Here is a 72,089-nt window from a genome sequence, read left to right on the forward strand (position 1 = left end):
CTTAAGACAAAAATAATTCAAATTCCACTAATTCAAATCATATAAAATAAAGACAAGTAAACTTGTAAGAAGATAGCTCATGAAAGCAGGGAACATAGAATTAAGTACTGAACCCTCACTGGTAGTGTATATCACTCTAACTCTCAAGTGTCTAGGGTCAATCTCTCTATTCTTCTCTAGTCATGCTTTCTAAACTTTGTTCTTCATCTAACCAATCAACAAATATTTAATGTACCAATGCAAACATTATGAGGTCTTTTCAAGGTTGTAATGGGGCCAAGGTAAGGGTGAGGGTATATATATAAGGCTAAGTGAGCTAGTGAAGTGAATCCTTGAGTAGTCTAAGATCTCACCTAACATATACATACTATATAAAAAATTTAAAATTATACTTAGCTTCCCATAATTTTTCCTACTTTTGTATTACATGCTCATGTATCAAATTTAATTTTGAATTTCGTCCCATGTGCATTGATCCTTTTTATTTTGCATTGGGGGTAATATTACTTTTTTTTTTTGTATCCCCTTATTTAATATATTTTTTTTCAATGCACATGGTAATTTAATTATTTTGACTTCACATGAGCTTGCTTCCCAAAAATTTTATTTTGAATTATTTCATTCTTTTCAACTTCCTACCCTTTGTTTTTATCATCCATGTTCCCAATAGGTTTCCCACACTTAAACAATTACACAACTTCTATCTTAAGCTAACCAAGGATTCAACTTGGGATTTTAAATTTGTTTTTCTGCTTAAGGCTAGTGTTGTGATTTATAGAATAAGAGGGAATTAAAGGCTCAAGGGGGCTAACAAGAGTGATGTAAAAGGTAGGCTAATTTTGGGATAAGTAAGTTAGAATCAAACAGTGGCCTCAATCATATGCAAGCATGTAGATATATTAAATATGGACATACAGAATGGAACAAAGCAAAGATTACAATTCTAGAGAAGGAAACACACAAAAATAATTATGGTTAAATAATGTAACCATGTAAATAAGCTCAAAGTTTCACAGGTTGTGTGTTCTTTAGCTATAATTCATGTTCCAATTACAACTTCAAACAAATTTTTAACATAAAAATTTTCAATTTAAATTAGTGAAATTTTTCAAAAATAGGATCTTAAAAGAAATTTATTATTTTAACCAAGTAGTAACTAAATGCACAAAATCATCAAATAAATATGCAATCAAATATGCAGATGCAACAATGAACAAATAAAGAAAATAAGATTATTGGTGTTGAAAAAAAAGTACTAACCCAACAAATAAAGAAAATAAGATTATTAGTGTTGAAAAGAAAATACTAACCCACGGAGATCGGTATCGACCTCCCCACACTTAAAGATTGCACCGTCCTCGGTGCATGCTGAGATGTGCAGGTGGACGGGTTGTTCCAACTGAAGCTTTTCTTTAAGATTTTGCAGATGGACTTGTCTGTCTCCCCATGTAAACGTCTTCCGCTTCCCTTCCGGGTGGCCATCCTGAAAGAAAAAGGAAAGAAAAGTAACCCAAAAATAAAGATAGAAAGTAAATGAAATATGGGTTGAGTAATGCCAAATGATAATGGTCTCATTTATATGGAAGCTTCAACATGTACGTGAGAAAATGATAGAAGCCATGGCATACCAGTGGTATAAAATTTGTAACATAGGGGAGGAGAGTGTAAGACAATATAAATTCATGTCAATGCAAAATTAATACAAATAACATAAAAGATTAACATTGACTTAAATAGTATTGCCCGACAGTGTAAAACAAGTTACCAAAATAAATTCAAGAAAAGATGTAACAGTTGAATAAGAAGGGATATTTAACACCAATGGAAAAAAAATTCAGAAAAGAAAATAAAAATATGCACAAATTTAAAATGCATTGAATGAGATATGCAAATAAATTAAAATAAAATAAAAAGAAAAATAAGAAGAATGAGAAGGGAAAGAAGGGAAGAGGAAGTAAATAAGAAAGGAGAAGAAAAATTAGGATTTGGAGGAGAGAAAGATAAGATATGTGGCAATTTTAAGGTGAGCTGTGCGGTGCATGCGACGCGGCCGCGGAAGGCACGCGTTCACGTGGATGCGCGTCAGGTAAGACGACGTGATCGCGTCAGTCACGCGGTCGCGTGACCCGTGTTGCGCTTCTGGCGCGAGTGCAGCCTCGCACCTGCACAACTCTCTGTTCAAATTAATTTATTTGCCAAAATTGGGGTGACGCGATCGCGTGGGTGACGCGATCGCGTGGATGGCCATTTTTGGAAAACGACGCGGCCGCGTGGGGCACGCGGTCGCGTGGGAGGGCTTGGGCTTCTAGCACGAGTCTAGCCTAATTCCAGCACAACTTTCGGCCATGCACCTTTTTGACGTCGAAAATCAGGACACGCGGCCGCGTGGGGCACGCGGTCGCGTGGGAGGCTATTTCTCCAAATGACGCGGACGTGTCAGCGACGCGGTCGCGTGGGTCGATATGTACCATTAGCACGCCTCCAGCCACGCTCCAGCGTGACTCTCTGTTCACTTTTATTTTTCCTTTCTCTCCAAGCGATGCGGATGCGTCGCTGATGCGATCGCGTCGCGTAGCGAAATTTTTTTTTTTTAATAACTGAAAAATGCAGAATGCAATGCTTAATGTGAATGAGATGCAAAATTCCAGGTTCAATATAATAAATAAACTAAAACTCGAAAACAAACAAAACTAAATAAAGAGAAACGATCATACCATGGTGGGTTGTCTCCCACCTAGTACTTTTAGTTAAAGTCCTTAAGTTGGACATTTGATGAGCTTCCTGCTATGGTGGCTTGTGCTTGAACTCATCCAGGAATCCCCACCAATGTTTGTATCTCCAGTAACCTCCAGGGTCCCAGACTAAGCACGTAAAGCCCTTACAAAGCTTCAAACAGATTTTTAGGCTCCTGAGGTGACAAATGTCAGAACAGATTCCAAGATCCCAAACTTTACCTTTACACCCGTTTTTGTCTTGATCTGCATTTTTCCAGCCGGGTGAAAGGTGATCTGAATTCTCACTGCAGCGACCAAACAGCTTCCTAGACCCATTCAGTTGAGCTTTGTACCAACCTTTGCGTTTAAACTTAAAGCTTCCAACCATGATGAACCTTGCTTGACAATTCTTATCACTAGCCATCTTCCTCTTACTCTTAATGCCACAAAGAGCTCTAAGTTGACCATCCGTCTCCAGTAGCCCATATTCAAGTGGGATTAGAAAGCTATGAGATATGAATTTTACCCACTTGAATGTTGTGAAGGATGATGGCAACTTAGGGGGAGGTATTTTTAATGAAATTGCAAGCTTTACTCCCTTGTGCTCTTCTCTGATAATTACCACCTCTTTGCAAACTTCTTCAATTTCAACCTCTTCCTCTTGGTAACTCTCTTTCAATTCAATCTCCTTTTCATTGCTTTCCAAGGGCATGGGTGGTTGTGCTTCTTCTTCTTGAATCTCCATCTCTTGATCAACCTCTTCCAAGTCTTCTACTGTGATATGCATTGGAAGTTGTACACCCTCCTCAGCATCAATTTCAACTGTCTTGGAAGGAGGCTCGATGTCTTGACTTTCCCATGGAGGTTCTGCATCTCCTAAGTCTTCAACCACTTCTTCTTCTTCTTGAACAATGACAGCTTCTTCTACTTGTTCTAGTACGAATTCATTCTCTGTCTTGTTCACTGGGGTTTCTGGTATCTCCTTTATGCTATGCTCTTCACTAGACTGTCCACATGGAGCTGTGGCTGATCCTTGTGTATTTAAGCATCTAGAAGCCCATTGAATTAATACTTGCCTGATGAGCGGATAATTTGTATGCTTTTTGGCATTGTTTTTAGTATGTTTTTAGTATCTTTTAGTTAGTTTTTAGTATATTTTTATTAGTTTTTAATTAAAATTCACTTTTCTGGACTTTACTATGAGTTTGTGTGTTTTTCTGTGATTTCAGGTATTTTCTGACTGAAATTGAGGGTCCTGAGCAAAAATCTGATCCAGAGACTGAAAAGGACTGCAGATGCTGTTGGATTCTGACCTCCCTGCACTCGAAGTGGATTTTCTGGAGCTACAGAAGCCCAATTGGCGCGCTCTCAACGGCGTTGGAAATTAGACATCCTGGGCTTTCCAGCAATATATAATAGTCCATATTTTGTCCAAGATTTGATGGCCCAAACCCGCATAGCAATCCGGCCTCAGAAATTCCAGCGTTAAACGCCGGAACTGGATTAAAAGTTGGAGTTAAACGCCCAAACTGGCATGAGAACTGGCGTTTAACTCCAGAAAACGTCTCTACACATAAAAGCTTCAATGCTCAGCCCAAGCACACACCAAGTGGGCCCGGAAGTGGATTTTTCTGTCATTTACTCATTTCTGTAAACCTTAGGATACTAGTTTACTACTTATAGGACCTTTTGACATTGTAATCAAAACCTTATGACCTCATAACATTTCATACACGTTCTTTCCACAGTATGAGCCTCTAAACCCCATGGTTGGGGGTGAGGAGCTCTGCTGTGTCTTGATGGATTAATGCAATTACTACTGTTTCTTATTCAATCATGCTTGCTTCCGTTCTAAGATAACACTTGTTCTTAATCCGGATGAATGTGATGATCCGTGACAATCATCATCATTCTCAACCATGAACACGTGCCTGACAAGCACCTCTGTTCTATCTTAGATTGAGTAGTTATCTCTTGGGTTCTTTAATCGGAATCTTCGTGGTATAGGCAGGACCTGATGGCAGCATTCAAGAGAATCCGGAAGGTCTAAACCTTGTCTGTGGTATTCTGAGTAGGATTCAATGATTGAATGACTGTGATGTGCTTCAAACCTGTAACCTACTGGGCGTTAGTGACAGACGCAAAAGAGTGATTCTATTCCGGTAGGGGAGGGAACCAAACCGGTGATTGGCGGCACTGTGACAGAGTGCTTTGCATTAGCTTTCACTGCGCGGATGGGAGGTAGCTGCTGACAACAGTGAGACCCTACACGAGCTTGCCATGGAAGGAGACATGCGTGTTTGATGAAGAAGACAGTGGGAAAGCAGAGATTCAGAAGATGGAGCATCTCCAAACCTCAACCCATTCTCCATCACTGCAATACAAGTAACCATTACATGTTCTTTTGCTTTTTACAATCAATCCTGATAATTTCTGATATCCTGACTAAGATTTACAAAATAACCATAGCTTGCTTCAAGCCGACAATCTCCGTGGGATCGACCCTTGCTCACGCAAGGTATTACTTGGACGACCCAGTGCACTTGCTGGTTAGTTGTGCGGGATTGCAAAAGTGTTATTGCAATTTCGTGCACCAAGTTTTTGGCGCCGTTGCCGGGGATTGTTCGAGTTTGGACAACTGACGGTTTATTTTGTTGCTTAGATTAGGACTTTTTGTTTTTGTTGGTTTAGAGTCTTTTTAGTTGAGTCCAGTTTCATATTCTAAGTTTGGTGTCATTTGCATGATTTTGTTTTTCTTGTGATTTTCGAATTTTGCATGTTCTTAGCCCTTTTTGATTCATAAAAGTTCTAAGTTTGGTGTCCTCTTTGTGTTTTTCCTTTAAAATTTTCGAAAAATTAGTGTTTGATTTTCTAAAATTTTAAGTTTGGTGTCTTTGTGTGTTTTTCTCTTTCCTCTTTTTAAAAAAATCAAATCTTTTTCATAAAAGTTTTTCAATCATATCTTCTTAATTGCTGTTCTCAAAATCTTTTTCTTCATTAATTGATTCAGTTCTCAATTTGCTTTGATCTTATTTTATTTTTAATTTTCGAATTTTCTTTTATTTTCCTTTTATTTTATTTTATTGAATTTTATTTTTCGGTTATTTCAAAAAATAATAATAATAAAAAAATAAACAAAATTCATCTCTTTGCAATTATTCTCATTTCCCTTTTGCCTATTATGGACTTAAGTGGAATTAATCAGTCCAGAAGGACTCTGGGGTCCTATGCCAACCCCAGTACAGCTGCATATGGGAGTAGCATCAGTGTACCTCCCATCAAAGCAAGCAGCTTTGAGCTAAACCCTCAACTCATTATCATAGTGCAGCAAAATTGCCAGTATTCCGGTCTTCCAGAGGAAGAACCTACTGAGTTTCTGGCACAGTTCTTACAAATTGCTGACACAATACATGATAAAGAGGTAGATCAGGATGTCTACAGACTGTTACTGTTTCCGTTTGCTGTAAAAGATCAAGCAAAAAGGTGGTTAAATAACCAACCTACAGCAAGCATAAAGACATGGAAACAGTTATCAGAAAAATTCCTGAATCATTTTTACCCTCCAAAAAGGATGACACAGCTAAGGCTGGACATCCAAGGCTTTAAACAAGAGGATAATGAATCCCTTTATAATGCCTGGGAGAGGTATAGAGGTATGCTAAGAAAATGTCCCTCTGAAATGTTTTCAGAGTGGGTACAGTTAGACATTTTCTACTATGGGCTCACAGAAAAAGCTCAGATGTCTTTAGATCACTCAGCTGGTGGATCTATACACATGAGGAAGACAATTGAAGAAGCTCAAGAGCTTATAGACATTGTTGCTAGAAACCAATACTTATATTCTAGCAAGGAATTCGTTCCACAAGAAGAGGTCATGGCAGTAGTCACTGATCCTGATCCTCAAGAACAGATGAATGAGCTTAATCAACAACTACTCCTGATGACTGAACAGTTAGCAGAATTTAAAGAAATGCTCCATGATACTAAGGTTGCTAACAAGAGCATAGAACTGCAGTTGAATCAAGCAAAACAGCAAATATCTAAACAAATAACAGAAGAATGTCAAGCAGTTCAACTGAGGAGTGGGAAAACACTGAATGCCACTGCTCAAAAGAGCAAGAAGTCAATTAAGGAACAGTTGACAGAGGATGACCAAGCCACTGTTCAAAATCCCTCTGAGGACAGTAAGAGCCCAGAGAGGAATATTATTGGCGTTCAAACGCCAGAAAGGGGAGGAAAATTGGCGTTAAACGCCCATTCCTTGCCCAATATTGGCGTTCAAACGCCAGAACAGGGAGGAAAGCTGGCGTTAAACGCCCATTCCCTGCCCAGTTCTGGCGTTCAAACGCCAGAAAAGGGGGAGAAGTTGGCGTTTAACGCCCAAACTTCATCCACTCCTGGCGTTCAAACGCCCCAGGAGAATCAGACACCTGAGAGTGCTGACAGTAATCCCTCTAACAAGGCTTCTTCAACCACTTCTGTAAGGAATAAACCTGCAGCATCTAAGGTTGAAGAATATCAAGCCAAGATGCCTTATCCTCAGAAACTCCGCAAAGCGGAACAGGATAAGCAATTTGCCCGCTTTGCAGACTATTTAAGGACTCTTGAAATAAAGATTCCTTTTGCAGAGGCACTTGAGCAAATACCCTCTTATGCTAAGTTCATGAAAGAGATCTTAAGTCATAAGAAGGATTGGAGAGAAACTGAAAAAGTATTTCTCACTGAAGAATGCAGTGCAGTCATTCTAAAAAGCTTACCAGAAAAGCTTCAAGATCCTGGAAGCTTTCTGATACCATGCACATTGGAAGGCACTTACACCAAGGTAGCCTTATGTGATCTTGGAGCAAGTATTAACTTAATACCTGCATCCACTATCAGAAAGCTTGGGTTGATTGGAGAAGTCAAACCAACCAGGATATGCCTCCAACTTGCTGATGGCTCCATTAAACACCCATCAGGCATAATAGAGGACATGATTGTCAAGGTTGGGCCGTTTGCCTTTCCAACTGACTTTGTGGTGCTGGAAATGGAGGAGCATAAAAATGCAACTCTCATTCTAGGAAGACCTTTCCTAGCAACTGGACGAACTCTCATTGATGTACAAAAGGGGGAAGTAACCTTGAGAGTCAATGAGGATGAGTTCAAGTTGAATGCTGTAAAAGCTATGCAGCATCCAGACACACCAGAGGACTGCATGGGCGCTGACATTATTGACTCTCTGGTAGAAGAGATCAATATGGCTGAAAGCCTAGAATCAGAACTTGAGAACATCCTCAAGGATGCTCAAACTGATCAGGAAGCGCCAGAGGAGGCAATGGAATTTTCGAAAATTCCTCAGGAGGAAGATAAGCCTCCTAAGCCTGAACTCAAGCCATTACCACCATCCCTGAAATATGCATTTCTGGGAGAGGGTGATACTTTTCCAGTGATTATAAGCTCTGCTTTAAATTCACAGGAAGAGGAAGCACTGATTAAAGTGCTAAGGACACACAAGACAGCTCTTGGGTGGTCCATAAGTGATCTCAAGGGCATTAGCCCAGCCAGATGCATGCACAAGATCCTGTTGGAGGATAATGCCAAACCAGTGGTTCAACCACAGAGGAGGCTAAATCCTGCCATGAAGGAGGTGGTGCAGAAAGAGGTCACTAAATTACTGGAGGCTGGGATTATTTATCCTATTTCTGACAGCCCATGGGTGAGCCCTGTCCAAGTTGTTCCCAAAAAGGGAGGCATGACAGTGGTTCATAATGAAAAAATGAACTGGTTCCTACAAGGACAGTCACAGGGTGGCGCATGTGTATTGACTACAGAAGGCTCAATACAGCCACCAGAAAGGATCATTTTCCTTTACCATTCATAGACCAAATGCTAGAAAGACTAGCTGGCCATGATTATTACTGCTTTTTGGATGGCTATTCAGGCTACAACCAAATTGCAGTAGACCCTCAGGACCAAGAGAAGACAGCATTCACCTGCCCTTCAGGCGTGTTTGCCTATAGGAGAATGCCTTTTGGTCTGTGCAATGCACCTGCAACCTTTCAGAGGTGCATGCTCTCTATCTTCTCAGATATGGTAGAGAAATTTCTGGAAGTCTTCATGGATGACTTTTCAGTATATGGAGACTCATTTAGCTCCTGTCTTAACCACCTATCACTTGTCCTGAAAAGATGCCAAGAGACTAACCTGGTTTTAAACTGGGAGAAATGTCACTTTATGGTGACTGAAGGAATTGTCCTTGGGCACAAAATTTCAAGCAGGGGAATAGAGGTGGATAAGGCAAAGGTGGAAGTAATTGAAAAATTACCACCACCTGCCAATGTTAAGGCAATCAGAAGCTTTCTGGGGCATGCAGGATTCTACAGAAGGTTTATCAAGGATTTTTCGAAAATTGCTAAACCTCTGAGTAACCTGCTAGCTGCTGACACACCATTTGTGTTTGACACACAGTGTTTGCAGGCATTTGAGACCCTGAAAGCTAAGCTGGTCACAGCACCAGTCATCTCTGCACCAGATTGGGCATTACCATTTGAATTAATGTGTGATGCCAGTGATCATGCCATTGGTGCAGTGTTGGGACAGAGGCATAACAAACTTCTGCATGTCATTTATTATGCCAGCCGTGTTCTAAATGATGCACAGAAGAATTACACAACCACAGAAAAAGAATTACTTGCAGTGGTCTATGCCATTGACAAGTTTAGATCCTACTTAGTGGGATCAAAGGTGATTGTGTACACTGACCATGCTGCTCTTAAATACTTACTCACAAAGCAGGATTCAAAACCCAGGCTTATCAGATGGGTGTTGCTTCTGCAAGAGTTTGATATAGAATAAGAGACAGAAAAGGGACAGAGAACCAAGTGGCAGATCATCTGTCCAGAATAGAGCCAGTAGCTGGGGCGTCCCTCCCTTCTACTGAGATCTCTGAGACTTTCCCAGATGAGCAACTCTTTGCCATCCAGGAAGCTCCATGGTTTGCAGACATTGCAAATTATAAAGCTGTGAGGTTCATACCCAAGGAGTACAGTCATGTGCAAAAAAAGAAACTAATTTCAGATGCCAAGTACTACCTTTGGGATGAACCATATCTCTTTAAGAGATGTGCTGACGGAGTGATCCGCAGGTGTATACCCAGAGAGGAAGCACGAAGGATCCTATGGCACTGCCATGGATCACAGTATGGAGGACACTTTGGAAGTGAGCGAACAGCCACTAAAGTTCTCCAGTGCGGCTTCTACTGGCCTACTCTCTATAAAGACTCCCGAGAGTTTGTGCGTAACTGTGACAGTTGCCAAAGAGCTGGTAACCTGCCTCACGGATATGCCATGCCTCAACAAGGGATATTAGAGATAGAGCTGTTTGATGTATGGGGAATTGACTTCATGGGGCCATTCCCACCATCATACTCAAACACTTACATTCTGGTGGCAGTGGACTATGTATCTAAGTGGGTAGAAGCAATTGCTACACCCACTAATGATACCAAAACCGTGCTGAAATTCCTCCAGAAAAACATTTTCAGCAGGTTTGGCGTCCCTGGAGTACTAATCAGTGATGGGGGTACTCATTTCTGCAATAAACAGCTATACTCTGCTATGGTTAGATATGGAATCAGCCATAAAGTGGCAACTCCGTATCATCCACAGACAAATGGGCAAGCTGAAGTCTCTAACAGAGAGCTAAAAAGAATCCTGGAACGGACTGTGATGTCCCGAAGAAAGGATTGGGCAAAGAGCTTGGATGATGCTCTGTGGGCATACAGAACAGCATTCAAGACTCCTATAGGCACCTCTCCATACCAATTGGTGTATGGAAAGGCCTGCCATTTGCCTGTGGAACTGGAACATAAAGCCTACTGGGCAACCAGATTCCTAAACATGGATGCACAGTTAGCTGGAGAGAAAAGACTGCTCCAGCTAAATGAGCTAGAGGAGTTCAGACTCAATGCCTTTGAAAATGCTAAGATCTATAAGGAAAAGGCAAAGAAGTGGCATGACAAGAGATTGTCAACCAGAGTCTTTGAACCAGGACAAAAAGTTCTGCTCTTCAACTCTAGGCTCAGACTGTTTCCAGGAAAACTCAAATCCCGGTGGAGGGGTCCATATGTGATTACAAAAGTGTCACCATATGGGTATGTTGAGCTTCAGGATATTGATTCTAACAGTAAGTTCATTGTTAATGGACAGAGGATCAAACACTATCTTGAAGGAAATTTTGAGCAGGAATGCTCAAAACTGAGACTTGAGTGATTCTCAGTGAAAGTCCAGCTAAAGACAGTAAAGAAGCGCTTGCTGGGAGGCAACCCAGTCATTAGGAAGTTGTACGATTAGTTCTTACAGAGGCAAGTATCAAAAATGAAGGAATTCACAGAGTTACAGAAGGATTCAGCTCAAAAAGCAGAGAAAATGAGCTTACTGGCGAAAAAACGCCAGTAAGGGGCATTTTGGGCGTTAAACGCCAGAATGGGCACCATTCTGGGCGTTTAACGCCAGTAATGGTACCATTCTGGGCGTTAAACGCCAGAATGGGCACCATTCTGGGCGTTTAACGCCAGGTGTGCAGCATCACTGGGCGTTCAGAAAAACGCCCAGTGAGGAAGGTTTTCTGGCGTTTAACGCCAGCCAGGGTACCTGGCTGGGCGTTAAACGCCCAAAAGGGGCAACAAATGGGCGTTAAACGCCAGAATGGGTGCCATTCTGGGCGTTTAACGCCAGCTTGGTGGGGGGACCACATTTTGTTTTCAACTCAGATTTTTTCAAACTTTCCTTTTCTCACCCATACTTTTCTACAAAATCACACTTCAATCATTCATTATACACTTTCAAATCTTCAAAAATCAAAACAATCTTTTCAAATCTATTTCAAAATAATCCCAAATCTTCTTCAAAAACTCACCCTTTCTCAAAAATCTTTCATATCTTTTCAAATTTCCTTTCAAATCTCTCTTTTGTTTTCGAAATTCTCCTCCCCCCACTCTACAAATGAACGTTCCTCACCCCTCCTTCCTCACACCATTCGAATTTTCTCTCCCTCTCTCTCTCTTCTCTTATTTCTTTTCTTTTTGCTTGAGGACAAGCAAAACCTCTAAGTTTGGTGTGCTTTTCCGTGATCACTAAGCCAAGATTCATCAATATCATGGCTCCCAAGGGAAAACAAACCAACTCAAGAGGAAGGAAAGAGACCAATCCAAAGAATCTTTGGAATGAAGAGAAGTTTTTAACCAAAGAACATGAGGACCATTATCACAAAATAATGGGACTGAGGTCAGTGATCCCGGAAGTTAAATTTGATCTGAAAGAAGATGAATATCCGGAGATCCAAGAGCAAATTCGAAACAGAGGTTGGGAAGTTCTGACCAATCCTGAGACAAAGGTTGGAAGGAACATGGTTCAGGAATTCTACTCAAATCTGTGGCTCACAGATAAGCAAAGAATGACTGGAACCGCTTTTCCTACCCACAGAACCATGGTCAGAGGGAAAGTTATGTACTTCCATCTGGACAAAATAAGAGAAATCTTCAAGTTACCTCAACTACAAGATGATCCTGATTCCTTCAATAGGAGGATGGTGAGAGTAGATAAGGGGTTGGATCAAGTTCTAGAGGACATATGCCTCCCTGGAACTAAGTGGATAACCAATTCTAAGGGTGTCCCAAACCAACTCAAGAGGGGAGACCTCAAGCCAATTGCAAGAGGTTGGCTAGACTTTATTGGGCGTTCCATATTGCCCACTAGCAACCGTTCTGAGGTCACCATCAAGAGAGCAGTGATGATTCATTGTATTATGCTTGGAAAAGCAGTGGAGGTGCATCATGTGATTGCTTGTGAGATCTACACAATTGCAAACAAGAATTCCACTGAAGCCAAGCTGGCTTACCCAAGCTTGATCTCCTTGCTCTGTAAAGAGGCTGGGGTAAAGATGGGAGTAGATGAGTTCATACCCATTGAACACCCAATCACCAAGAAGTCAATGGAAGGACAAGTGCAAGACAACTCCATCAAAAGGAGGGCGCGTGAGTTCCTCCCTGAATTCCCTGAAATTGGCTACTGGGCCAGCCTAGAAGCATCCATCAACAAGCTGCAAGAGACTATGGAGCAACTGAAGGAAGAACAGCAGAATCAGAACTGCATGATCTGCAAATTGCTGAAGGAACAAGAGAAGCAGGGGCGTGATATCAAGGAACTGAAACGCCAAAAGCTCTCCTCTCAAGCTGGGGGAGCATCCACTTCTCAAAATCAAGGTTGTTGAGTCCTAACTCTGTGAAACCTCTATCATTAGAGGCCTCTGTTTTTCGTTTTTTTTTATCTCTTTCCTTTATTTTTAGTCTCATCTTATATCTATAATTGAGTCTTGTTCTTAATTAATAAAATTAATAAAGTTTATGCCTTAAAGCTATGAATGTCCTATGAATCCATCACCTCTCTTAAAAGAAAAATGCTTTAATCACAAAAGAACAAGAAGTACAGGATTCCGAAATTTATCTCTGAAACTAGTTGAATTAGTTTGATGTGGTGGCAATACTTTTTGTTTTCTGAATGAATGCTTGAACAGTGCATATGTCTTTTGAATTTGTTGTTTTAAGAATGTTAAAATTGTTGGCTCTTGAAAGAATGAGGAGAAAGAGAACTGTTATTGAGGATCTGAAAAATCATCAAATTGATTCTTGAAGCAAGAAAAGCAGTGAAAAAAAAAAAAAATATATATATATATTTTTCGAAAAAAAAAGGGAAAGAAAAAGAAAAAGAAAAGAAAAGAAAAAAAAAAAAGAGAAGGAAATAGAGTTGTGATCCAAAGCAACAAGAGTGTGCTTAAGAACCCTGGACACCTCTAATTGGGGACTTTAGCAAAGCTGAGTCACAATCTAAAAAGGTTCACCCAATTATGTGTCTGTGGCATGTATGTATCCGGTGGTAATACTGGAAGACAGAGTGCTTTGGGCCACAGCCAAGACTCATACACTGGCTATGTTCAAGAATCAATGTACTTCACTAAGAGAATCAATAACACTATCTGAGTTCTGAGTTCTTATAGATGCCAATCATTCTGAACTTCAAAGGATAGAGTGAGATGCCAAAACTGTTCGGAGGCAAAAAGCTACTAGTCCCGCTCATCTAATTGGAGCTGTGTTTCTTTGATATTTTGGAATCTATAGTATATTCTCTTCTTTTTATCCTATTTTGATTTTCAGTGCTTGGGGACAAGCAACAATTTAAGTTTGGTGTTGTGATGAGCGGATAATTTGTATGCTTTTTGGCATTGTTTTTAGTATGTTTTTAGTATCTTTTAGTTAGTTTTTAGTATATTTTTATTAGTTTTTAATTAAAATTCACTTTTCTGGACTTTACTATGAGTTTGTGTGTTTTTCTGTGATTTCAGGTATTTTCTGACTGAAATTGAGGGTCCTGAGCAAAAATCTGATCCAGAGACTGAAAAGGACTGCAGATGCTGTTGGATTCTGACCTCCCTGCACTCGAAGTGGATTTTCTGGAGCTACAGAAGCCCAATTGGCGCGCTCTCAACGGCGTTGGAAAGTAGACATCCTGGGCTTTCCAGCAATATATAATAGTCCATACTTTGTCCAAGATTTGATGGCCCAAACCCGCGTAGCAATCCGGCCTCAGAAATTCCAGCGTTAAACGCCGGAACTGGATTAAAAGTTGGAGTTAAACGCCCAAACTGGCATGAGAACTGGCGTTTAACTCCAGAAAACGTCTCTACACATAAAAGCTTCAATGCTCAGCCCAAGCACACACCAAGTGGGCCCGGAAGTGGATTTTTCTGTCATTTACTCATTTCTGTAAACCTTAGGATACTAGTTTACTACTTATAGGACCTTTTGACATTGTAATCAAAACCTTATGACCTCATAACATTTCATACACGTTCTTTCCACAGTATGAGCCTCTAAACCCCATGGTTGGGGGTGAGGAGCTCTGCTGTGTCTTGATGGATTAATGCAATTACTACTGTTTCTTATTCAATCATGCTTGCTTCCGTTCTAAGATAACACTTGTTCTTAATCCGGATGAATGTGATGATCCGTGACAATCATCATCATTCTCAACCATGAACACGTGCCTGACAAGCACCTCTGTTCTATCTTAGATTGAGTAGTTATCTCTTGGGTTCTTTAATCGGAATCTTCGTGGTATAGGCAGGACCTGATGGCAGCATTCAAGAGAATCCGGAAGGTCTAAACCTTGTCTGTGGTATTCTGAGTAGGATTCAATGATTGAATGACTGTGATGTGCTTCAAACCTGTAACCTACTGGGCGTTAGTGACAGACGCAAAAGAGTGATTCTATTCCGGTAGGGGAGGGAACCAAACCGGTGATTGGCGGCACTGTGACAGAGTGCTTTGCATTAGCTTTCACTGCGCGGATGGGAGGTAGCTGCTGACAACAGTGAGACCCTACACGAGCTTGCCATGGAAGGAGACATGCGTGTTTGATGAAGAAGACAGTGGGAAAGCAGAGATTCAGAAGATGGAGCATCTCCAAACCTCAACCCATTCTCCATCACTGCAATACAAGTAACCATTACATGTTCTTTTGCTTTTTACAATCAATCCTGATAATTTCTGATATCCTGACTAAGATTTACAAAATAACCATAGCTTGCTTCAAGCCGACAATCTCCGTGGGATCGACCCTTGCTCACGCAAGGTATTACTTGGACGACCCAGTGCACTTGCTGGTTAGTTGTGCGGGATTGCAAAAGTGTTATTGCAATTTCGTGCACCATTGCCCCAGTTGTTGAGTGGTTGCCTGAAATCGATCCATTGTTTCCTTGAGACGATCCTTTGCCTCTTGATGCACTCGGTTTTCATAAGTAGGATCATAATGCTCTTGGATTGATGGATATGGAGATGGTGAATATTGAAGTGGTGGTTCTTATGAGTAATTGGGTTGGAATTGGGGTGGTTCTATATATGGTTCATATGGCTCATAAGGTGGTTGGTATGGTGGTTGAGGGTTAGGGTCATATGGAGGTGAATGGTGGAAAGGGGCTTGTGAGTATGGTGGTCTAAAGTCATGTTGAGGAGGAGGTTCATAGGCATATGGTGGTGGTTGTTGATAATCAAAAGAGTGCTCACCATAGCCATTGCCTTGATATGCATCACATAATGGTTGTTGATAGTCCATTGGAGGTGGTTGTTGCCATGAGGGTTGATCAAATCCTTGTGGCTCCTCCCATCTTTGATTGTTCCAACCTTGATGCATGTTCTCATTATAGTTTCCTCTTCCTGCAACATAATTGTAACCAGACTCATAGCCAAAGGGGTGAGAGTTCATAGTAGTGAGACAAAATAAAAATAAAAATCAACAAAAAGAAAATATTTTGAAAAAGATAAATATTTTTTTTAAATTATTTACAATAACCAATAATAAGGCACACGTTTGCAATTCCCCGGCAATGGCGCCATTTTGATGAGAGGACTTTTGCGTGGTCTAGAAATTTGCGGATAAATCCTCGTTGCAAGTATAGTTTCTAAACCTTCAAAAGTCCTTTCATACAAACGTTTGGTTGTCACAAGTAACAAACCTCTTAAAATTGATAACCGAGTATTTAAACCTCGGGTCGTCTTCTCAAGGAATTGCAGGGAGGTATGTTCTTATTATTGGTTATGAGTTTGTAAATTTGGGGGTTTGAGAAAGTAGTGGTAGGGTTTTCAGAAATTAAGGGAGCAGTATGTTGAATGGCAAGTAACATAAAATAATAATAATAAAATCTCTTGGCAAGGTATAAGAACTGGAGGTCCTATCCTTGTCAACAGTGATGAAATTTGGATTTTAATCTCACTTTGTTAACCTCTAACTATGAAGGTAGATCAAGTGGATTAATTAGCTTAATCCTCAAGTCCTAGTCAATTCCGATGGAAAGACTAGAGTTATTGGAGCAACTCTCAATTTCAATCACTGCTTTATTGACAGCTCAAGTGTTACCAATTACTTAACCAAAGCCAAAAGGAAGAAAATAGTAAATTTACTGAATAAAAAATGTCTCCAGATGGGGAGCAGTAATCATGTAAATAAAAGAAAGCAATCATGAATTGAAATACCTCAAATAACATTAATTAAGAAAATTATATGTAACATGGAAGAGTTCATAAATTAAATTGAAAAAATAAATACTATAAAAATAAAGAACTTGGGATTGAGAGTCACTCCTGAAACTAAGAGAAGTCCTAATCCTAAGAGAGAGAGAGAGGAGAGAACCTCTCTCTCCAAAACTACATCTAAAACATGAAAAGTAAATTATGAGAGGCATTCTAATGAATGGATGCATTCCCCCACTTTATAGCCTCTAATCTATGTTTTCTGGGCCGAGAACTGGGTCAGAAACAGCCCAGAATTTGCTGGTTGCGAATTTAACTTCGCTGATTTTCGTCACTTGCGACGCGGCCGCATGGAGCACGCGGTCGCGTCGTCTAGCGTCAGGGCCACTATGGTATATTATATATCAAATCGAAGCCCCGGACGTTAGCTTTCTAACGCAACTGGAACCGCGTCGTTTGGATCTTTGTAGCTAAAGTTATCGCTGTTTGAGTGTGAAGAGGTCAGGCTGGACAGCTTAGCAGTTTCTCCAACTTCTTGTATTTCTTCCACTTTTGCATGCTTCCTTTCCATCCTCTGTGCCATTCCTGCCTTGTAATCTCTGAAAACATTTAGCACACATATCAAGGCATCTAATGGTATAAAAGGAGAATTAATATTAATAAAATTAAGGTCAAAGAAGCATGTTTTCAATCAAAGCACATAATTAGGAAGGCAAATACAAAACCATGCAAATAGTATGAATAAGTGGGTGAAGAGTTGATAAAATCCACTCAATTAAGCACAAGATAAACCGTAAAATATGGGTTTATCAATCATCAACCTACAGAAAACATGAAATAACAATGGAAAATAAATAGATAAAATTGGGTTGCCTCCCAACAAGCGCTTCTTTAATGTCAGTAGCTTGACAGTGGGCTCTCATGGAGCCTCACAGATACTCAGAGCATGATTGGGTCCTTTCAACACCAAACTTAGAGTTTGGTTGTGGCCTCTCAACACCAAACTTGGAGTTTGGTTGTGGCCTCCCAACACCAAACTTAGAGTTTGAATGTGGGCGTTTTGTTTGACTCTGTATTGAGAGAAGCTTTTCATGCTTCCTCTCCATGGTGGTAGAAGGAGAACCTTGAGTCTTATAGTTTACAATGTCTGCAAGCCACGGAGATTCCTGAATAACAAACAATTGCTCATCCGGAAAGGTTTCAGAGATCTCAGTAGGAAGGAGGGATGCTCCTGCTACTGGTTCTATCCGGGACAGGTGATCAGCTACTTGATTCTCTATCCCCTTTCTGTCTCTTATTTCTATATCAAACTCTTGCAGAAGCAACACCCATCTTATGAGCCTGGGTTTTGAATCCTGCTTTGTGAGTAAATATTTAAGAGAAGCATGGTCAGTGTACATAATCACTTTTGATCCTACTAAATAAGATCTGAACTTGTCAATGGCATAAACCACTGCAAGTAACTCCTTTTCTGTGGTTGTATAGTTCTTTTGTGCATCATTTAGAATACGGCTGCCATAATAAATGACATGTAGTTGCTTGTTGTGCCTCTGTCCTAATACTGCACCAATGGCATGGTCACTGGCATCACACATTAGTTCGAATGGCAGTGTCCAGTCTGGTGCCGAGATAACTGGTGCTGTGACCAGCTTAGCTTTCAGAAGGTCAAACGCCTGCAGACACTCCTTATCAAAGATAAATGGCGTGTCTGCAGCTAGCAGATTACTCAGAGGTTTTGCAATTTTTGAAAAATCCTTTATAAACCTTCTGTAGAATCCTGCATGCCCCAGAAAGCTTCTGATTGCCTTAACATTGGTAGGTGGTGGTAATTTTTCAATTACTTCAACTTTAGCTTGATCCACCTCTATTCCCTTGTTTGAAATTTTATGCCCAAGGACAATCCCTTCAGTCACCATAAAGTGACATTTTTCCCAGTTTAAAACTAGGTTAGTCTCTTGGCATCTTTTCAGAACAAGTGCTAGATGGTTAAGGCAGGAGCTGAATGAGTCTCCAAATACTGAAAAGTCATCCATGAAGACTTCCAAAAATTTCTCTACCATATCTGAGAAGATAGAGAGCATGCACCTCTGAAAGGTTGCAGGTGCATTACACAGACCAAAAGGCATCCTTCTGTAGGCAAACACTCCAGAAGGACATGTGAATGTTGTTTTCTCTTGGTCCTGAGGATCTACTGTAATTTGGTTGTAACCTGAATAGCCATCCAAAAAGCAATAATATTCATGACCTGCTAGTCTCTCTAGCATCTGGTCTATGAATGGTAAAGGAAAATGATCCTTCCTGGTGGCTGTATTGAGCCTTCTGTAGTCAATACACATACGCCACCCTGTAACTGTTCTTGTAAGAACCAGTTCATTCTTTTCATTATGAACCACTGTCATGCCTCCCTTCTTGGGGACAACATGGACAGGGCTCACCCAGGGGCTATCAGAAATAGGATAAATAATCCCAGCCTCTAGTAACTTAGTGACCTCTTTCTGCACCACCTCCTTCATGGCTGGATTTAGCCGCCTCTGTGGTTGAACCACTGGCTTAGCATCTTCCTCCAATAGGATCTTGTGCATGCATCTTGCTGGGCTAATGCCCTTAAGATCACCTATGGACCACCCAAGAGCTGTCATGTGTGTCCTTAGCACTTCAATTAGTGCTTTCTCTTCCTGTGCATTTAAAGCAGAGCTTATGATCACTGGAAAAGTGTCACCCTCTCCCAGAAATGCATATTTCAAGGATGGTGGTAGTAGTTTGAGCTCGGGTTTAGGAGGCTTATTCTCTTCCTGAGGGATTTTTAGAGGTTCTTTTATTTCCTCTGATTCCTCAGGCTGAACATCTTTAAAGATGTCCTCTAGTTCTGATTCGAGACTTTCAGTCATATTGACCTCCTCCACCAAGGAGTCAATGATATCAGCGCTCATGCAGTCATTTGGGGTGTCTGGATGCTGCATAGCTTTGACAACATTCAACTTAAACTTATTCTCATTGACTCTCAGGGTCAATTCCCCTTTTCGGACGTCAATGAGGGTTCGTCCAGTTGCTAGGAAAGGTCTTCCTAGAATGAGAGTTGCACTCTTGTGCTCCTCCATTTCCAGCACTACAAAGTCAGTGGAAAAGACAAATGGCCTAACCTTGACAATCATGTCCTCAATTACGCCTGATGGATATTTAATAGAGCCATCAGCAAGTTGGAGGCATGTTCGGGTTGGTTTGACTTCTTCAGCCAAGCCAAGCTTTCTGATAGTGGATGCAGGTATTAGGTTGATACTTGCCCCAAGATCACATAGAGCTTTCTTGGTACAAGTACCCTCTAATGTGCATGGTATCATAAAGCTTCCAGGATCTTTAAGCTTCTCTGGTAAGCTCTTTTAAATGACTGCACTGCATTCTTTAGTGAGAAAAACTTTTTCAGTTTCTCTCCAATCCTTCTTATGACTTAAGATCTCTTTCATGAACTTAGCATAAGAGGGTATTTGCTCAAGTGCCTCTGCAAACGGAATCTTTATTTCAAGAGTCCTGAGATAGTCTGCAAAGCTGGCAAATTGTTTGTCTTATTCCGCTTGGCGGAGTTTCTGAGGATAAGGCATCTTGGCTTTATACTCTTCAACCTTAGTTGCTGCAGGTTTATTTCCTACAGAAGTGGTTGGAGAAGCCTGCTTAAGGGGGTTGTTATCAGCACTTGCAAATGTCTGACCCCTTTGTGGCGTTTGAACGCCAGGATTGGGTGCTTTTTGGGCGTTTAACGCCAGATTGCAACCCTTTTCTGGCGTTTGAACGCCAGAATCATTCCTCTCTAGGCTCTTACTGTCCTCAGAGGGATTTTGGATAGTTGGTTGGTCATCCTCTGTCAGTTGTTCCTTTCTTAGCTTTCTGCTGCTTTGAGTTGATACATTCAATGTCTTTCCACTCCTTAATTTAACAGCTTGGCATTCTTCTGTTATATGTTTAGATAGTTGCTGTCTTGTCTGATTCAATTGTGCTTCCATATTCTTGTTAGCATTTTAGTGTCTTGGAGCATCTGTTTAAATTCTGCTAATTGTTTTGTCATAAGGAGTAATTGTTGATTAAGCTCAATAATCTGTTCTTGAGGATTAGGATCAGTAATTACTGCCCTGGCCTCTTCCTTTATGTAGGACTCACTGCTAGAGTACAAATGTTGATTTCTAGCAACAGTATCTATGAGTTCTTAAGCCTCTTCAATCATCTTTCTCATATGTATAGATCCACCAGCTGAGTGGTCTAAAGACATCTGAGCTTTTTCTGTAAGCCCATAGTAGAAGATGTCTAACTGTACCCACTTTGAAAACATTTCAGAGGGGCATTTCCTTAGCATACCTCTGTACCTCTCCCAGGCATTATAAAGGGATTCATTATCCTCTTGTTTAAAACCTTGGATGTCCAGCCTCAACTGTGTCATCCTTTTTGGAGGGTAAAATTGATTCAGGAATTTGTCCGATAACTGTCTCCATGTTTTTATGCTTGCTGTGGGTTGGTTATTTAACCACCTCTTAGCTTGATCTTTTACAGCAAATGAAAATAGTAATAATCTGTAGACATCCTGATCCACTTTTTTTATCACGTACTGTGTCAGCAATTTGTAAGAACTGTGCCAGAAACTCAGTAGGTTCTTCCTATGGAAGACCGGAATACTGGCAATTTTGTTGCACCATGATAATAAGTTGAGGATTTAGCTCAAAACTACTTGCTTTGATGGGAGGTATACAGATGCTACTCCCATATGCAGTTGTAATGGGGTTAGCATATGACCCCAGAGTCCTTCTGGACTGCTCAATTCCACTTAGGTCCATGATGGAGAAAGGAAGATGATGTGGATTGCAAGTAAATTTTGCTGTGGAAGACCGGAATACTGGCAATTTTGCTGCACCATGATAATGAGTTGAGGATTTAGCTCAAAACTACTTGCTTTGATGGGAGGTATACAGATGCTACTCCCATATGCAGCTGTAATGGGGTTAGCATATGACCCCAGAGTCCTTCTGGACTGCTCAATTCCACTTAGGTCCATGATGGAGAAAGAAAGATGATGTGGATTGCAAGTAAATTATATTTTTATTTTTTTTATTTTTTATTTTATTTAATTAAAAGTGACTGAAAATAATAAAATAAAATAAATGAAAAATGAAATAAAATTTCGAAAACTAAAAGAAAATAAAATCAAAGCAAATTGAAAACTAAATTAATTAATTAATTAAAAAGATTTTGGAATTAGCAATTAAAAAGATATGATTGAAAATTATTTTGAAAAAGATATGATTGAGAAGATATGATTGCAATTAAAAAAAAATGATTGAAAAGATATGATTGAAGAAATTAAAAAGATTTGATTTTTGAAAAAGATTTGAAAAGATCAATTTTTTGAAATTAGAATTTTGACTTGACTAAAAAAAAGATATGATTTTGAACATCTTTGACTAATTTAATGCAAATTTTCGAAAATTATGAGTAAAATAAGGAAAGGATATTTTTTGATTTTTAAATTTTAATGAGGAAAGAGAAAAACAACAAAACGACACTAAACTTAGAAATTTTAGATCAAAACAAAGAGAACAAACAAGAAAACTTTGAATGTCAAAATGAACACCAAGAAAAAAAATTTTAAGTGAATAAAAGCACAAAAGACACCAAACTTAAAATTTTTATAAAATCAAACACAAATTTTCGAAAATTTAAAGGAAAACACAAAGAAGACACCAAACTTAGAATTTTTAAAGATCAATAAACAACTAAGACTATGCAAATTCGAAAAATTAAAAGAAAGTAAAAGCATGCAATTGACACCAAACTTAAAATATGAAACTAAACTCAAATAAAAGACTCTAAACCAACAAAAATAAAATATTCCTAATCTAAGCATAAAGTAAACGTTGTCCAAATCGAACAATCCCTGGCAACGGCGCCAAAAACTTGGTGCACGAAATCACAATCACACTTTTGTAATTCCGCACAACTAACCAGCAAGTGCATTGGGTCGTCCAAGTAATACCTTACGTGAGTAAGGGTCGATCCCACAGAGATTATCGGCTTGAAGCAAGCTATCGTTATCTTGTAACTCTTAGTCAGGATATCAATAATTCTCAGATTTAATTGTAAAAAGTAAAAGAACATGAAATAAATACTTGTTTTGCAGTAATGGAGAACAGGTTGAGGTTTTGGAGATGCTCTATCTTCTGAATCTCTGCTTTCCTATTGTCTTCTTCTTCATGCACGCAAGGCTCCTTCCATGGCAAGCTGTATGTTGGGCATCACCGTTGTCAATGGCTACAGTCCCGTCCTCTCAGTGAAAATGTTCAACACGCTCTGTCACAGCACGGCTATTCATCTGTCGGTTCTCGATCATGTCGGAATAGAATCTAGTGATTCTTTTGCGTCTGTCACTAACGCCCTACAATCGCGAGTTTGAAGCTCGTCACAGTCATTCAATCCCTGAATCCTACTCAGAATACCACAGACAAGGTTTAGACCTTCCGGATTCTCAAGAATGGCCGTCAATGGATTCTAGCTTATACCACGAAGATTCTGATTAAGGAATCCAAGAGATACACACTCAATCGAAGGTAGAACGGAGGTGGTTGTCATGCACACGTTCATAGGTGAGAATGGTGATGAGTGTCACGGATCATCACATTCATCAAGTTGAAGAACAAGTGGTATCTTAGAATAGAAGCAAGCGTGATTGAATGAAAAACATTAGTAATTGCATTAATCCATCAAGACACAGTAGAGCTCCTCACCCCCAACCATGGGGTTTAGAGACTCATGCCGTAGAAGGTATAATATGAAACGTGTAAAGTGTCATGAGGTCCAGATACAATAGCAAAAAGTCCTATTTATAGTGAACTAGTGACCTAGGGTTATAAGAATGAGTAAATGACGTAAAAATCCACTTCCGGGGTCCACTTGGTGTGTGCTTGGGCTGAGCATTGAAGCTTTCATGTGTAGAGACTTTTTCTGGAGTTAAACGCCAGCTTTTGTGCCAGTTTGGGCGTTTAACTCCAACTTTTGTGCCAGTTCCGGCGTTAAACGCCGGGAATTCTGAAGCTGATTTGGAACGCCAGTTTGGGCCATCAATTCTTGAGCAAAGTATGGACTATTATATATTGCTGGAAAGCCCAGGATGTCTACTTTCCAACGCAATTGAGAGCGCGCCAATTGGGCTTCTGTAACTCCAGAAAATCCAATTCGAGTGCAGGGAGGTCAGAATCCAACAGCATCTGCAGTCCTTTTTCAGCCTCTGAATCAGATTTTTGCTCAGGTCCCTCAATTTCAGCCAGAAAATACCTGAAATCACAGAAAAACACACAAACTCATAGTAAAGTCTAGAAATGTGATTTTTAATTAAAAACTAATAAAAACATAATAAAAACTAACTAAAACATACTAAAAATATACTAAAAACAATGCCAAAAAGCGTATAAATTATCCGCTCAACAAGGGGCCCTCCTTGCAGCCATTTATCTTCCCAAAATAGGGTGCTCCTCCCATTCCCTACCTCCATCGCCAGACCAGTAAGCATTTTGTCTTTTATCCTCTGCTCTTTTATATTTAAATGACATATGTCTTTCCAGGGCTCTCCTTTAACCGGTAACTACTAAGTTACTAGCATTACATCAGGATTTAAGTTATTGCACGAGCATACAATCTTCTTTCACAAGGGACAATCCTCTTTTGAAAATCGCCCCCACCACTTAAATAAGAGCGCTGTGTTCCGAAGCACTACACCCCCAACCCCCAATCCCCCAGCCTTTTTCGGTGCCTGAACCAACTCCCACTTAACTAACGGAATACCATTATTACCATCCCTCTTACACCACATAAATCGCCTTTGCAATGCAATAAGCTTATCCGCGACCGCCTTTGGCATCTTATACAGACTTAGGTAGTAGATAGGTAGGCTATTCAGCACTGATTTGATGAGAACAAGCTTGCCCGCTTTGGTTAGAACCTTTACTTTCCATAGGCTGAGTTTCTCTTCCACCTTATCTATTATTAATTTCTAAGTCTTCACCATACGAGGATTCGCACCCAAGGAAATCCCGAGATACCTAACGGGTAAAACCACTTGCTTGCACCCCAGCAAACCACACGCATGATCTATCCATTCCTGCTCACAATTCACTGATATCAGACTTGACTTATCAAAATTAATGCTCAGCCCCGACATCAACTCAAAACATCGCAACAGTCTCTTATAATTCACTATTGTCTCTGTTACCGGGGGGCAAAATAATATCGTATCATCTGCAAATTGTAGGTGCGACAATTCGATATGCTCTCCTCCGATCAGGAGCGGTTCAATGCGCCCGTTCCTGACAGCTTCTCCCACCATCCTATTCAACACGTCGACCACTAACACAAACAGAAATGGAGAAACGGGATCCCCTTGTCTGAGGCCTCTTTCCATGTTGAACAGCTTGGATGGTGACCCATTTACCAGAACAAACATAGTGGCCGTACTGACACACTCCTTCACCCAATTCCTCCAACCCTGTCTAAATCCCATTTTCTATAACACTATATCCACAAAACTCCATTTGACTCTATCATAAGCTTTATGAAAATCCAGCTTAATGATTGCCGCTTTCTTTCTCCGTGCCTTGAACCAATGAACCGTCTCACAGGCTATGAGAGCACCATAATGAATTTTTCTACCTTTCACAAATGCAGTCTGAGTCTCTCCCACCAAGCCCGGCATAACCAATTTCATTCTTCTCACCAGCACCTTCGAAATCACCTTATACACATATCCCACCAAACTAATCGGCCGAAAATCCTTGATCTCCTTAGCACCCAGGAATTTTGGGGCCAGTGTCACCCATGTTATATTCACATCTAATGGTAGCTTTGCCCTTTGGAAGAATTCCATTACCGCCACCATGAACTACTGACCAATCTCTTCCCAATATTTCTTGATGAAATTCATATTGTATCCATCACTACCTGGGGCCTTAGAAGATTCACAATCCCATACTGCCTCCCTGATTTCCTCTGCAGACGGTAAAACCTCCAAGGCTTCTGCCTCAGCTCTATCAATTTGCTTCAACAACCCATCCTGAATACCGATCCTTGGTGCATACTACTGACGATACAACTCCTTGTAGAATCCCCTAATTGCATGCTTTATTCTTGCCTGATTCCTCACAAGCCGTCCATGAATCATCAGAGCATCAATCCTGTTATTCCGCGTTCTAGCTGATGCAGTGGTATGAAAGTACCGGGTATTTCTGTCCATGTTTTTCGCATGTTTAGACCGAGACATCTGCTTCCAATGGATTTCCTTCCTAATGTACCACTTTTCACAAAATCTCACCAACGCCTTCCTTCTAGCCTCCGTTGTACCATCATAGATCCCATCACTAACCTGCTCGTTCAGCTTCCTGATCTCATCCTCAAACTTTTTCAGTCTATTTTCCATATCACTAAAGTTATCCTTGTGCCATTGCCTTAAAGATATCGTCAAGGCCTTCAGTTTACCAAGGAATGAAACTCCTCCCAAGGTTCGTCATTCATTTTTTACCGTCTTTAGAAAACTCCTCATGGGTAAACCAGGAATCTAGACTCCTGAACGGTCTAGGCCCCCCTCTTATTCTTGTATCCTCCACAATCAACGGGCAGTGATCTAACAATTCCTTTAGACTACCTTTCAGCCTAATGTCAGAAAACTCCTTCACCCATTTAATATTAATCAGTACCCTATCAATTCTGCTACAAGATTGACTCCTGAATCATGTGAACTCCTCCACCCTATCAATATTAACCCTTGTTGCTATCATCATTTCAATGAAGAAAATTTACTAAATTTTGATATTAACTTTTGTATTTGAGATTGTGTTACAACTTGCAATTTTAATTTTTGTACATTTCTGAATTTACAGGAGTATGTGATTTTTCGTCCTTACTTAGGATTTTATTATAATTTGATTTTAATTAAACTTTATCTATCTTATTCGAGTTAAATAAGTGGTTAATACTATGCTTGAGATCAATGTAACACAAGTAATAAAATTACATTTGAGTGCGGATAAATTTAACCAACATATTACTGATCATTTAACATTTTTCTTTTCTTCGTTAATATCTCCTTTACACTAATTTTTCCAAACATTTTTTGTTGCACAATATTTATTTCATACAGCATGCCATCGGCTCCTCTAGTTATTTGTTATCCCACCCCTTCTTTTTCCTTTTTTGTTGTTCATATATTATACCATAACCATCAAGTCATCACTCATCAGTTCAATTTTAAATTCACGTTACTTTTCAAATCACTTTACTTTTGCTCTAAATACTAAGCACCAGTGCACCACCAAGAGTGTTTCTTGCTTCCCTTCTTCATTCGCCGAGCAGTGTGCTTCCTGGTAACTCAGAATCGAACCGGCTCGGCGTCCTTCGTCCTCAGCCTCGTCCCTTGCGGCGTTGCCGCCTCCGCAAGAAGTGACTAACGCTGAAAAGGTTAGTGAGAGCGCTCAATTGACAGTGCCCAATGGGTGTGGATGCGAGATTTGCATCTTTGTTGCAGAATTTGAGGGTGCAAGATCCATGGGTTCCACCAAGCACATGGGAATCCATACCCTCTGAAAGTGGACTCCGCCCCTCGTTTCCTTCTTCCTCCGTCTCAGATCAAACCCTCTCCGCTCTCTCTGTAAGTATTCTTGCATTCACAATCCCAACAAAACAACCACGTTTTCCTTCTATGCATTTCGAATGGGTTAGTACATACACTTGGAGGAAGTATAGGGAATCATCTTTTAGTTAGCAAACATTAGCTAACTTTAGTGTATAGATTTATAATTTAGGATATAAGGTTAAATGTTTATGATTTAGGTCTAGAATTTAAGATAAACAAAAGTAATTTTTAAAAAGTTGGCTGATGTTGGCCGAAAAAAGTTGGTTACCTAGCACTACTCAGTACATGGAGTGATTTGCCTCTACTATTTTGGTCTCAGGAATCAAGTCTTGTGAGGCTGGCGACAAATGCTTTGCAAGGTGTAAAATCATCTGTTCTCAGCATCCAACAACTCTCTGCCTTATTTTGTTCTGATCCAGCTGACAGGACCTTCCACCACATTTCCAGTCTTTGGAATCGGGCTTCCAGCACTCGATCTTTGGGAAACTTGCTTACATCTATAGGGTCCACCAGCTCTCTAGTTATTCTTATCCGTGAATTTGTAGGTTATTTTACAATTATGAATCTACAGGACAGTTTTCAAAGTCAAAATGATCAAGAGTCCCCTCCTTATAGTCTTGTTAATCAAGCCTTTGCAGTTGCTGTGGGAAAGGTCTTGGAAGGGTACCTTTGTGGATTGGACACGGTTCATGCGTCTATAGCTTTAAGACATTCATCAAAGGATGTTGATGTTGATGTTGATTTCCCTGCATCCGGATGTTTGAAGAGTGTAGTGCATTCTGAAATTACGCTGCTTGAGTTTTACTTGCATACTAAAGAATTAAGAACTTGGGTTGAAGCCCTTGCAAGCATATGCAACCTACAAAAGTGGGTCCTTCGCTTTTCAGAAATTTCTCTGGAGGAGGTGATTACTGAAGCTATGGCTGAGTTTCGTCACTACTACAGAGGAGGAGATCTATTGACATTTTTGTATGCACAGTTACAGGTCAGTGTACGTGAATATCAACGTATGATCCATCTCGTTTTATTCTACTATTATTCTAGGGTGTAAAATTCTTACAGATCATGATTGGAGAGAGTTATTAGCATAGTTGTAAAATTGTTCACAAAATAGACCCAACTTTAAAGATAAATCAAGATATAGGGATCATTTGTTCTCTAAGCTTCTGCCATTGTATTATCATATTTTTATGCATCATTTTATATCTGGATTATGGCTTTTGCTCTATTTTGGTTCCGGGGATTAAAAAATGTGGATTTAACAAACATGAGAATGTCTTTGACACATGGGCATGGCCCGGAAATGGTGTTACTGTGCTTAATAGATTGCTACTCACTTTCATATGTCACCTTCTAGCGAATGCAAAAAGTAAGGGGGAAGGGGGTTTGGGGATTATTCCTTTGTGGCCTTATGGATAACTACCTACTTTCCAGAAATTGCATTGCACATGCTGTATTGTGAATTAAAACATATTGCCTATATACATTCTTTTCTACATTTCTGAATTTTCTTTATATTGATATACACCTCTATGAAATTTAGGTTGCTGATACTGCTCATTGTACACTTCTCAAGTTTCTCTTTCTTCAATCATGTGAACCATATTGTGGGTTCATAAGATCGTGGATTTTCAAAGCAGAAATACATGACCCATATAAGGAGTTTATTGTAGAAAACATGGAGTGTTCACCTCCTAAGTCTCATCTTAAATCTAGCAATTCTATGGACGTTCCATCAACACATATCAGAGTAATTCCTGCCTTTGCTGAGCTATCGACAGTTTTTTTTTTTTTTGCATCATAACTTTGTTTATCCTTGTTATTTTGATTCTTATGGTGGGACTCCCTAACATCAGGTGAGAGATGATGTTTCCATTCCTGAATTTCTTAAAGACTTCCTGGTTCCACTTGTTAGAGCTGGTCAGCAGCTGCAAGTATTGTTAAAATTGGTTGAACTTTGTGTACATGTTACTTCTGGAGAACATAGTTCTGAAGACTTTCTTCCTTGCTGGAGTGGCTTTGCTAGTAGTATTACATCTTATTCTTCTCCGTTGACTTTCAGCAGAGATGTTATAGATGTTATGGTGATTGCAAGGGAAAACTATTTTGAAAGGATGAATGAAAAAATTGATAGCCTACTCAGCAGCTTAGAAATCAGATACCAACGGGTAATCGTACTGAAAATTTTGATCCTTGTGTATGTGCACTTGTCACTTTTATTTACGTTCAGTTATTTTTGTATTCGGAGAAAAGAAAGGGATTACTAGGCTAGCGTATTTAAACATGTGGAACTGCAGAAAATATCTGAGCCAACTTTATTGACTTTTTGTACCAGATGTGGACATTTTATTTTTTTTTTAGTACAATTATTTAGGTAACAATATGGTTAGTTTTGAATGTCAAACAATATTTTGACATAGTAGATATAGTTGAAATATATTTATTTCTCAAATTTGTGTTGTCATAATGTCATTTTCTCTGTATTTCTTTAATATTCATGCAACCATGATTCTTGCCATCTTGATGGTGTTAAGCCTAGAACTGAAATAGAAGTGATATTGTGCTATAATTGTTATATTAACTGTTACTTGTTAATACAATGTTTGAAATTTGAAGTGCCAACAAATGCAAATTTCCCCTATTCTTTGAAGGGATGTTTCTTTTGCGATAGTTTATGATGTAGCAATGAACAATCTTATATGGAGTAAACTTGTGTCATCATAATCAGCTGCTGCCAATGATATTTCTCATCTTTTTACTTTCGTCAAAATTAAGATTTTGGGATGGGCCACTTAAGGGGCAGTGAAAGAATAAGATATGGCCCACTAGGGACTAAAATTGATACGGAGACCCAAAAAAGGACTGTTTTCCCATTTACGAGCTGGTTCTTATTTCTTTCCATGTTTTCTCCTTGATTTCTTTTTGAAGGTAGCTACACATGCTTCAGTATCTTTTGATAATGTTGGAGGAGATCTTGACAAACTAGAACAGGTCATGGAAGAAGATGAATCTATTGTCCGTTCAACAGCAGATAAAAGAAGTTCAAACATGTAATCTCCCAGTCTCCTCTCTCCCAAATTTTTGTGAGCATGTAGATACATTCACTAAGTGCCATGTTTTGTCTCATCTGCTATTTGGCATTTTGTTTTTTGTCCTAAATCTGCACTTCCCTCTGTAATTACTTAATTGATTTTGTATAAAATTCTCAGGGATGCTGATAGTATGGACTCTGATTCCTCAAGAAGACTTCACGAATTATCTTTGTTGGATGATATGTACAGTTCATCTGAGACTTTGTCCTTAAATGGCTCTGAAGAGCAATTGGATTCTGATCAGCATCATGACTGGCCTTGTCTCATAGTTGGGGGACAAAATCAGTTATCTGCTTTAAGTTTCTTGAGGGGTACTACCTTGAATAGTTCAATACAGGATTGTTGTCATCATGAGAAGCCAGGGAGTGATTCACATGGAATTTGTGATAATACAGATGCCAGTGATCATTTGCTAAAGTCTTCCCATGAGGGAGTGATATCAAATAACATGTCTAATCCTCTAAATTCAGGGAATTCACAGTTCCCTTGTGTATTCAGTATTCAGTATAGATACAGTATGACTGACAGTTATTCAGAAATGGGGAACTTATTGAATAACTCAGTTGATGATGATGAATCAATTGTGCGAAAGATAACTGAAAAGCAACCAAGGTCCCTGGGATACTCCATATCATGCCATGATGTTTTATCCATTAAGGATAATTTTATTTGGACAGCCACAAGTGAGGCTCAACCTGATAATAATTCATTTACTTCAAATTTGTATACTTTACAACTGCAAAAAGTTGGTCATAAGTATAATATTCCTAATCTCCTTAGTATGAATCCAATGTTAACAAGAAATGAGTTGCTTCACTGGATGGATGGGAGTGGAGAAAGATTCAAAGCCAACCATGAACGTCCTTTCCCGTACGTAAACTTTTTGACAGTGGAGGACCCATGTAAGGTTTATATGGACAAGTTATTCATCGGTTCTAGAGCTACAAGTGCATCTTCAATTCCATTGAATGGTAGTGCAGCCAATTATGGTAACAAGAATACTAAATATGGTGAAATGGGAATTGGTACAGAAGATGGGCTGGCTGATATCCCCAAACAAAATTTTGATACTTCATTGGACTTGATGGACCATAAGCAAGATGCAGTTGTATGTGGAGGGAGCACTTGGGAAAGATTGCTACATAGTTTTAGTGATACTAAGAATTGTGGTGCTACTCACAGTCACAGTTTTTCATCAGCCTTTGAGATACCACTTGATATTATACTTGACAAATGCTTACTGCAGGAAATCATGCTTCAGTATCCTTATCTTTGTGTTCATTAATTATGGTTAACTTATTGATTGATTTATCTAAAGTTTCTTATATTTCTTCTTTTAGTAGTCTTTTCCTCTGCATATGTTTCATGAAGGTCTGATTCAGCAATAATTCTGAATTGGCTTGTTTTTCTGATGAAATCGGTATGTGCCTAACAACTGGAATGCAAGGATGTTTAAGGGGCTTTTTATAGAGCTGCAGCTGGGCCTTTCATTAGTTAGGAGTTGCGATAAACACAAGTGAAATGGTGGAGTGAAAATCAGTCTAAGGATTGCTGATGAAAAGAATACGGTAGCTAGAGTCTCTGGAATATCGCTCTGTATTCTATGTTTGCTGGTCACATTGGAAAAGAAAAAAAAAAAAAAGAAGAAAACACTCTTGAATGAACATTCTATGATGATCTGAACCAGTTCTATCAGGGACTATTTTGGTGATAGGAACTGCGGAACTACATTGCACGCTTACATGATCCAGAAGCTAAAAGTCCATAAGGAAAAGCTGTAAATAGTATTAATTGATTTAGACATTTTTGAATTTGATGGTGCTTAAAAATGATAGTATTCTGCAGTAATAACAGCCAGGCCTACTAGAATTCAGAGAATATAGAGTGAGTGATTCTGAAATAGTCATTGTTATTCTGAGAACGATAGAGAGTACGTGAGATTTATATAGGGGGACATAGTTAGGGTCTTTACATTACTCAATCAGTTATGGATATGTCAGTGACAGTTGTTACTAACTGTGTATTCTGTATGAGCAGTAATCTACTACTGCACTCTAGACCTTCACTAAATTAAGAGCTTATCCTTTTAGGTAAGGCAGGTGGCATTGATCAATCAATGCCATATAGATTTCTGCTCCATCTAAGAAATGTGTTTTACTCCAATGTTGCTTTTCTTTAAAGATATCAGATACAAGTATGTTAGCAGACTAACCATCAACGTGCTTGAGGAAGTATTTGAGTTGCAAGAGCATCTTTTGGCACTGCGCCGATATCATTTTATGGAGTTAGCAGACTGGGCAGATTTGTTCATCTTGTCTCTTTGGCATCATGTAATTCCCAGATCCTGATTTACACGATGACTTGCAAAATCTTTGGCTATGACCTGCTTATAGTTTATAATGATGCAAATTTACTCATTCATTTGCTTTTTATATTCTTTGTTTTACTTGAAATCACAGAAGTGGTCTGTTACAGAAGCAAATGAGAGACTCTCAGAAATTCAAGGTCTACTTGAGTTGGCCATTCAGAAGTCTTCTTGTGAACAAGACCCTAATAAAGATAGGTTGTTTGTGTACATGAAAGGACATGGAAAATTACCTCTTTCCAATTCTGCTATAGGTACATCCATACTACTATACTATAGAAAGGTGATTTTACCAGTTGGTAATTGGTATCCAATTGTTGCATTTCCTAAAGAAAAAGGACAGCTTAGTGCACAAACATCTCGTGTTAACGCAAGGTCCGGGAATGGCTATATATATATATATAATTTTTTCCCCACAGAGAATCATTATTACAATGACCAGCTATGCGGGCCATAATAATGTTAAATTGCTAGCAGAAGTCCTTTTACTCTATCAATTTATTTATTGTGTTAGAACACTATAGTGTTATTTGATTCTTTTCTTTAAACCTCTTCTTTGTGGATGTTGGTATCTGAAAGTATAATATCTGATAATGAATTTTCAAATAATGTCAGGGGTACGCTCTTTCGATTTCTTAGGACTAGGTTACCGCGTGGATTGGCCGCTCAGTATTGTTTTGACACCTGCTGCATCTAAATTATATGCTGATATATTCAACTTTTTGATACAAGTGAAGCTTGCCATTTTCTCATTGACTGATGTATGGCGCTCATTAAAGGTGTGGTTTGATGAAATTTTATGTTTTTTTTTTGTCTCCCCTTTAGCTTATTCCGTTTTTGGATAATTATTATCCATGTTATTAGGGTCTTGTTACGGCACTTCTTAAGGTTATTTAGAGTAGAAATTAAAGTTTGTTCTTCTATAAAGCACTTGTTAAGGTCACATCTACCCTCATGAGCATAGATGAGCCAACTGCAAACATGATTCATGATTGGATACAATAGTGTCGTTTGTTCCATGTATCCAATTCCACCTAACGGAATAAACCTTTGTTGTTGTATTTTGATGTATTGTAGCTCATTATTATGCACCACCATTTTTTGTATTGTCTTCTACAAATATCATTGTGAATTTAATGTCTATAAGATTTTAATGGAAATCTCACATGTAGAAGCTTCCATGTATTAATTACAAACAATTGGTACCAATATTATACCTTCAATGAATCAATTGATAATACATGTATGGTTGGTTGATAGTAACGGCAATGCAACAAATTCTATGCATGAGCTATCAGTAATGTTGACTACTAAGGGTTTGATGAACAGGATTTGGTGCATACGACTGAGAAGGATCTAAATTCTGAACTACACCATGATGAGACACAACATCTTAATATATTGACAATGATGAGGTATTCCTCAAGCGTCTTGCTATCTTTTCAAGGATATGCTGAATGTTTGGGCCATGTGGTCTGGATGGCGACACTAACCTGTTTTTTGACATGGAAAATATTTGAAATTCAGCAGTTTGCAAATGTTTTTCCATTGTCTATTAAGGGGAAGTTAATGAGCATTACTTTAAATAGTTTCTTGAATAAATTCTATATTTCGAGGACTAACTTTTAAAAGCATATTTGTTATTCTAAGCATCCTTTGCTCTACTCTAACTGACAGGCATCAGATCAACCATTTTGTATCTACTTTGCAGCAGTATGTAGAATCACAATTATCTCATGTGTCATGGTGCAAGTTGCTTCATTCCCTTCAGCATAAGGTTTGAATTGCTGCGTTTGATTATATATTTATCTAGTTGTTATTAATTGTGCGTTGATATAGAAATAAGGGTGAAAGAGTGACCAACTCAGTTAGGTTAGTTATCTTGGGTCTTTATTTGTTTCATTGCTAGAGCATTTTGAGTTCAGTGCCTACTTTAATTGCAATAATTGCTTCAATGGAATTGCATTTTTAAGAACACACGAGAGTGGGCTGTGCTACATTTTTTTTCTTCTGTATTATCTGTTTAGGGTTATAATTATATCTTATCCTCCTTTCATTCTGATAAAAATTTTCTTTTCTATATAATGACCATGGAAACAGAAGTAAGTAGTATTAACAGACACCAAAGAAAATACTGAAACTGCAACTTCAACTTCATAAGTACGATCTGTGAAGAACCAAACAACCCAACTTCTTGGGAATTTGTTTTATCTCTACTTGCAAGACGAACTCATGATACTAGGACAGTTATATATTTTCTTCTATTTCACTGAAATGTCAATTTCATGTCTTTTTGGGTTAAACAAAATATGATCTGTATAGCATTATAATTCAGTTATTATATAAAATGCTTTGGATATTCCTATTGATGTAGGTGAAAGATATGATGGATCTTGAGTCAGTGCATATGGAATATCTTGCTGATTCATTATGCATGTGAGTTTACATCTATTTGTTGCTTCCCAGTTACTGGGGATTATTATTGATAAGAGTAAATCGCCATTTTTGACTATCAAAGATGTGAGCATCGACAAAACTAACCATAACAGACTAAAATTAACTTAGTATCCATGAAAGATTAGATGTGGTTGACAAAACTAACAAAAACCTTAATCATAGGTTAATTTTGTTTAAAATGCCTTTATTACCCCATACTCTTTTTCCTTTCCCCTTTCTTTTTCTTCTATCTCTTCCTCTTCTAAAATTCTCTAAGAATCGCTGCCATTATCATCACTAACAGCACCAACGCAATATCCATCATCACCCAACATACACAAACCCTAAAATTTTCAAATCTGAAATTACACTTAATCAAAATAATTTCGCAGTGAAGCTTAGAATCTACAACTATGAGAAAGCTAAAAACGAAGAGTTAGAACAAGAACAAGAAAACGAAGAACAAGAGGAAGAGGAATTGGAGTAGGAGGAAGAGGAATAGTTCAGCTTCAGTTTTCCTATCCCATGATTTCGCCAGTTTCCGCCGATGATGTATTCGATAATGGCTAGATCTAGCCAATGTATCCCGTTTTTTTTTATCATAAATCTTCTTTTTTTTTTTTTAGACGAGTACGAAGCGAAACATAACTACGGCCCCGTTGATGGAACAACAACATGGCGAGGCTCCATTTTCCTCATCGTCGGCTTTGATGGCTGCAGTACCAAAGAGACCTTACTATGAGTTGTTGCTGAAGATAGCGGTGAAGATACAACGTTATTAACTTTCGGTGGTTAATCTCAATGGGTTTGCTTCAATTCCATCTTCTGACATCTCCAGAGGTGAGGAAGCTAACTCATTAATAGTTGCATTTGGATGATAGGTGGCAATCATCAAAACTATGTTTCCACAAACCTGAACCTGGCCATGGAAGTTTTTAGCACAAAGATGTTAATTGAAGTCCAAAGATTTGAACTTTGAGAAGCATTTGATGATGGGTGTTCACTGTTCAACGAAGTTTCAGTTTCGGTTCATAGCTTCCAGTTAAGTCTTGGTACTTTTTTGCATTTTTGCAATTTAAAAGATGAATTTGGGATTCAAATTCCCATGTCTCTGGAACCACAAGGTTAATTTCATTGTTAGGAGTGATAGTTGTTATAAATTTAGTGGTTCAATATTCTAAATTTCCATATAGTGAATTTGTAATTTCCCCTGCTGGCAAGATGACTAATTTCTCAATGGATGCATCTATGGTTAAGTCTAAATTGGAAGGTAATATTGTTAATACACATCCAAATGGTTCAACTCTTGCATCCAATTAGATCAAGATTGGTGGGTGTATGATGTTCAGGGAGAGAATTTTGATTTCAGAAGAGGAAGAGGTAGAAAGGAAATGGGAAAGGAAAAAGAGTGAAGGGTAATAATGGTATTTTCAACAAAATTAACCTGTGATGAACGTTTTTGTTAGTTTTGTCAAGCAGATCTAATCTTTTGTGGATACTAAGTTTTAATCTGTTATGGTTAGTTTTGTCAGCGCTCACATCTTTGATGGTCAGAAATGGTGATTTACTCTTATTGACAATTTAGAGCTAGTGTTTTTAGTAATTGTGATTACTTAAGGTTGTATATTGAAGTATGAATTCTGTCTCTAAATCCTTTTCTTCTTTATAAATTCTCCCCTTTAATACCATCTCTGGAAGACAGCGATGCTTATATTGGTGCAACATGCAATCTCTACTGGTTGGTGGATCTGGATGTGTGGTTGCATAGCCATACCCATCTTGTAAACTAGATTGATAACTGCGTTTATGTACTTCAGTCTGATGGGAGAGCAACTTCTGCATATAGTTCTTTTTTTAATAAAAACTATCTTTGTCAATAAAACTTATTTTTCTATAGGAAAAAGTCTTAAAGCTTCATGTATGTCTCCATAATTACTTACACTTGGAAACTCGCAGGATAACTATATTTTTTGCTGGTGCTTTCCCTAAATAAATTAAAATGTTATACAATCCTCACATTTGCACCTTTTATATTTTCAGATGGGTTGATGTATTTATTTCTTGAAATATCTCAACCATGATGAATTGTATATGTTCCAATAAATTATTTTAGCTTACATTATTGTTGGTCCTTATAATTTTATTGAATATGTTTGAATCGTTGCCTGTAGTTTTAAATTGTTTCTAGAGTAAATACTCAACTCAACCTTGTCCATTTTCCTAAAAGACATAGAGCCCCTAACAAAATAAAAATGACAGAGCAGTCTCTTACCCGTAACCATTCACTTTGTGAGACACAACACGTAGGTTCTTTTTCACCCAAAACAACATCATTTTGGGTGAAAAGCAAGGACTATCTAGTCCCTCAAAACGATGTCATTTTGGGTAAGGACCAATATGTCTCAAAAAGTAAATGATTAAGGGTCTTTTGTTGTTTTAGGGGCTGCCTGTCCTGGAAAATGGATAGGGGTCACAAGGGTGAGAATCTATGTTATGGAGTTAAAAGGGTCACACCCGAAGGATTGTGGGACAGGAATGGGCAAACGGGAGATGAGATAGGCACGAGTTCCATCCATATGTAAATGGGGAAACTAATGTTTTCTCATGGATCCAAACTAGTAGATTTAGAGTAAGGTATCGAAGTTAGTATGTCATGCTTATGTATTTAGTTTAGGCATGATCCATGACAGAGCATATTGATGTCATTTGATTTGTGTGGTCATCCTTGCTTAGTAGGATGAGGCTCTGTTTTTGTTTTTGTATTACTCTATTTAGTAATGTATGTGACATCTGATTGATGGATTCTAATAATCGGCAATTTGTGTATTAATGGGTATATTCATTTCAGATGTTTCCTCTCTGATGATACAAGGGCAGTAGGCGGCATTATTGAAAGCATTTTGCAATGTGCACTTGATTTCCGATCTTGTCTTACAGTTGGTGTTTGGAGGACTGGAAGCAGTTGGGAAAATTTATCGGGCAAACTTTCCAAAATCAATATACCTCAGGTAATCTGCGCATGAATATACATCTTCAACCTCACAACACATTGCAGGTCTGATAATTTGAGTGATAGTTTTCTCCTACAAATTACACCCACTAATCTTCCTTTTCGTCCTCTCAGCTTAATAGGCAACCAAGTAGATCACTTCAACTCAATATTGTTAATGGATTTAGCGTGGCTTGGGGAAGTTAGTTTGACCAATTGGTATAAATATTTTTGTTCATATTTTCTGGGAGCCATCAATTTTTATTATTTTTTACATGCAGAAAATGGTAAGCATGGATGATTAAATAGTTTTGGAGTGTCTTCCTGGATTTAAAGTACCCAGGTTGCTCTCAGCATAGCTGATCCAGCTTAACTTTCTATAAACATAAGGGTTTTAGCAGCACATGCAGTCAGCAAGTGTACATGTCTCTTTAGTCCAAAGGGGCCTTGATGATGTTCTCAGTATTGGTGAGATCCAATGCCATCAGAATACTCAATGGCCCTGTTCCATGCTGTAGATAGCATATGAGGAAATGGAACATCCAATGTGGAAAATCTTAGCCGCCTTCTGAAATGGTTGGTCCTAGTAAACAACATGTTGACTTGTCTGGCTGAATTTATTTTGCAGGTGCTTTCCATAAAGCAGAAGTTCGATAGAAGCCTAAAAGAATTGCACAATTGGTATATTAAGGAACCTAAACATGGGAAATTTGGGCGTCATTTCTGGGAATCTCTCGATTATAATAAATATTATTCACATGTCATCAATGAAATGGGGCAGTATGGAATCTGAAGTTCGTCAGCAGTTTCGATGAATTGATGGCTATGTACTATCAACCGAGGAGTAGAAGCTAGCCCAAAGAGTTTTTGCCCTCTGTGTGGCTGGGTGTTTTCAAAATCCTCTCAGCATTTCCAAGATACAATTGATATGGATATCTGGAATGGATATATGGTAATTGGTAAGTGCCTAGACTGATAATGAAGGCAACGAAGACGCATGTGTCCAGATGAATTTGCAGACAGCACGGCAGCACAACTGAACTGTGAGGATTTCGTTGGATTTGATGATACTATGCATTGGATGACAAGCAAAGGAGGCACTGAAGGACTGCAAAGGCACTGAGGAACCAAGAATGAAAGCGACCAAGACAAGGCACAAGACATCTTTGGCCATCTTAGTTATTGCTACAATTTCAAGTACTTTGATTTTGCTGCAACGATTTCCATAGCTGATAACCCCAAAACCGACCATCATGTTTCAGCAGATGATGACTCGACCGTTCTTATATTTTGCTTGTTTGAATGCTTGACAAACAATGACTAGAGAGAGAGAGAGAGAGAGAAAGAAAGAGAGAGAGAGAGAGATCCAACTAAAAATATATTAGAATATTAGGCGATGATGGTAGAGTGTGTGCTTATGAATTTATTTATTTTTAAAATTCCTTTTTCATTATCGACGGTAAGGAAGCCCGAATCTTACTCAGAGGATCTCTTTTCCGCATGAAGAGTACAATTTATTCTGCATTTGACATATGTAAAATACTAAAATTTTAATTTTAATTTTAAAATGATTCCTGAGTAAGGGTAGAAATAGACGAGGTTTTACCCTTAGCAGCTACATCACCATGTAGCCACTGCTCCAAATTTCCATTGTCAACGTATTCATAAACAAGCATCCTGAGTGGTCAGCAAAAGTGACATACCATTTACATTTGAATAAAAAAAGACATTATTACAACAAAAGAAAATAATACAAGTCATGTGGATACAACATTTTACCTCTTAGCACCTTGTGCACAGTATCCAACTAAACGTACCAAATTCTTATGCCTCACTTTTCCAATGGCCTCAACCTCCACCTTAAACTCTTTCTCTGCTTGGCCCCTACAAAAATAATAGAATAGCCACAATAAATTTCAGTTGGCCTTTAATTTGCTAGGTGATGAGGAAGAAAAAGCACATTATAGATGTTGCATTATAGGTTATTTATTAAGAGAAATTAAGGCTGCATATGCATTGGATAATATCTACATATCCGCAGTAATTATCCGTATCCGATTCGAATTTTACGGATAATATCCGATTACAGAGCTATCGGATCCGATCCGATCCGCACTATGGTAGAATCGGATTGCGGATTTGGCAGTGATATCTGCGGATCCAATCTGCAGATCCGCATATCCGTACTTCTCATATAAATAGCATAGTTTAAGAAAATAAACCCTAATGTGATATGAATTTTAGTGTGTTGTTTTATGAATTTTATGATATTTTATTTTAAATTTTTTATGTTGTACTTTAACTTAGAATAATTAAACTTAGATCTTGTGTTATTATTTCTTTTGTTATTCAAGAGAACTTTTATTGATAATATTTTAAGAGTAAATAGGCTTAAACAGGAGAAAAAATAGATTTTCTAAAGCAAAAAAGGACTTTAAAATAATTTTTTTGAATTATGTGGATATACTCAATATTCGATCTGTGTGCAGCCCTAAGAGAAATACTAGGTGTTCAAGTATTTTTTAACAAAATTTTTAACCAAGTCTGCACTTTTTCTTTTTTTTTCTCATGCTTCATTTTTTTCTTTGTCTTCCTCATTTGTTATCATCGTTGTCATCTTTCTCTTTTTTTTCCGCAACTTTTTTTTTCAATGTCATTACTATCGCTATCGTCATCGTCATCGCTAGAGCTGGAAGTGAGCTGAGTTGAGTCGAGCTGGATCAAGCTCAAGCTCGGTTTACAAAAATTGAGTTTGGCTCACGACTCGACTCATTAACAATCGAACCTATTTCTTAAGTTCAAACTCGACTTATCGAAAGCTCACGAGCTGGCTCGAGCTCACGAGCTAGTTCAAATAATAGGAACATAATCTATAATTCTATATCAATAAATTATAACTTATATATTTTAAAAAATATTTAAACAAATCAATTTTATATATTGTTTATCCATCAATAAATGTTAAATTTTTTATTTATGTCCTTTATTAAAATTATATATAAAAAATAAATATAAAATTTTAAATAATTAAGATCATTAATATATATATATAATCGAGTTAGCTCAGCTAATGTGCTGAGCTTATCCAAACTCAAGTTCGGCTCATTTAATTTATGAGCTCAATTCGAAACTCAAGCTTGGCTCACTAGTTCACGAGTTTAGCTTATCGAGCTATTAAAGAGTCAAGCTTGAGTTGACACATGAGCTGACTTGACTCACTTCTAGCCATAGTCATCGCCATCGCTGTCTTCTTCTTCTTCTTGATGTTGTTATTGATGTTATTTAATTCTTTTCTCTTTTTTTTTTCTTTCTCATTCTCTTTTATTATCATTATCATCGTCTTCGTCGTCTTTATCTTCTTATTCTTCTATAAATGTTAAGAAAAGTAGAGCACATAAATTTTCATGTATATTACATAACACATAAATTTTAGTATACATCACAAAATTTTTGAAGGATCACATGTCTAAAATATTGACATCCAACCAATGAAATATGCACAATATATAAATTTTGGTGTACAACACAAAAATCTAGGTACATAACACAAAAATTTTGATGCACAACACGCATATTTTTGAAAGACTATATATTCGGAATATTGACTCACTCAATAAACAAAATACATTTGTAGCAAAATTTATGTGTTATGTGTAAAAATTTATGTACTATATAAAAATTTTATGTGCTATATGCAAAAATTTGTATATTATACCAATGAAATACGCATAACGCATAAATTTTGGTATACATCACAAAGATCTTGGTGCATAACACAAATTTTAATGTGCAACACATAAATTTTTGAAGGATTACATACTCATAATATTGATTCACTCAACTAACAAAATATATTTACAGTAAAATTTTGTATGCTATGTGCAAAAATTTGTAAACTATATCGATAAATTTGTGTTATGTGCAAAATATTATGTACTATATCAATAAATTTTTGTGCTTTTCAACAAAAATTTGTATATTACAGAAAACCTAGAAGAGGAGAAATGGTACATTTGTCCGACATATGCTCGCATTTTTTTTACACTGATAAAAAATAGCAAAATAAATAATTAAATAAATAAAATCATAGATATTAAATATATTTAAAAATAAAAATGTATAAATGTCATTAGAAAAAAAAACTTAATGGATAAAAGTTTTTAAATAACATACAAATATAAATTTAAACTCTCACCATTATATTTTATAGTATAAACAAATTATATATTTATATATTTTTACTTCATAGACTTAGGTTGGCCTAATAGATTAAACAAGCTATTTTATATGTCTGAGTTTAGCTTACTTAAAAATTTAAACTTTTAAAATAGTTTAAACTTGAGTTTATTTTCTGTCAGGTCAGCCAGACTAAACTAAACTAAATACAAGTTAGACGGTAGGCTCTTTAGCATGTTGTCTAACCTTTTTCACCTCTACTTCTAAGTAGGGGTGGTCCGCTCCACCCTATAATAACCCGCATCGAACTCGCCCCTCTTCTATCCGCAGGTAGTAAGAAGTTAAATCTTAACTCGCTCCGCCTCTATAATTATTAAAATCTAACAAATAAAATTGAATTTTAAAATTTATATAACTATCATTACATACATAACATAAATTAAAGTAAAAATTTAAATATGATAAAATATTATTAATTATTTTACTAATTATTTTATATATATTACATATATTATATATTAAAAGTATATATATTTATATATATTATATATATTGGGACGGATAGGAGCAGGTTTAACCTAAACCTAAACCCACCCCTACTCGCTCTGGATACCCATAGTTTCGGGTAGTGTTGCCACCCCAACCCTTAAGGAGAATAGTAATATATAACAAAGCAAAACTTTAACGTAGTCCAAGCAAATCGGCTACGTTTTAAAGAGAGATTAAAACTAAGAGATAGAGACTAGAAGATAGAGATTAAGAAATCTCTGTATTGTATTTGGTGTAAAATGTACTTGATTGAGTTATGTCTCAGTATCATGTTTGATTTAAGATAAATAATTAAATGTGGAGACTAAGAAAGTAGATTTGAAATTTGAAAAGTTAAATAAGAGTATTTTTTGAAAGAAATATTATTAAAGTTTCAGTCTCGGGTCTCGAAAAAATTTTAATCTCCTGTATTCTCATTTTCTAGAGGTAATGAAAGAACTGAAATTTTGTGTCATGGAATTGAAATTTTAGTTCCAATTTCTGGTCACCAAACATAATACTCAGTCCTAGTCGGTTGTGCCTGAGCGTGACAGACGACGACAGAAGAGCGGTTGAGCAGTCGAAGACCAGTGACTGACGACGAGCTCGAGCAAAACACACCGATTGTTGAACGAAGAAGAAGAGTGGATAACCGGACAAAGACATGATGGTGCCTAAGTGTAATGACCGACGGCACTAATTCTCACTCCTTGCGGCGGTGCGGGAGATTCTGTGACCTAGGACTGTGATTTGAGGTGTGCGGGGGGGGGGGGGGGGGGGGGGGGAGGGACTGCAGTGTAGAGTTATGGGAGGCGTCTAGGGCTTCACTGAGATGAGAAGAACCTAGCGCTTTCTGTAAATAACACGCAAAACGACTTCGTTTCATGAGAACCGGTCGGATCTTGGTTTGGTCTGACTAACCAATTTTCAGCCAATTCAGTAATTTTCAATCGGTTTTGAGAATAGTGATTTTTTATGTTGATCCGAACTGCAATAATATCAAGTCATAGTTGGATCATTCGGACCACTAATCCAATCCGATTTTTAGAATTATGCTTATAACACTGCCATTATATTAGTACTAATTAAATCAACTTGCTTCTAAGTAACTGTTACAAAAGAGAAAAACAATTAACTAACTGCTATAAGAGGAAACTAGTAAACTAATTGCTGTAAAGGAAAATTAACAAACTATCTGAAAACTATGAGTCTATGACATAGTTTGAGAGGACTTGATAAGAAAGGGTATAACTTTATAAAATATGTACGAAATGAATGCAAATTAAATTTTAATAGTAGTTTCTTAAAATTTTAACAAAGATTGAAGATAAAAATAATGTTTTATCCAATAAATTAAGGCAATAAATATTATTTTAATTATAAATAAATTACTATTTTAATTTAAAAAATTTAATTTTTGACAAAATATTGTTTGAGAAAAAAAAGATATTTTAATTGTTTAAAAATAATACTAATTTGGCAAAATGTAATATTTTTTTATGGGTAGAAAATAACTTAAGCATTTAGACCAAACTTTTTCTTGGAATATTTGAAAATACATAAAAAAAAAGAGAAAATAATTTGATTTTTAGGTATTTTTTCAATTTTTTTAATTATTTTGCCCAAAAGGGTTACCAAAAATAAAATTACTTAATGTAAAATTATCAAATTTAACGAATGAAGACTTGTAAAAATTGTTTGAAATTTTTTACATATAAAAACCTTTTTAGTGTAATGTTCCAAAATGAGATTTCTCGCTAAAATCCAGAAATATGAAAATAAATTTCTGGCATCTTGCGAGATTTTTCTTAAAAAAAGCTTGAAATTTTTTTAGTTCTGTTGTGATAAACATGATGATGTGGATGACCATTCAATACATGAGCGGTTAATTTTTTCTATGAAAGAGTGAAGCTCCCAAGTTAAATTGAGAATTAATGAAGTTTGAAAATTTAAAACTTCACTCATGTATAAATAGAGGCTTAAGCCTCAGACATTATCATCAATAACAATGTTCTCTCTATTATATTCTCTTTCTTTATTTTACAAGTATTTTGAATACTTCATTCTCTTACTCTTTATATATAATATTAGTAAATATATTAATTATCTCTATTATATTGAGATAGTAATTGTGGTGAATATTGTTATCTAATTATTCTTCCTTATTTTATATTACCTCTTCCTTATTTATTTATTTAGTTATTTTACAATACGTTATCAGCACGAAACTCTAACGAAATTTTAGGAAGACTCCAAGTAACAAATTTTCATTATGTTGAAGCTCTCTCATCTTAAATTTAATACTCTAGATATATTTCGAAATAATTATTTATCATGGATATAGATGTTGAAATCCAAATTGATTCAATGGATCTTGGAGATACCATTGAGGCTGAAAATAATACATCCCAGAAGGATAAAGCCAAAGCCATAATTTTCTTTCGTCGTCATCTTGACATATGATTGAAAAATGAATATCCCATATTAAAAGATCCTGCAGATATGTGGAAAGACCTTGAAAAAAGGTACAATCATCAAAAGACGGTGATACTTCTTCAAGCCCGATATGTTAGAGAAAACTTTCTCGACCTTCCATACCTCGAATGTGCTCCTGCAGCAGTAGTATCGAGAAAAAGAATTTAAAATTTTTTGAGCTAATCTCTTGCTTTCTTATTGATGAACGTAACAATGAGTTACTTCTAAGAAATCATGAAGCGCGCCCAGCTGGCGCCACCCCATTTTCTAAAGCAAATGTGGCAAATTATAACCCCAGAAGAGGTAAATGGCAAGATTTTGATAATAAGAAAAATTATGGAAGGAAAAGAAATTATGTTCACAAGAAAAGATCTCACCAGAAGTGGGATAAAGAAAGAAACAATGGACAAAGTATAACAATTGAGGATAAATATTTCTGTTGTGGTGGAAAGGGCCATTGGTCACGTACATGTCGTACCCCAAGGCATTTAGTTGATCTTTATCAAGTATCCTTGAAAAAAATGACAAAGGAAAGGAATCAAATTTTATTTCAAATGATGAAAATTCCACCACTCATTAATATGTATCTAATTTCTTTAAGGATTCTGAAGGAAATGTTGGCTATTTGATCAATGATGGAATAGTTTGATATATGTATGTGTTTGTTAAGTATTCATGTGAATAATTTTACTGTGCTTGTAATTCTACTCATTTTATTATTATTATCATTTGTTTTTGAAGAAAAATGGTAAGGACATATTCTGAAGATATTTGCCTTGCGGATAGTGCAAGTTCACACACTATTCTTAAAAGTACTATATATTTTACCCATCTTGTGCCAAAAGAAGAATATGTTAATACTACTATTGGCTCAGGCAATGTGATAGAAGGCTCCAGCCTCCAGAAGAGCTATAATTTTGTTTCCTGGAGAAATAAAATTTATAATAAATAACGCACTATTGTCTACCAAGTCTCTAAGAAACTTGTTGAGTTTCAAAGATATTCGCTGAAATGGATATCATATTGAGACTATGAATGAGGGAGGTCATGAGTATTTATGTATCACAACTCATGATTCAAATAAAAATGTTATATTAGAAAAGTTGCCCTCACTTTCATCTGGGTTATATTATACCAAGATTATTACAATTGAATCACGTGTCAAACCAGAAGTTTACCAACCCAAATAAATTCATAACTTGGAATGATAGATTGGGTCATCCGGGAACAACCATGATGAGGAGAATTATTAAAAGCTCTCATGGACATTCACTAAAGAACCAGAAGATTCTTAAATCTAGTGAATTTTGTTGTGCTGCATGTTCTTAAAGGAAGTTAATTTTAAAGCCATCACCAGTAAATATTGGATTTGAGTCCCCTGAATTCCTAGAAAGGATTCAAGGTGATATATGTGGACATATTCATCCACCATGTGGATCTTTTAGATATTTTATGGTCCTGATAGACGCATCTTCGAGATGGTCACATGTGTGCTTATTGTCTTCTCGCAACTTGGCGTTTGCGAGATTACTGGCTCAAATTATTCGATTAAAAGCACAATTTCCAGAAAATCCAATCAAAGCAATTCGCCTTGATAATGCTAGTGAATTTACTTTCCAGGTTTTTTATGCTTATTGTATGGCTAATGGAATAAATGTTGAACATCCAGTAGCTTATGTTCACACACAAAATGGGTTAGCAGAATCACTGATTAAGCGCCTCCAATTAATTGCTAGACCCTTGCTTATGAGAACAAATCTCCCAATTTCGGTTTGGGGGCATGCTATTTTACATGCCGCAGCACTTATTCGTTTGAAGCCAACGAGTTACCATCAGTTCTCTCCTATGCAATTAGCTTTTGGCCAGCAGCCAAATGTTTCCCATTTAAGAATATTTGGGTGTGCGATATATGTTCCCATTGCACCACCTAATCGCACCAAAATGGGACCCCAAAGAAAATTGGGGATATATGTTGGATATGATTCTCCCTCTATAGTGAGGTATCTTGAAATACAAATTGGAGATGTATTTAAAGCCCGGTTTGCAGATTGTCATTTTGATGAATCAAAATTTTCAACATTAGGGGGAGAGAATAAGCTTCCTGAAAAGGAACTTAATTGGAATGCATCATCGTTGATGCATTTAGATCCTCGATCAGGGCATTGTGAACTAGAAGTTCAAAAGATTATACATTTGCAAAGAATAGCGAATGAATTACCTGATGCATTTTCTGATACAAAGAGGATAACTAAATCTTATATACCAGCAGAAAATGCCCCAATTCGAATTGATGTCCCAGTAGGACAAGTAGCCACTGAAGCAAATTCACGCTAGAAGCGTGGCAGGCCTGTCGGTTCCAAAGACAAAAATCCTCGAAAAAGAAAAGAAGTAAATACGATTCCTGTTGAAAAAAATATAGCAAAGACACCTGCAGTTGTCCAAAATTCTGATATAGTTTTAACGCCAGAAGACGTTCAGGTACCTGAAAATTGTGAAAATGACGAGATCTCGATAAATTATGTCTTTACAGGAGAGAAATGAGATCGAAATAAGACAATTGTCAATGAAATATTTGCATATAATGTGGCATTAAATATCACGCATGAAAGTAAGGATCTTGAGCCAAGATCAGTCGAAGAATGTCGACAAAGGAATGATTGGCCAAAATGAAAAGAAGCCATGAAGGCTGAATTAGACTCACTTGCAAAACGTGAAGTCTTTGGACCTGTAGTCCGTATACCAGAAGATGTAAAACATGTTGGATACCGATGGGTATTTGTGAGAAAACGAAATGAGAAAAATGAAGTTGTGCGCTACAAAACCCGACTTGTGGCACAAGGTTTTTCACAAAGGCCCGGTATAGATTATGAAGAAACGTATTCCCCTGTAGTGGATGCGATAACATTGCGTTATTTGGTCAGTTTATCTGCATATCATAAACTGCATATGCATTTAATGGATGTGGTAACAGCCTACTTATACGGCTCATTAGGTCGAGATATCTATATGAAAGTCCCTGAAGGACTAAAAATATCTAAACCAACCAATGAATATTCGCAAGGGTTATACTTAGTCAAATTGCAAAGATCTTTGTATGGTCTAAAGCAATCTGGACAAATGTGGTAAAATCGTCTTACTGAGTATCTGGCCAAAAACGAATTCAAAAATGATGATATTTGCCCCTGTGTTTTCATAAAGAAAACTGCATCTGGATTCATTATAATTGCTGTGTACGTTGATGATTTAAATATCATTAGAACTCCTGTAGAGATTCCAATAATTATAAAAACTCTAAAAGAAGAGTTTGAGATGAAAGATCTTGGAAAGACTAAATTTTGCCTTGGCCTGCAGATCGAGCATACAAAAGGTGGGATCTTTATTCATCAAACAACATACACAAAAAAGATCTTGAAGAAATTTTATATGGATAAGTCACATCCATTAAGTACCGCAATGACCATAAGATCTTTAGATGTGGAAAAGGATCAATTCCGTCCTAAGGAAGAAAATGAAGATATCCTTGATCCTGAAGTACCATATCTTAGTGCCATTGGAGCGCTAATGTATCTTGCTAATAATATACGACCTGACATATCATTCGCGGTGAATTTACTAGCAAGGTATAGTTCTTCTCCAACCAGAAGACATTTGAGTGGAATCAAGAAAATCTTTTGATATATTCATGGAACGGTTGATATGGGATTGTTTTATCCCTATGGATCCAAGTCACAATCAGTTGGCTATGCAGATGCTGGATACTTGTCTGATCCACATAAAGGGAGATCTCAAACAGGATACCTGTTCACATATGGTGGTACAGCTATATCATGGAGGTCTACAAAACATACAATAGCAGCAACCTCCTCTAATCATGCCGAAATACTAGCGATTCATGAAGCTAGTCACGAGTGTTTTTGGCTCAGGAGTCTGATCCAATATATTATATCATCATGTGGACTGATTGATCATAAGATAGCTCCAACTGTCCTGTTTGAAGATAATACAGCATGCATTGCTCAACTTAAAGGCGGGTACATCAAAGGTGATAGAACAAAGCATATTTCTCCTAAATTCTTCTTTACTTATGATCTTCAAATTCAAGGGACAATTGATATCCAACAGATCCGCTCAAGTGATAATCTGGCAGATTTATTTACAAAGTCACTCCCAAAATCCTCCTTTGAAAGATTGGTACATGAGATTGGGATGCGCCGATTTTGAGACATTAAATGATGTCGGCAAGAGGGGGAGACTGTACTCTTTTTCCCTTGGTCAGGTTTTTTTCCATTGGGTTTTTCTTGACAATGTTTTTAATGAGGCAGTCCCCATCACTAAAGGATATTATACTCTTTTTTCTTCACTAAGGTTTTTTCCTACTGAATTTTTCTTTGGTAAGATTTTAACGAGGCAATAATCCTAAATAGTCATCTAAGGAGGAGTGTTGTGATAAACATGATAATGTGGATGACCATTCAATACATGGGCGGTTGATTTTTCCTATGAAAGAGTGAAGCTCCCAAGTTAAATTGAGAATTAATGAAGTTTGAAAATTCAAAGCTTCACTCATGTATAAATAGAGGCTTAAGCCTCAGACAATATCAACAATAAGAACGTTCTTTCTCTTATATTCTCTTTTTTTATTTTACAAGTATTTTAAATACTTCATTCTCTTATTCTTTATATATAATATTAGTAAATATATTAATTATCTCTATTATATTGAGATAGTAATTGTGGTGGATATTGTTATCTAATTATTCTTTCTTATTTTATATTATCTCTTTCTTATTTATTTATTTAGTTATTTTGTGGCCAAATCCACCACATGCCCATCCCAAAAATGTTTCTCCATTTTTTTCGGTAGATTGAATTTGAAAAGAAAGTTTTTTTTTTTTTACTTTAAAAAAAAGAATTCTTTATTTTTTTTAATTCCACAACATGTATATCTTTTATAATAATCACTAATTTAACACCAATATTTTCTTAACAAGCATATTTAGGTTCATTTTATTTTGTTAATTAAAAAATAATTTAAATACACATTTAATTAGTAATAACTATGTTTTCATATGGATATCCAAAATATTTGGTATATATATATATATATATATATATATATATATATATAGTTTTTGTTAATATACCAAAGCTTTGAAATTTATTCCATTATTTTTTTTTACTAAATTTATTCCATTTGAAAATCATATTTCTAGCGATTTTTTAAAATATTTTTCTGAGTATTTCGTTGTATTTAGTTAAATTAAGGGTAGGACGAAAAACGAGTCAAATTAGCTCATAAGTCAACTCGAACTTGACTCGTTAATAATTCGATAAGCTAAACTCTTGAGCTAGAGAGCCAAATTTGAACCTGAAATTTAGTTTATAAATTAAATGAGTCGAGATTGAGTTTGGATAAACTCAACTCATTAGCTGGTGAACTAATTCGATTATATATATTGTATTTAATCTATATTTTTTATATTATATATACATATAAAATAGTAATATATAATTATATATATTAATAATCTTAATTATTTAAAATTTTATATTTAATTTTTATATACAACTTTAATGTAGGACATAAATAAAAAATTTATAATTTATTGATAGATAAAAAATATATAAAATTGATCTTTTTAAATTCTTTTAAAATATATAAGTTATAATTTATTGATATAAAATTATAAATTATGTTCATATTATTTGAGCTAGCTCGTAAGTTCGAGTCGGCTTGTAAGTTTTTGATGAATCGAGCTTGAGTTTAAAAAATAAGCTCGATTATTAATGAGTCGAAACTCCGCCTATGTTACACTTGCGGTACATAGCCGGTCCCAAACCCGAATAAAGGAGGAGGGTTGTGTTAGGTCTTCAGCAACCAACATAAAAATATAGCTGAACCCCCATGACATGAATCAAAGACATTATTGCGTTAAAGCTAGGTCGTTGCCCAGAAGCAACGCGTCGTATGGCTCGAGTACGGTGTCAAAGCAAGAGCCGCTGCATCGGTGCCCGGATGTAGTGTTAAATGAGCAAGGGTTCTCGCGTTTTCGTGAACGGACGAGGGTAAATAAGCTAGTTCACAAAGTAAAAGGTAAAGGTCGAAGCGACAGAAGGTTGAGATTTGGGACATGGAACATAGGCACTCTAACAGGAAAGTCCATGGAGGTGGTGGACACCATGACAAGGAGGAAGATTAACATTATGTGCCTACAAGAAACGAAATGGGTTGGTGCAAAGGCTAGGGAGTTGGATACTTCTGGCTTCAAACTTTGGTATACAGGAAAGGTGAAGAATAGGAATGGGGTTGGAATAATTGTGGATAAGCAGTGGAAGAGGGACGTAGTGGATGTCAAGAGGGTGGGAGATCGGATCATCTCTATCAAACTTGTGGTGGAGGGAGGTGCTTTCCATGTGATTAGCGCCTATGCACCGCAAGTGGGTTCGGACGAACAACACAAGATAAGGTTTTGGGAGGATCTAGAGAGTTTGGTTCAAGGCATACCTTTGGGAGATAAGATTTTCTTAGGAGGAGATTTAAATGGCCATGTTGGGAGAGAAGTGACTGGATATGGGAGTATTCACGGAGGCCATGGTTTCGGGGTGATCAATGCCGAGAGTAAAACTATTTTGAACTTTTTTTCAACCTTTGATTTTCTTATCGCAAATACATGTTTTAAAAAGAGAGACGAACATCTTATAACCTATAAGAGTGGCATGATAAGCTCTCAAATCGACTTCTTCTTGTTGAGGAGAGTCGACCGGAAATTTTGTATTAACTGTAAAATTATTCCGGGAGAAAGTTTGACAACACAACATAGGGTGCTCGTCATGGATTTTTGCGTTGAGCAAAAGTTGAGGAAAAGACATTATACGAAGAACCCAAGGACGAGGTGGTGGCGGATGAAAGGTGAGGAACAAAGAAACTTCCTAAGACGGGTAGGAGAAGAGGCAAAGTGGGATGGAAACGGAAGCGCGGAAGAGATGTGGAGGGAGTTGGCAGAAGTTATTAGAAGAAAAGCAAAAGAAAGTTTTGGTGAATCTAAAGGAATAGGACCAAGAGACAAGGAGTCATGGTGGTGGAATGCGAGTATACAAGAAAAGATAAAGATAAAAAGGGAATGTTTTAAAGAGTGGTCTTTATGCCGCAATGCAGATAATTGGGAAAAATATAAGGCGGCTAAGAAAGAGACAAAAGTGGCTGTAAGTGAAGCAAAAACAAGAGCATATGAGGGTCTCTACCAGTCTTTGGGCACAAAAGAAGGAGAAAAAGGTATATATAGAATCGCAAAGAGTCGGGAAAGAAGAACGAGAGATTTGGGTCAGGTTAAGTGTATAAAGGATAAGGATGGAGAGGTGTTGGCCCAAGAGGAGAAGATTAATGAAAGGTGGAAGAGTTACTTCTACGAGTTATTTAATGAGGGACAGAAGACTCTTCCGAGTCTTGGTCGATTATGCACAAGGGAAGAAGATCAAAACTTTGACTACTATCGAAGGATTCGAGACTTCGAGGTAAAAGAGGCTTTAAAGCAGATGAAAAATGGCAAGACAGTAGGACCTGATAATATCCCGATTGAGGTTTGGAAAGGTCTTGGAGAAAAAGGCATCAACTGGTTAACCAAGCTTTTTAATGAGATTTTAAGGTCAAAGAAGATGCCTGATGAGTGGAGAAAGAGCACCTTGGTACCTATCTACAAGAATAAAGGGGATATACAAAGTTGCGGAAACTATAGAGGGATTAAGCTTATGAGTCATACTATGAAGTTATGGGAAAGGGTGATAGAACGGAGGTTGAGAAAAGAGACACAAGTAACAGAGAATCAATTTGGATTTATGCCAGGAAGATCTACCACTGAAGCGATATACCTATTAAGAAGGATGATGGAGAGGTATCGTAGTAGTAAAAGGGACCTACATATGGTGTTTATTGATTTGGAAAAAGCGTATGATAGGGTACCAAGGGAGGTCTTATGGAAGGTTTTAGAAAAGAGGAGAGTAAGGATCGCATATATTCGGGCAATTAAAGACATGTATGATGGGGCCACAACTAGTGTGAAGACTCAAGGTGGTGTGACGGAAGAATTCCCTATTGGTATAGGATTACACCAGGGATCATCCTTAAACCCATACCTTTTCACATTAGTCCTGGAAGTACTCACAGAGCACATCCAAGAGCCTGTGCCATGGTGCATGCTTTTTGCCGATGATATCGTCCTTATGGGAGAGTCAAGGGAAGACCTAAATAAGAAGTTGGAGTTATGAAGAGAAGCTTTAGAAGTGTATGCGCATAAGCCGTAGCAAGACGGAATATATGGAATGTAAGTTCAGTCTGAGAAGGGAAAACCCCAATATAGAGGTGAAGATTGAAGAAAACATCCTAGAAAAAGTTAAAAGTTTTAAGTATCTTGGGTGCATCATACAGGATAATGGAGAGATTGAACAGGATGTAAATCATAGGATCCAAGCAGGTTGGTCAAAATGGCGGAGTGCATCTGGTTTTATATGCGACAAAAAAGTGCCTTTAAAACTTAAAGGTAAATTCTATCGCACCGCTATAAGACCGGCTATGCTGTATGGTACAGAGTGTTGGGCGGCTAAAGGGGAGCACGAACATAAGCTGAGTGTGGCAGAGATGAAGATGTTGAGATGGATGAGTGGTCATATGCGATTGGATAAAATAAGGAATGAAGATATAAGGGAGAGAGTTGGAGTAGCACCCATTGTGGAAAAGATGGTTGAATCGCGTCTCAGGTGGTTTGGACATGTGAGAAGAAGACCGATAGAACATCCAGTCAGGAGGGTGGATGAGATGGAAGATGGACAAAGGGCGAAAGGCAGAGGAAGACCTAAGAAGACTATCCATGAGGTGGTCAAACGAGATCTACATGTAAACGGTCTCTCTGTAGACATGATACATGATAGAGCACAATAGCGTCGTTTGATTCATGTAGCCGACCCCACTTAGTGGGACAAGACTTTGTTGTTGTTGTTGTTGTTGATTATTAATGAGTCGAGTTATGAGTTAAGCTCAATTTTTGTAAATCGAACTTAAACTTGGTTTAACTTGACTTAACTCAACTTACTTTCACTTTCACTTTCACTTTCAGCCCTTAGTCAAAATACTTTTTTTTTTTCCTCCAAAAAATATCTAAAAATTCTTTTTTTTTGTATTTTTTACACGGTGTAGAGTGCTAATTACTAAAACAGTTGAGGAGTGAGGAGTGAGGAGTGAGGACTGACGAGAGAGTCCGAGGCGAGGGTAAGAGACTAAGAGCAGCTGGTCTCCCTTGGTGTCGGTTGTGGTGGCGATCAGATTCAGTTGGCATCAAATTGATTTATTAACTGTAAGCAAAAACATGAATATCTGCTCAAGAGCTGCTTTGGCGAAGTTTGCAATTGTAACTATAATTGCAATTTTATGCGGCCTTGGGTTGGGGATGGGTGCGGCGGAGACGCAGGAGGCAACGATATTTGACATCAGCCACAGATACGTGGCGGAGATGCCATCGTGGGAGTCATCGGAGGGAGTGGGGCAGTTTGTGTGGCTTCAGCAGAGCATGAAGAACGGGTCCCTCTCCAACGGCTCCCTTATGAAGCTCCCCACTCACACTGGCACCCACGTCGACGCTCCAGGTCACGTCTTCGATCACTACTTTCATGCTGGCTTTGACGTCGACACTCTCGATCTGCACCTTCTCAATGGCCCTGCTCTCTTGCTTGATGTTCCCAGGGATCAAAACATCACCGGTATCAACTCACTCTGCTTTCTCATTCACCCGTTTTTCCATTTCCGTTTCTGACTCCCTTGTTCCTTTCCTTTCAGCTCAAGTTATGAACTCATTAAATATACCACGCGGTGTACGTCGTGTGCTCTTCCGTACATTAAATACCGACAGGTATCTATCTAACGTATGCTGTGATGTACACCAAAGTCACACCCAATATGTATTTATACCTGCGTTATTTAATACATGTATTTGTGTGTATTTAATACATGATGACTGATTTGGTTAATTTTTGGTATGTACATAGCATTTTTTATTTCCATTATTGAACTAGTGCACATAATGGCTTGGGTCTCCTATCAAATGAACAAGTCTCTCTTGTTTGGTATTGTACGATCTTTATGATAAAGGGGCTATCCAGTAGGGGCATATGCTTGATTAGAACTGGACTTGTTTCTACCTCGATCATCAAAGCAACCAATTTCTTTTTGACTGTCTCCAAAAATCATAAAAGTGGAACTAAAACTTCTTAAATTATAGGAGGCTTATGTTTCAGAAGGAGTTCGACACAAGCTATGTCGGATTCATGGTGGATGGAGCAACTTGGCTTGTGGAGAACACGGACATCAAACTTGTTGGTATGGTGTTAAATATAGATTTGGGGCTTTATCACCAAGGATCCTTTTTTTATTATTCTTATTTTTATATTTTTTTACATACATTACAAGCAAGGAGATATCATGTCCTAATTTTAGTTGCAGCAGGCATTTGTGTACCACAGTTAATGGCAATGGTGAACTTAACCTGCTCTAATCTTATGTATTCAAGAGGCATCTGAATTCTAAGGATATACCAAGTGGATACTGCCTACGAGAATTTTAGGATACAAATTAGTTGTACAAGATTACTATCTTGATATTTGCCTTTATGCTGTACCAATTGGCATCTTCAGTGCATTTTTAGAGCTTTGTCTCAATTGAGGCTACTCTTTTCAAACATGTATGATTTTTTACTTTTTTTTTGCATAAATGCCATTACAGTGACACATCTTTCTATGATGCCATGTAGGAATTGACTATCTATCTGTTGCTGCATTTGATCACTTGATCCCATCTCACCTGGTTTTTCTAGAAGGCAGGGTAAGAGAAGTTCTGTCTTATTAATGTTTCAGCAATGACATGTGTTAGTTTTACTATTAGTTTATTGCCCCATCTTAGTTCTTTACAGCTTATCAGGTATCAGTAATTGGCTGTACTCAGATTGAACCTACAATGTGGATGTAGCAATTGAATTTTTTATTTTTATTTTTTAATTTTTTCATTATGGCCGAAGTATACTTTCCTGAATTTTAACTTCTGTCATTGCCTCCACAACAATTCCAATTAACTGTTGATCCGAACTTTCGTCAAGCATTGTTATGAGATACTAATTTTTTGCTCCAGACATGTTTCACTGGTTAATTTGAAAGACTGCTCAGTGTTGTGATCAGATTAGTTTGTGCATTTGGCATTTCCCTGTATGAACAAAGATCAATATTCTTTATCTTTTGGTGGAACAAGAACTAACAGTTTAAACTTTAAATTGCCTTAGGAAATCATTCTGGTGGAAGGCCTGAAACTTGATGATGTCCCTGCTGGAATATATTCACTGCATTGCTTACCACTTAGGTTGGCTGGTGCTGAGGGATCACCAATACGGTGCATTCTGATCAAATAATATGGTACATTTGAATTTGAGATGATGAAACCTGTTTATTGAATTCTAACGAAAGAATTGCATTCTTCTCATAGCTTCTGAGTCAATGGCTGATTCATGGTCAAAACTGCTGCAGGAAACAGTGCATACTGCATACCCAAATGCCAGGAGATGTTGATCATCTTTGGTGTATGTTTGGAGTACGATGGGTGCAGCAACTTTAGTAGCATTACATCAGTTGTAGTTTTCTTAGACATGAGTAGGTTCAAAATGCAATAAAAGCTCAGAAATGTCTATATTGAGAAAAATAGTATTAACGATTTGTGTCAAGGTGTTACAATCTTATTTGGCTTTAATATATAGAAACATGCAATGGCAATCCTTGTACAGTTCCGCTGGAGATCTTGATACCAAATAATTGGTGGCCAATGCTTAGTGGTGAGGTGAAACAATGTTAAATTTTATAGAAGTACATTATTATGATCTCCCCCCCCCCCCCCCCCCCCTTCCCTTTTCTCTCGTATGATTGGTGTGACCAGACAATTACCTAGAACACAGTGCTAGCTTTGTGTTGTTATTTATTTATTTTGTAAAAAGTTTCTTGCAACCATTAAACCTTACACTAATCTCTTTCAATGGCATTATTGTTCTTCTTGGGAGTAAGATGGTTCCTTTTTATACTTCTGAATCCGATAGAAACCATTAATTTTATGCAGAATTAACGGTAGAATGTATTCCGTTGGTTACATGACATCTTGATCTTGTCATGGACACCAAGTTTTACGTACCTGATATTAGAGCTAAGGAATTTTAAAAGAAAGTCAGTTTATAGTTTAACATGGAAAATATTTATTTATTTTTTTTAAATTTAGATCTACTTTGTTTTTATTATCTATAAGTATCGTATGATTATTTCTATAAATGAAATGTTTTTTTTTCTGTCAAATAAAATAAACCGAATTCAAATTCGCTAACTCATGGTTAGACTTGCAAGTTTGATCGAGTCTATTTAAAAACGAGCTTGAAATCAAGTCAATTTGATTCTACTATTTAAAAACGTAAAATTATATGATTCTACGGATTAATTTGAGAGTTTGACAATCATGCTAATATTTAGATATAAAATACCAGAAAGGAACTCAGTATTTGGAATCATTGGTGTGCTAATTGTATATAATCTCGGTTGGGTTTCTCATTATTTCCCAATTGGATGAGTTTCAAGTGACGATGAGGATAGAAGGCTTGGTTACAAAATATTACCAACAAAATCCATGATTCCAAATAAGTTGTTACCCCACCTCTTGGGAAAAAAAATGGAAAGAATTGTAATAGTTGGGAAATGATCTTGGAGATGAAATTAATTAGTTCTAAATTCTAATTGTCAACAGACTAAGAAAAACAATTCATTCTTTGTCATGTATTTTGTCATATATATATTTTTTCGTATTTATATTATTATATATCCATCACAAGGTCAGCATTTGCTGACAAATTCAACAAATTACAAAAACGACTAATTTGCATCTTAGATTTTGGCCGTAACCTGCTCCTTCATTTCGAGTAAAGCATCTTCAAAGCACTTGGCAAGAAACTCTGGGTCGGGAATAATGTCTTTGGCCACCTGAACTTGCATGTCTGCCCGTCCGGCATAGCTCACCATATTCAAAATGAGTGCCTGCATTATACCAATAGAAATATCAACCATTCACAAACACAACATTAACAAAAGAAAGATACTATTTACATACTAAACACTCTTGACACTCGTATAAAAATACGATTGTTACTAATTAATTGTGTATTTAAATTATTTTTTAAAGAAAAAAAATGTGTGTTTGAATGTTAAGAAAACACTGGTGTCAAACAGTGTTTATTATAAGGTGGAAACTTAAGTACAGTAAAGAAGTTGATAACTGAGAACCGTTAGATGAAAATTTAGTCAAATCATTTAAATCATTTAACAACTTCAAGTGAAGTTGAAGAGTTTAGAGGGCCGTACATGAGGCAAGGCAGAATTATTTGCCCGCAAGTATGTTACTGGATTTTCTACCATCATGATCTCTTCTTGCGGTCCGACCACGTTTGAGATTGTGAAGGTAGTGTTACAGAGAATCCGGTAATTTAGCCAGCTAGCAAACTGCATTGTATAAACAGCAAACAGCAGTACATGATAGCTGTCCCTGTAATGAGCACAAGTAGCAAAAAGAAGTAGACAAAGGGGGAGAAATTAATTAACCTTTGGACCAAGAGTTGACATTACTAAATCTCCAACTTTGTATGAGAAATGGGCCTCCAAAGACTGTTTCTTTCTGTCGATCATTGCTTTAGCTCTCTTGAGATATGCTAGAGGATCTGAATTGTTGCTTCTGTGATAATATACAGGCAGGAGAAGCATACCGAATTTGTTACCCCACCTTGCTCCTGAATTGCTTTTCATCAGATTGGATAGTTCCTGATCATTTTGATCCACCCACAATATTATTATAGCCTGAGTAGCAGCAACTAAATAAAGTGAAATTGGGCAGAGTAGCTAAACCTGCAGTCCTGGCTGTTTTCTCAGATTAACCATAGCTAAACCTGTTAGCTGAATCCCCTCTTGCACCCCTTACAGAAAGGAACTTTTTAATTAGTTGTCATTGTGTACAAGTGTACCTTTGATTGTTGTTGGATTCTATCTCCAAGATAAGAATACAAAAATAGAAAGAAGATAGGTTTTAGAGAGATTCTAGTTTCTTTCATGAGATTCTATTTTTTATTTACTATCCCTATCTCTATAACCAAATGAAGTTCTATCTGGAATGTCTGTGTATTTCTATCTAAAAGCAGTGGAATATGAAAAGGAAACATGTTGAAAATATTGGTTTAAACAATTATACAAATGACTTGTACCATTGGGTGCTCGGAAATCCAAATATCTTGATATCCCAGATGATATAACAGCAAATAGAACATCATTTATGGTCTGCAAAACAGCAAGTGCTCGAAATATTATATCTGAATGTTCATAGTGGTCATATACATAATAAATTTATGGTTCATTGGTTATTATGGGTGTTGACAAACACTGCATTATCTCATATTCCCAGTTCCCTGTTCAAATCATTCATCCAATAGTAAAATCTTTAAGTTTGCACATTTTTGTGACGATCCTTACTCTTTTCCGCTACTTAGGCTCTGTATCCACCATGTTATGTTCCATAAACACTGGTTTTAGCTGTCCATTATAGACTGAATATAAATTCAATTCGAACTCAAATATATTCGATCATCCAAAACAAGTTTACTATCCCTTTAAAGTGAATGAATCCATATTCAAAGTCCAAAAACATGAGCACAATATTCAGCTATCATAAGGGTTTGACTGTTAAGTTAGTCTGTTACCACGCAAGGGAGTTGTTAAAACTTAAACGGAAATGCTTGGTAAAAAAACAAATTAGCAAAAACAGTCTAAACTTACTTTATTACAACAATTAATAAATATTAAATAAAATAAGTTTTAACTTATTTTTTATCTCTCTAGCATTACCAAACTTAAAATACTGTTATTTCTTAAGAATTTACATCCTCTAAATTTTAGTTTTTTATTTTAGAACATAAAGTGGGATCTTTTACCATTAAAAATTTTTCTCTCATATTTTTTCTTGATCCCACCTATAAAATAAAGGGAATACTCACATGATGAAGATGACATCTTTATATGAAGATGACATTGTGAATCCTTAGATGGTTCGAAAATGTTTGGTAACAAAAAAAAATCAACCAAAAATAGTCATAACTTGCCTTATTTAGTATTCATTAATTGTTGCGACAATTAATGAAAGCTAAATAAGGCAAATTTTGGCTGTTTTTTTTCGTCTCTCTAGATGGTTAATCAAACATATTTAGTCAAACATATCAACTCATCTAATAATTCACAATGCTATCTTCATGTGAAGATATTATTATGGGAGTATCCACCATGAAATAAATGGTAATAGATCATACTTTACTCTCTAAAATAAAATTCAAAATTTATAAGGTCTAAATCTATTTCTTAAAATTTGTGTACAATATAGTTAAGATTTAAAATTTAAATTTTAGAATTTAAAAAAGGTTGCACTTCTTAACTTTTCCAAAACACATTAGCATTTACTAATTTTTTATCACAAAATTTTTAAATTAGAGAGATCTAACCAAAAAAGGATTGTAATAAAAACTTGATTGAAAATTTTAAACAACAAATACTAGATTAGCATTTTTTGTATAATATAATAATTTCATTAAAGATTTTTAAATTATAAAAAATAGAATTAGATTATAGAGAACTTCATAATAATATTTGATTTTTTTTTTTTTGCAAATTGTAATGGCTTGCTTATAAATTTAAAAAATTATTAAAAAAATTAATAAACTTATAGAATTGTTCATAATAATTACACCTATTAACTAATATCTAAACCAGGAATAAGTAAAATGATAATAATTATAAAATGATCAGTTTCTGCTTATTCTAAGTTTTTAAAAAAGTTGCTTGAACTTCAGTACTTATAAGCTATTTCCTAGCTTCGAGTTAACAGCTTTCAAGTATAATCCACCTTCATATTTTATCCAAACATATTTAATCTTTAGTCAAACCGAGAAACAATTTTATAAGTTCGTTTAATTTTCGATAAATTTTTGTTTTCCGAAAAAGAATTATTTGTTGCTGTCATGCCTAAACTTTGGCGGCGGGGCAGAGTCAGATAATCAACACAGGTAATGTAATTCAAAATTATTATGGGTCATAAAAATTCAGTCATTATATTTTTATTATATATAAATATATATTATTTTTTAATTTAAAAAATTAATATTTTTTTAATAAATTCTAATTAATATTTGACTTTCAACATTCTATTGCATTTGAATTTTTGTTTGAACTTATATAAAAACATATTAATATTAATTAATAACTTAAAATAATGAAATATGTTAGCCTTATAATACTATTATTTTATCTTTACACATATTATACCATAAATAATAGATTAAAGATTAGATAGCTTCATAAGTAACCTTTTTGTATTTTTAATTTATAAAAAATTATAGTATTAATATTTGATATAATTTTTAAAATTAAATTATAATTTTTAAAAAGTTATTTAAATACTTATGAACAAATTAAAAAAAATTCTCTTTTAATTAATTTTTTTTATTATTTTTCTATTAAAATAAATATTTTTAAAATTAAAAAATTAAATATAAAATAATTTATTTATAAATTATTTTTAATATATATTTATTGTTTATTTTTAAAAAAATTAATTAAATTATTTATTCAAACTGAAGTTAAGAATTGTTAAAGGACTATTTTTTATATATATATATATATATATATATATATATATATATATATATATATATTTTGAGTCACCAAAAAAAAAAAGGACTATTTTTTAATGGAAAATTCATATAGTTGAATCTTGAATATAATTATCTAATCCATCCCATATCTTTGGGACAAGTCCGCAAAAGTGTTTGTTTAAAAAATTGGGGAAGCATGGCATGTGATTGGGCTTCTATATTTAGATAAATGATTTTAACAACTTATCGGTTATCACAATTGGGTAGTTTTCAATAAGAAGCATATGTAGCAATTAATATGGATTTCTTTTTGGGTGTCTAAAGCAATTAATATGGATTAATTTAGTTATATTAGTAGTTTGAAGGATATAAAAGAAAGGAAAGGAAATAATTATTATTTAATTTTACCGCAGTGGGAACAGCCGTCTTGACGGTCTTCATGTCTTGGAGGGAAAAGGAGGCAGTAGCAATCTTCCTGGGCCACAACTCAACGCCGGCGCCGCCGCTGAGCGGAGTTTTGCGGTCACGAACACACAGACACCGCAGGATGAACTCTAGGGCAAAGACCAAGCAAAACCAGAGGGTAACCGCAAGATTCCAAAGAATATTCGGCCAGGTGGTGTTGCGAGAGCGAGAGGAAGAAGAAGAAGAAGAAGAGGCTATGGTGGGGACAGAGTGTGGATCGTGGAGCTTCCTACAGCAGGCGAGGAGCATAGACATCAAGGAGATGCCGTCGCCAAGGGAGTGGTGGATTCGGAAGATGGCGCAATTGTGAGCCATCAGGATGTGGAGTTCCCACAAGGGTTTCTCCATGCTGAGTCCCTCCGTTGACAAATCGGCAAGATAGGAGTTGACGGCGGAGTCGTGGTCGGCGTCGGAGAGAGGGCGGTCGATGATGAGGACGTGGCGCTCGATGTCAACTTGGGTGGGGCGCCAGTGCTCCCTGCCGCGGCGGTCGCGGACCAAGAGACTGGTGAACCGCGGGTGTTGGAGCATGGCGGACTTCCGGAGCTCAGATTTGACGGAGTCGATGTCGAAAGGGTTCTTGGTTCCAACTACGCAGTGGATTATTTGCCTCATCTCCGGTTGCGCGAACAGCCTCCCCGCCGGTGTTAGAGGTTCATCCTCCCATTCATTACTCCTCCCTCTTCCCATCTCTCTCTTCCCTGCTCCTCTTCTGCTCCTTTGACCTTTAATATCTCTCTAGTCTTTACCTTTCAGATAACCATGCTAATAATAAATAACAATTCATATATATACATGATATTATTTTTGAGCAACAAATTAAAAAATTAAATTTTAGCAAAAAATCCGACTCACAGCATAATTATTAACAACACTTCTTGAGGTCGATCGACAAGAGTTAGCTAGAGTCAAAGAAAAAAAAAAATTTAGGTCGAACTAGAAATGTACAAATAACACATGGGAAATAGATTTGAGATAATTAAACTTGTAGAATAAATAAAATAAAATAAAAATGTGAGTAAGAGATCAATAACTATTTATTATAGTATACTTTTATTTTTCTACAAATAAAAAAGTCAAAGAATTTCAAATGAACTTTTATTTAACACTTCAAATTATACTAAATTTTTACAAATTTTCAGTCACATTGACATTGAAAAAAATCGTAGAATACTAGTACACGAGTGTTTGAAGTCAATTTATTTTGTTATTTTCTTTGGAGCATTATCTTTTTCTTATTTCTTTATTTTTAATTTTGTCTTATTTTCAATTTTCTTCTTTGTTTATTAGTCTTTTGTCTAATTTTATTTATTTATTACATCTTTATTTAAAATATTTTGGTAGCATTCTTTAAATTTTTTTTTATATAAAGTTTTGACTTTTGATTCATTTGTATTCACATAATTTTATTGTTTGTAAAACTAGTTTCCACATTACAATTAACTCCCAATTCAAACTTACTTTTTTAAGTGGAGACGTATCTACTTCTTAAATTGAGATCTTGGATACAAATTTGATTAACCTCTCGTATGTTAAAATTAAACCAAAATCAAACGAACGAATTAGCATATTCGATGGAGTGTTAGGTTAAATTGTTATCAAATTTTGCATGCAATTATAAAATGAAAAGTTAATAAATATATCTGATAGAACTTACATTTCGACTGATACGTCAAATAATAACACTGGACAAACTAAAAAAAATATCACGAGAGGTTTAGAGGCTGAATCAACCTCTCTAATAGTCAATGTGAATAGAAGAATAATTCCCATAGTTATTACAAAAGGAATTCCCTCGACTACCTTTACTACATGGCATATGTATAGGTTACAATTGAATTATTCTGCATTTTATGAAAATTAAAATATTGTAGATTGCGGAGGAGGAGCAACAATAAGATATAACCCTTTGTCTCCTCGAAGATGCCCTCCAATGAATACACAAAGTGGTTACAACGTGATTATAATCCTAATGTATTTAATTACAATGCTTATTATCACTTGATGACTAATCCGATATATTTAGAGTAAGTACCCATGTCTATATAGTCTAATATTCTATTTACTCAAATAAAATTTCATGTTCTTTTGTTAGTTTGAAATCTAAAACAACCGTTAAAATAAAATAAATATACAATTGAATGTTATTTTGTCTTAATTCATGTAAAATAATAAAATAAAATTTATCTAAAATCTCTACTTGGTACAATCAATTTTTTTCAAAGACAAATTTTTGTTACATGTCCAAAAAAAAAAAAAACCATAATATCGTTCAAATATTTATCAAGTGTTTCATATTATTCATGGTGACAATGAAATGAATTCTTATTCTAACTTATCTTATTCCATCTAATAATAACCTATATAAAAATTGGCTTGCTCTTAACCATATGTATTTGTCCTATCTTATAATTATTAAAATTTAACAACTAAAATTAAATTTTAAAATTTATATAAATATGATCATATATTTATAAATTAAAACTAAAAAAATGATACAAAAAATATTGTTAATTATTTTATTAATTTTTTTTTACGTGTTTTATATATATATTATATATTAAAATTATATATTATATATATTTTCTCACCGTTCGTCGTATTACTAGGCGAACTGTATGTGGACATTCAGTTCGTCACGGGGTGAATTGGCACAAATAAAAAAAATAAAATACTTGTATTTGAAGTAAGAATATCTTTTATTTAGAAAATAATAAATTTTTTTAATTTATTATAAAAAGATCTTAGATTTTATATTACAAAAATGTTTAATAATTAAAAAATTAACCAAAAACAATAAAAAATTACTTTATTTAATATTCATTAATTATTACTAAAATTAATAATATTAAATAAACAAATTTTAACTATTTTTTGTCTCTTTAATATTACAATTATATTAAATAATGGTTAGAATTTATTGTTTAATTAATTATTCCTGATTAGTTAAGTTACATTAAACAGGAAACATAATATAATTGACCAGTAAAATAAATGACAAATAAGGCAAATAAATAATTAATGTTGTTGCCTTAACTAAAGTATTTTTATATTATGTACAATTTCAATTCTTATCTTTATTGTACCGTTACAAAAATATTATTAAATTCTTATTATTTTCTATTATTCTTTGTTGAATTATTTTTTTTTTTAAATTCTTATGACTTGAATTATTTTCTTGCCTTGTATGTTTATCATTTATTTTAAAAAATTAATAAAGTTTTGTTTTTTTTTTTTATTTACAAGAGATATATTGTAGTTATAGTAGTTGCTAAATTCATTTTTAGTAGGTGCAAGGAGTTAGGAAACTTTGTTTTCTTTATTTCTTTTAAAGTAACTTTTTGTTGGGTTCAAATTATTTAGTGTTTTTTAACATTTTTTTTGTTTTGAAACATCATAGAACTTTATAAGTAAAATTACATAAATAATAAAATTACATCATTTTAAAATTAGAATATATTAACTGATATATTTTTAAAACAAAATATATTTATATTTTGGTGTGTTTATTTTTTATATTCTACGATATATAATATATAATATCATGAATTTTATATTTATATAAATCTTGATTTTGAAATTTGATATTTTTTCTATTTAAGTCTTGTATTTATATAATTATACGAGCTTATGAAACTTTGATTGGTATTGCATTTTTAATTGATATATTTTTAAGATTTATATTAAAGTATATCTATATTTTTGTGTATTTATTTATAATTTTATACATTGTATTACTATAGTCCAGTTATTTTGGTTAAATTACAGTTGAACCGGTTGAACCATTAAACTATTAAACTAGTTATCAGATCGGTTTAATGACCAGTTCGATTTTCAGAACCTTAAATATAATTATTTAAATTAAAGTATATAAAATTCTTATTATTTTTTTTATTATTAAAGCTTTTACATCAATAATAAGGAAGTACTCAATTAATACAAAAATCTCTAAAAATATATTTTCGAATAAATAAAATAAATTATTAAATAATTTATTATCTAATTTTCAAAAATTTGAGGTCTTACATCTTAGAATAATATAATATTCTCGCTATCAATGTAGCGCAGCTGGAAGTGTGACATTCTGATAGTGAGGGTGTTACATTAATTATATCTCAAATCATTTCCATTGCCAATTTATTTTCAATATCAAATTAACTCCAAAACCAAGAAAACCACTTTTCATAATATTCAATCAAATCAACTTTTTAAATCAATTTCTTATCAACAACTGGATGCTAACCCAAACAAATCAATAATTCAATCAAGCAAATAATTTCATTCATCCAAAGCAACTCAAATCAATCCTTAAGAATCACGTAATCATAAAAATATATTTTTCATATTAATATCAACTTGTAACAATTCTTGAAAGTAAAATGAGTTTAAGAAACGCGCCCCTACTTCGCATAGTCGAAACTCATAAACTAAACATGCCGAAGAAACCCTTTTCTTTCGTCCCGCAACTAGCGACAATTGCAACCAAAGCTTCACTATATCTGTAGCCACAATAGCAACTTTAATTCACCAACATGTAATAACCGGACTCTATCTTAAGGCATTAACATCGCAAAACTCCCAGCAATATATAATAGAAATAGCGACAAAAAGGGTTCGAAACAAGGAACAATTTACCGGACTTACGAATAATCGAGAAAATGGAGCAGCAACAGCTTTGGTGACGACGCAACAGCTTGATGTTGTATGTAACAGCCACTAAACTCATCAACACGCAAGACCCGAAACGCAACCCTATGTTACCAACATCTCAGAAGCTTTAGCAACTCAGAGCAGAATAATGATTTTAAGGGTTTCCGAAACGAAATCACTTACCAAGAAGACAGGGGCTCCAACAGCAGTTTCTGGCAGCCAGAACGGTGGCGACAGTGACAAAATGTAATATTTTCGCTATCAGGGTGGCGCAACCGAAAGTGTGATGTTCTGATAGTGAGGATGTTACATTATGGTATCAGAGCGAGGTTTCGATCCTTGGACCCGTGGGTTATGGGCCCACCTCGCTTCTGTTGTGTCACTCTGATAGCGAGAATATTACATAATCTAGATAAGCTTTGCCGTCAAGGACCTTATACTGATCCGAAATGACATCGAAACCCAGAAGTCGGGCGAAGAAAAGTTGGCAGCAAACTAGAGAGGGCCTTACAAGGTCACTGAGGTCTTAGAGAAGGGTTACTATAAGGTGTCCGACCTAAAAGGGAACGAGCTCCCGAGGTCATGGCATGCATATAACTTAAAAAGGTATTACAGTTAGAGAAGCGTACCTTACTCCTTGATGTACTCTTTTTCCTGACTTCATGGTTTTTTTTTTCGAAAAGAGTTTTCCTAAAGGGATTTTAATGACGCATCACAGCAAGCGCTAGGGATTATAAGAAAATCTTTAGCAGCAAACTTATGTAAACCCCTTTTCCCTTATCAAACAATAAGATATTTCTTCTACCAGGTTTTTCATGCTCAAACACATTAATTTAAGCTTGAAAAATTGGGAAAATCATTGACCGACTTGTATGGTCGACAAGATGAAGCGACGAGATACAAATTAATGTAAGAAGTTATGTAAGTAATTCATAAACCAACCTCAAAAATAAGTCGAAACAAAAACAAAATACAAAAGTAACTTGGCAAAATTTTGATTACACGAAGTCGGAACTTACAAAGGAAAACATAATATGTGTGTATGAAAAGTCTAGAAAGGACCAATCACTTAGTCGACCTCATTTCTAAGCAAAAAATAGCATCAGAAGTTGTGAAAGTAAAATGTTTTAACTAAACAACTGTATAAGCTAAGATATATTTCAAAAAGAAGCAATCACTTAAAATCTAAAACCACTATCAAAATGAAGAAAGGTTTTTAACAAGATTCTAAAGTTGTTTAAAACTACAATTAAGGTAAAATAAAAATTGTTCAAAACCAACTATTACAAAGACCCACAGATTGGGCCATTCAAAAGCTACGAAAAATGAAGTTTACAAAGGATTAAGTTGTTTTCTAGTGACAACATCCTCGGCGAGAACGGAGGAAGTCGGATTGTATTCAGAGACTGGCACGACGGAAATTGGATGAGTTGGAAGAGGAAGGAGTTTGCCACCAATAAGCTCGCCTCTAGATTGAAGCTCAGGATCCTAGGAAGGCGGACCAACCTGTGGCCCCGAGGCCTTCGGGTCGGGCAAAGAGGTATCATCCTCATCATCTAAAGCAAGAACGATCTTTTCGTCCATTACTATGTTGTCCGGGTTGATCGGGGAAAGGTCCGCCTCAGAAGCAATCACTTGGAACTGGTCTTCATATTTTCAACCATCTCATCCATACCTTCAGTCACAGACTCCTCGAACTCCGCATACTTGTCCCAGGCTTTAGTAACCTCATATGCCCGCCGTCTGAACTCTACCTCGAGCTAAAAGCTGAGGGTGACTTTTGATGGCCACGTCATCCATGCTAATGTAGCTATGAGAAAGGATGTGTTTTTCATTCCATGCAAGGCCGTTAAAGCCCTGCTTATATATGCTCCCCGACTCCGAGGTCTTGCGCCTCTTAGGATTCGACTCGTCAGTAGGAAGTGGAGGCACAGTTACTTATTTTGTCGGGCCAGGAGGAGGAGTGGATTGAAAGGTTGTATCGAGAATAATCTTTAGAGAAGACGACCGACCTAAGTCCGATTTTGAGGGCAAGGACAAGTCGATGGCTTTACCAGCTTCTTTTAATTGCATGTTCCATGCAATGTTTTTTGGTGGACGAAATTGTGATCCATGCTCTTTGTACTTGTATGAAATTTAATAATTGGCTCTATTTGAATTCACAACTCCGTTCAACTAATGATGAGCGGATAATTTATACGCTTTTTGGCATTGTTTTTAGGTAGTTTTTAGTAAGTTCAAGCTACTTTTAGGGATGTTTTCCTTAGTTTTTATGTTAAATTCACATTTCTGGACTTTACTATGAGTTTGTGTGTTTTTCTGTGATTTCAGGTAAATTCTGACTGAAATTGAGGGATTTGAGCAAAACTCTGAAAAAGGCTGACAAAAGGACTGCTGATGCTGTTGGAATCTGACCTCCTTGCACTCGAAATGGATTTTCTGGAGCTACAGAACTCCAATTGGCGCGCTCTCAACGGCGTTGGAAAGTAGACATCCAGGGCTTTCCAGCAATATATAATAGTCCATACTTTATTCGAAGAATGACGACGTAACTTGGCGTTGAACGCCAAGTACATGCTGCTATCTGGAGTTAAACGCCAGAAAAACGTCATGATCCGGAGTTGAACGCCCAAAACACGTCATAACTCGAAGTTCAACTCCAAGAGAAGTCTCAGCTCGTGGATTGATCAAGCTCAGCCAAAACATACACCAAGTGGGCCCCGGAAGTGGATTTATGCATCAATTACTTACTCATGTAAACCCTAGTAGCTAGTCTAGTATATATAGGACATTTATCTATTGTATTAGACATCTTTTGACAGTTTAATCTCCTTGAGTATTCGGTCACTTGATCAAGGAGAGGGCTGGCCATTCGGCCATGCCTGAACCTCTTTTACTTATGTATTTTCAACGGTGGAGTTTCTGCACACCATAGATTAAGGGTGTGGAGCTCTGCTGTACCTCAAGTATTAATGAAGTTCTATTTTCTTTTATTCAAATCTCTCTTATTCTTATTCCAAGATATTCATTCGTACCCAAGAACATGATGAATGTGATGAGTTAGATAACCCTCATTACTATTCTCACTTATGAACGCGCGTGATTGACAACCACTTCCGTTCTACATGCAACAGAGCTTGAATGTGTATCTCTTAGATTCCCCAACAGAATCTTCGTGGTATAAGCTAGATAGATGGCGGCATTTATGAGGATCCAGAAAGTCTCACCTTGTCTGTGGTATTCCGAGTAGGATCCTGGGAATCCGGAAAGTTTCACCTTGTCTGTGGTATTCCGAGTAGGATTCCGGTAATGAATGACTGTGACGTGCTTCAAACTTGCAAGTGCTGGGCGTTAGTGACAGACGCAAAAGAATCAAGGGATTCTATTCCAGTAGGCGCGGGAACCAACCAGTGATTAGCCGTACTGTGACAGAGTGTGTGAGCATTAGTTTTCACTGCGAGGATGGGATGTAGCCATCAACCATGGGTGATGCCTCCAGACGATTAGCCGTGCGAGTGACAGCCGCATAGGATCATTTTCCCGAGAGGATTGAAAGTAGCCACCGCTGATGGTGAACCCCTATACACAGCTTGCCATGGAAAGGAGTAAGAAGGATTGAGTAGAAGCAGTAGGAGAGCAGGCGTCCTTGAGCCATACAGCATCTCCATCCACTTATCTGAAATTCTCACCAATGAATCTGCATAAGTATTCTATCCCTTTTATTATTTCTATTTTATTATTTGAATCTAATCAAGTATCATGTTTAATCCGCCTGACTGAGATCTACAAGGTGACCATAGTTTGTTTCATACCAACAATCTCTGTGGATTCGACCCTTACTCACGTAAGGTTTATTACTTGGACGACCCAGTACACTTGCTGGTTAGTTGAACGGAGTTGTGAATTCAACCAGTGCCATAAGAAGCTTTCATCTCAAAATAGTTAGAACATGGATCACAATTTTGTCCACCAAGTTTTTGGCGCCGTTGCCGGGGATTGTTCGAGTATGGACAACTAACGGTTCGTCTTGTTGCTCAGATTAGGTAATTTTCCTTTCAAAAAGTTTTCAAAAAAATTTTCAAAAAAATTTTTTTTCTTTATTTTCGTTTTTTTTAAAGAATATTTTCGAAAAAAATAATAAAAATACAAAAAAAATCATAAAATCATAAAAATCAAAAATATTTTGTGTTTCTTGTTTGAGTCTTGAGTCAACTTTTAAGTTTGGTGTCAATTGCATGCTTTAAAAAAATTTTTCTTGCATTTTTCGGAATTCCATGCATTCATAGTGTTCTTCATGATCTTCAAGTTGTTCTTGACAAGTCTTCTTGTTTGATCTTGATGATTTCTTGTTTTGTGTTGTTTGTTGTTTTTCATATGCATTTTTCGTTTGTTAGAGTCCATGCATTAAAGATTTCTAAGTTTGGTGTCTTGCATGTTTTCTTTGCATCAAAAATTTTTCAAAATTATGTTCTTGATGTTCATCATGATCTTCAAAGTGTTCTTGGTGTTCATCTTGACATTCATAGTGTTCTTGCATGCATCTTGTGTTTTGATCCAAAATTTTCATGTTTTGGGTCATTTTTGTGTTTTTCTCTCTCATAATTAAAAAAATTCAAAAATAAAAAAAAATTTATCTTTTCCTTATTTTTCTCATAATTTTCGAAAATTTGAGTTGACTTAGTCAAAATTTTCAAAATTAGTTGTTTCTTACAAGTCAAGTCAAATTTTCAATTTTAAAAATCTT

General features: G+C 36.3%; 3 protein-coding genes across 10 annotated transcripts; 2 read left to right on the plus strand and 1 right to left on the minus strand.

Moving 5' to 3' along the window:
• The first annotated feature begins 27,026 nt into the window (after window positions 1-27,026).
• Window positions 27,027-40,185, plus strand: LOC130980064 (uncharacterized). Of its 7 annotated transcripts, XR_009086869.1 has the most exons (16): window positions 27,027-27,442; window positions 27,747-28,412; window positions 28,971-29,177; window positions 29,284-29,595; window positions 30,356-30,477; window positions 30,637-31,779; window positions 32,708-32,849; window positions 32,979-33,138; window positions 33,500-33,663; window positions 34,214-34,299; window positions 34,562-34,661; window positions 35,259-35,320; window positions 35,947-36,108; window positions 36,202-36,361; window positions 38,169-38,328; window positions 38,938-38,962. XR_009086869.1 is itself a non-coding variant. In XM_057903671.1 (14 exons), the coding sequence occupies exons 1-14, from the start codon at window positions 27,284-27,286 to the stop codon at window positions 39,100-39,102; spliced, it is 3,648 nt and encodes a 1,215-aa protein (XP_057759654.1). In that variant the 5' UTR covers window positions 27,027-27,283; the 3' UTR covers window positions 39,103-40,185. The 7 variants fall into 7 exon arrangements, 4 of the variants coding, with proteins under 4 accessions (XP_057759654.1, XP_057759655.1, XP_057759656.1 ...); XR_009086868.1 differs by having other exon boundaries at window positions 35,947-36,361; XM_057903671.1 differs by lacking the exons at window positions 35,947-36,108; window positions 36,202-36,361 and having other exon boundaries at window positions 38,938-40,185.
• A 14,500-nt stretch (window positions 40,186-54,685) lies between these two features.
• LOC130979232 (cyclase-like protein 2) lies at window positions 54,686-57,301 on the plus strand. Its single transcript, XM_057902616.1, has 6 exons — window positions 54,686-55,235; window positions 55,312-55,384; window positions 55,754-55,851; window positions 56,282-56,352; window positions 56,804-56,933; window positions 57,045-57,301. Exons 1-5 carry the CDS (start codon window positions 54,845-54,847, stop codon window positions 56,927-56,929), a joined length of 759 nt encoding a protein of 252 aa, XP_057758599.1. The 5' UTR covers window positions 54,686-54,844; the 3' UTR covers window positions 56,930-56,933; window positions 57,045-57,301.
• Window positions 57,302-58,252: 951 nt separating this feature from the next.
• On the minus strand, window positions 58,253-63,680 carry LOC130982424 (wax ester synthase/diacylglycerol acyltransferase 11-like). 2 transcript variants are annotated; one of them, XM_057906430.1, is made up of 7 exons: window positions 63,551-63,680; window positions 62,639-63,438; window positions 59,798-59,870; window positions 59,445-59,512; window positions 59,145-59,360; window positions 58,908-59,045; window positions 58,253-58,583 (listed from the first exon to the last, which is right to left on the minus strand). In XM_057906430.1, the coding sequence occupies exons 2-7, from the start codon at window positions 63,383-63,385 to the stop codon at window positions 58,434-58,436; spliced, it is 1,392 nt and encodes a 463-aa protein (XP_057762413.1). In that variant the 5' UTR covers window positions 63,386-63,438; window positions 63,551-63,680; the 3' UTR covers window positions 58,253-58,433. The 2 variants fall into 2 exon arrangements, with proteins under 2 accessions (XP_057762413.1, XP_057762412.1); XM_057906429.1 differs by having other exon boundaries at window positions 62,639-63,444; window positions 63,551-63,569.
• Between the last annotated feature and the right edge of the window lie 8,409 nt (window positions 63,681-72,089).

Source organism: Arachis stenosperma, chromosome 5 (genome assembly GCF_014773155.1).
Source record: "Arachis stenosperma cultivar V10309 chromosome 5, arast.V10309.gnm1.PFL2, whole genome shotgun sequence".
NCBI lineage: Eukaryota > Viridiplantae > Streptophyta > Magnoliopsida > Fabales > Fabaceae > Arachis > Arachis stenosperma.

Coding starts and splice junctions, on each gene's coding strand:
- LOC130979232 (XM_057902616.1), top strand. CDS start 54,845: ATGAATATCTGCTCAAGAGCTGCTTTGGCGAAGTTTGCAATTGTAACT. Junction 55,385..55,753: donor CGTACATTAAATACCGACAG/GTATCTATCTAA, acceptor CTTAAATTATAG/GAGGCTTATGTTTCAGAAGG. Junction 55,852..56,281: donor CACGGACATCAAACTTGTTG/GTATGGTGTTAA, acceptor GATGCCATGTAG/GAATTGACTATCTATCTGTT.
- LOC130982424 (XM_057906430.1), bottom strand. CDS start 63,385: ATGGGAAGAGGGAGGAGTAATGAATGGGAGGATGAACCTCTAACACCG. Junction 59,871..62,638: donor AGACGGCTGTTCCCACTGCG/GTAAAATTAAAT, acceptor GCTGTTTTGCAG/ACCATAAATGATGTTCTATT. Junction 59,361..59,444: donor GAAAACAGCCAGGACTGCAG/GTTTAGCTACTC, acceptor CAAAATGATCAG/GAACTATCCAATCTGATGAA.
- LOC130980064 (XM_057903671.1), top strand. CDS start 27,284: ATGGGTGTGGATGCGAGATTTGCATCTTTGTTGCAGAATTTGAGGGTG. Junction 32,850..32,978: donor TCTTGTCTCTTTGGCATCAT/GTAATTCCCAGA, acceptor TTGAAATCACAG/AAGTGGTCTGTTACAGAAGC. Junction 34,662..35,258: donor TTCATTCCCTTCAGCATAAG/GTTTGAATTGCT, acceptor CTATTGATGTAG/GTGAAAGATATGATGGATCT.